This window comes from Hordeum vulgare, chromosome 3H (genome assembly GCF_904849725.1).
Source record: "Hordeum vulgare subsp. vulgare chromosome 3H, MorexV3_pseudomolecules_assembly, whole genome shotgun sequence".
Lineage (NCBI taxonomy): Eukaryota > Viridiplantae > Streptophyta > Magnoliopsida > Poales > Poaceae > Hordeum > Hordeum vulgare.
In genome coordinates, this window is record NC_058520.1 from 599,951,497 (window position 1) to 600,023,411 (window position 71,915).

A 71,915-nucleotide genomic window follows, 5' to 3' on the forward strand; every position below is an offset into this window, starting at 1 on the left:
ATGCAACCTAATATATAGCTTGAGGAAAGAGCTTGCATTCTTTAGTCAGGTTGCATTTACTCGCCATTGGAAATAGAGCTCGAGTTTTTCTTATAGCAACTGAAGCCTGATATATTCCATCTTATATACACAACAATGTACACATGATCAAGTTTGCTGAAACCAAATATCTCTGCACAGAACATTGCTAAAATTTGCAAAGTAAAGTTATAACAGCAAGGTCATGTAAACAATCTGTTTATGTTGTTAAACCTTTCGAACCAAAAGTAGCAATTGCAAAATGATGGTCTAAATTGACATTCATCAGTCTACATGCTTTATTTTGCCCTCTTCTAAAATAGCATACCCCTCTCGTATGACTCGATAGGGGACTACAATCACGATGTATACAGATGCTTATTATGACCAATCCCTCTCTACACACCTTAGTTTATATTCAGTCTCAAGCAGGCCAACACTAATCTACAATAGAAGTGTGTGCGGTTACTTCTTCGGCTACTCAATACAGATGTTGCGGCTCAAGTCATCATACTGGAAAATACATGTTCGCCTCCTCATTTCATCGCATAATGCTACCGGTAGGCTGAAGTCATGAGGCTAGCAAATACATGGTCTATTGAGACCCACTATCGGTCTCATTCTCCAGAAGGGATACACGAATGATGCTATCTTGAAACGTAATTTTTAGAAATCAATACAAGAAAGTGCACAACTTAGCTAGGAACACCATTTCTTCCAGATCCTTCGCTATTTCTTGTATGAATTATTTTGATGTGTCTTGCCCATTGAATTAGCAGTGAAATGTAAGATGTTGCTAGCTAAGTTGGGCAAATGATTAACTTTGCAAACGATAATCTTTTTTGCGAATCTTACTGGAAACCGTAATCATGATGTGTGAACAAAAACTTATGGGGAGCGAGAACAGATACCTAAGACCTTTAGTTGTGGAAGGAAGCAAACAGTGTTGGTGGCTCCCACGTCCTCGTAGGTAGTGAAACAAGGACTCTAAAATTTCCTTGTTCATTCTTCAAGGGCTGCTTGGAAGGGCAGTACTTTAAGAATTAGTCAACAATAATACTTGTGCTATTTGATTCATATCAACTCATATTGCAGAACAGAAAATGGCAATAAAAAGTGGAGAACATGAAAATGAGTATTCTTATTGTGGTATCGAGAAACTTGTTCTCCCAGTGGAAAACATGCATGCATCGGAATATAGGACATCGTGGTGAACAATTTGAATAATAGGACAACCGTAAATAGAAGACATCAATAGTTCACGAGAAGGAGAACTCAACTTTTAATGGTCAAGATAAATGAACAGGGCTGCATTTCATTGAAAAGGTTGTGGCGATAGTGTCAATTCATTCGGAAAATCTGAAAACACACGGTTGTTATACCTTTGCCTTCGGAACTGGACACACATAACCAGAAAACCTGAAATACTCTTTCCATATTTCTTCATGTTACACGGCCAAAATTTAAAATTATTTATATATTTCATTACTTATTTAATTCTGTAAAGATATTTTTGGACCCCATTAATAACATCAGCACGATAACCCCATGATGCATACTGTCTACAATTTCTAGAGCATATGTAAGTAAAATGCAAACATTAGATCATGATGCATGGACTGGTCAAAAATTCCTTGATTTGTGAGGCAAAACAATCATTTATCAGTCAGGTACAGCATTCACTTTTTGTCATTTAGCTAATACATCATGCAACAACAAAAATCGAAATTAGCGGGGAGGGGGGGATCTTGCCTTATCAATTCCCTCTTGCTCTTCCCTCAATTACTCAGATCCAAAATCATCAACTACTACAACAAGAAATCATCAGACGGACATGTTAACGTGGAGAACTGTGTATGTTAGGTAGGAAGGATAGATCAGAGAAACAAAGCGATGTACAGACTTGCTGCATTCATCACCGACCAAAGATGTGGATATATTGGTGCCCGGGCTCCATTCTGTATCAGCAACTTGCATCGGCGGCTGGGTGGTGAGGGCCTCACCGGCGAGACGACGGAGTGGAGGATCGGTGAGCGGTTGCCAACTTGGGATCAACGATGGCGGATCGGTGAGCGGTTGCCGTCTTGGGATCAACGATGGCGGATCGATGAGCGGTTGCCGACTTGGGATCAACGATGGCGGATCGGTGAGCGGTTGCCGACTTAGGATCAACGATGGCGGATGGGTGAGCGGTTCCGACTTGGGATCAATGATGGCAGATCAGAAGATTGACGATTGGCGGCGAAGGCCAAGTTTAGGATCAGCGGCGGCGGCGGGCGGCGACCAATTGGAGCGGCGCGCGGAGGTTGAGTGGGGCGACGAGCGGCAGCAGAGTGAACGGCGGGCAAGGTTGACCTCTTTGGAGAGTCTCTGAAGGATCTCCATGATCTAGGAGAATTCGGGTCTCTCGGCACAATCTCTGTGCCAGCATTTCTGAAGGAGCTCTGCAAGCTTGCGGTTGGTATCCTTATGAATCGTCGGCCTGATGCCATGTAGAAAATGCGCATAGGGAGGAGGGTTAGCATCTTTCTGGTAGCATCTCATAGCAATGGATTCCATCAAGTTTTGGACAAGAAAAAAAGGGGTTCCAGCAAGTATCTGCAAGGCTGGCTGGGGGAGGCGGGCGACCGGGGCGAGGCGGGCGAGCGGGGCGACCAGGAGGAGGCGGGGCGAGCGGGGCGTGGCAGGACGACGTGGGGGTGGGTGGGCAATTAGCGCTAACGAAAACTGTCAGTTTTGTTAACAACGTTTTTAGACCCTTGATGATGCAATTAAGCGGTTTAGATTGAGAGTTGGATGTGGCCTCTCGTGCTTTTAATAGTAGAGATATATAGTCTACTTCACTAAATTTTGGCATGTTCTAACCAATCCCCTAAAGTAAACATAGAAAAACATCAATTTGTATGAATTCAACATAGTTTCCACCAAAATTTGCATAAATTTAAACATAAAATCAACATAGTCATGAAAAACAAACATTAAACTTAAATTTAAACTACAACTTCACTAGTAGACTAGGGATATCAACCAAAAGTGAGGTGAAGTCAATCCTTCCTCGTGACGCCGCGAGTGGTGAGATCCAGATCAAGTCCGGTGTCATCGTCGTCGTCGGGGAAGATGCTATGCCACTCCTCGAGATCCATGTCCTCCTCCTCCCCGCCCACCTTGCCACCCTCTCCGTCGCCTTCCTCCTCGTCATCGGAGCTGACTATAACCACCCCACGGACGTCGACGAAGACTGCCCTGTCTGCATCCACGAGAATTGGGTGCTGCCGACGGAGATCTTTCATGTAGGCTTCGTCGGTGACCTCCGCCGCACGACGCTCTCAAGCCTCTCGGTCCTCATACACCATCCGGTCGCTCACCACACCCGGATTCGGCTGGAGGAGGTGAACCGGCACCGCCCCGAACAGGAAGTTCAGCCGGATGGCGGTGCCGTGGTACTGGACCTGCCACCGGTCGGTCGTCCTCCATGGCCGTGAGCTCGGCCATGTGAAAGGTCCCAAGCCACTGCCGTTGGTGCGTCTCCCGATCCGTGATTTCCGCCACCCACGTCCCCCACAAGCGTTGCCGAACACCGAGGTAGTTCCTCGTCAGTGGCCTCGTCGATTCTTTATTTTTTGGCAATTTAAAAAATAAACCGTCTCCTTTATAACTGTTTCTATAAGATGCCTCTTCAATTGGGCCTTCTAAACTAGTTATGGGATAATTGATTTAGAAGCCTCGATAAAATTAGCAAAGAGTTTATTTTTTAAGCTGAAAAGAGGTAGTTTATTTTTTAAGCCGTCCAAAAAAAAAACTGGTCCTCAGCAAAACAAAGTATACTTTGCTGTCGATTTTTGAAAGCAAGCTAGACTAAAGTGGACCGACTCTTGTGCTGTGCGCACAACGTAAGCTGATGCCATTCGTTGCTCGTACACGGGAAACTCGGACGACGACAAATAAGAGTATGTTCCTTTGGCATTTGGCGCCGCCTAGCTAGCCGCCTGGTGATGGTGTGCTGGTACTTTACTTTTACCATCTCTTCGATTTAAAATGGTCATTTTGCAGCCCCGACGATGACCAATGGGCACCACCGGTTCCATGGCGTTGCTTGGATTGAGATGGGCTGGTACACCAACCGCCACTGACCACCGAGGATCGATCACAGATGGCACTCCTTTTCCTATGGGGAAAATGGACCTCTTCCACGGCTCGGCAGTCAACTCAGCTGGCCCATGTCAAACCTGACAACTGGGTCCCACATGTCACACATAGTGGAGCTAAACAGGGTTTAAAATTAGTTAAATAGACTAATTAGCCAGTAGGTCACACGTGTCAGTGACTTATTAAATTAAACTAATTCGTTTAATTAGTACTTTTAACTAGCTAAAAGGGTGGGGCCTACACGTCGGCGGCTGGGGCTGCCCAGTCAGCAAGGTTGACCGGGTCAACCCAGTCAACGGGACCAACTCGGGCCACTAGCAGTGACCGAGCAATGGCCCCGGGCCAGTCACGTCGGGGGTGGCCGGAATCGATGTCGGTGACGAGGTTTGCGACGACCGGACCTCGGGCGGATGTGGGCTAGGTGATGCAGCATGCGAACAAGCGATCTAGGGCTAGGAGAGCTCTACGGGTGCGCGTGAAGTTGATGGGCACACGCACGTGACCATTTGGTCATTGGAGCATCGTCGGCGACGAACTCGAGCAACGGTGCGTTTCAGTCGTCATGAAATCGATGGCCATAGCTCGAATCGAAGGGGGAAGGAGAGGGAAAATGATCAGGAGCTCACAATGGAGACGACACGTTGGTCAGCGGGCTCGAGGGAGGCCTGGATTAGACGGACGAACGGCGGCATTCTCTGGTGCCTGAGGAAGAAGACAAAGACAATGGTGACGATGCATTGCTCTACAACTCCAATGGCTTGGCGCGGACGATGGCAGAGCTATTGTGTAATGTGGCGAGGCGAGAGGGGCTCGATGGCTACACATGCAAGAGGTGACGTCAAAGGCGACCATGACATGGGGAGGAAGCACGGTGCGAGGGGGGAGGGAGTGAGGGGGCAATGGTCGTCCTAGGGGTCACGGAGACCTAATAGACGCTGGGGAGGGGGTCGGACGACCGACGCGTGGCCGATGTGCGGCATGGACGGACGCCCGGCGACGAAAGGTCCTATTCGCCGCATTCTACGACAAATAGACAACCCGTCGTACAGGTACGACAGACTGGGCTGAACAAAGCTGTCAGACGAAAAATGGGCAAAAATAACAGCAGCCGAGCTGGGTATCAAACTCGGACCAAGTACTACAACATATAGCTAGCTCACCACTCCACCTACGAAGCATTGCTTGCATAAGAACTAAAACAAGTTCTAAGTACTAAATTTAGCCAAGCAAACTGAACATTACTACAAAAATTTCAAACAGTGTTTCAAATTTCGAACACTTTATTGAAGTTACGAATAATCTGTAACAAACGCAAACAAATTTCAAATTCATGATAAAATTATAAAATTTTGAACATTTTTTGAATTATGAGCAAATTTTGAAACCACGAGCACTTTTCAAATTGTGAGCAATCTTTGAAACATGAAAAAAATTCAAATTGGTGAACAAAATAATAAAATTGTGAACAATTTTTGAAACATAAACAAATTTCAAATTAGTGAACAAAACAATAAAATTGTGAACAAATTTGGAAACAGCGAACATTTTTAGAATTGTGGATATTCTGGAACATTTTTTCAAATTCCCAAACATTTGTTTAATTTACAGATCATGTTTTGAAAATACAAAACATTTTTATAAAATATAGGGAATATTGTTTTATATTCTGGAACATCTTCTCAAATTCCAGAACATTTTTCCAAATTACAGAACTTTTTTCAAACACGAATCATTTTTTGAAAATTTCGGAACTTTTTTTAATTTCCGGAACAGTTTTCAAATTTCAGAACATTTTTCGAAATTAGGGAACATTGTTTTAAATCCAGAACATTTTTTCAAATGCTGAAACACTTTTTAAAATTTTAGAATATTTTTGAAACATAAATAGAAAAAAATAAAGAATAAAGCAAAAAAAAAACGCAAAAAAAAAACCGAAATCTTCTAGAAAGTTCCCAAAATGGAAAAAAGTCTAGACAGTTCCCAAAATTAGCATCCCGTAACTACTCCCTCCGTTCCTTTTTAGTCTGCATATTAGCTTTGTCCGAAGTTAAAGTATCTCTATTTTGACCAAATTTATAGAAACATATATCAACATTCACAATGTCAAATTAATATTGTTAAATTCATTACGAAAGGTAGTTTCATGATATGTATATTTGGTATTGTAGATGTTGATAATTTTGAATATATATTTGATCAAACTTTGTAAAGTTTGACTTGACCCAAATCTAATATGCGAAGTAAAAATGACCGGAGGGAGTATTAATGAGCCGGTCCAGATAATCCCTTGCTCGCGTTTCTTCTGTGCGTTTGCACGACAGTTTGACGAAAGAGCATCAAATAGGATATTTCCCCGGCGACCACCCAGATCCTTGTGAACAGAATAAGAAGATGAGGGGGAGACGGGCCGGGCCTGTACTGTAGGACTACAGCCTTAGTGCGCAGTGTATATTTTCTCTATTCCTTTTTGTTTTCTGTTTTCTTTTACAACAATAGATTTGAAGTTTCTTTAGCCTACAAATGATCTTTGTAAAATATGAGACTTGGCCACATAATTAATTTGTAATATTTTACACTGTCAAAAAAAGTTTGAGATTTGTTTAATTTAGTTTGGATTTTTTGTATATTTAAAAGACATTTAAACGATCTTTTTGGCCTCTATTTTATTTGCTTTAGGGCATTTAATTACTTTATATATGTTAAATTGTGATCCAAATTCTACCGTATTGGACTAGACGTAGTACAAACGGTGTGGGCCTTTGCGTTGGTACCGACGCGTACGAGTACAACTCGTTTACTTGTCCTCCAAGGACTCTCATGTATTGCCCCTCATATATACTCCATGTAGTCGCACCTAAAGACGGTCTGTCGTCTCGTGCTTGTAATACTCCACCCTCATAGTGATTGAGCCTTCGTGCGTCCGTGGTTTTCTTCCGCAAGGGTTTCCACGTAAAAATCCGTGTCTCTTGTGTCTCGTTGATCTCATTTTATCTAACAAGTGGTATCAGAACTGAGGTTCTAAGTACACGAGATTCGTTTGATACGAGATCGAGACTAGGGTTCGGCATCCTGCCGCAACCGAGGCGACCTGACCTGGCCATCCGAAGCCGACAGGGATTTAATCCTGCTACGCCGCCCTACAAATCCTGTCTGATCCGTCGCTGTTCCTCTAATCCGTCGAGGTGTTGCTGCGTGCTGCGTCGACTTGGCCAGAAGCCGCCGCTCTTGCCACGTACGTTTAGAGGAAAGCTACATCCGTCGCTGTGTTTCGCTGCAGACCGCCACTGGAAAGCTACATCCCGTCGCTGTGTTTCGCTGCAGACCGCCACTGTCACCCATCGCCAAGTTGCTGCTGCCGAGAAGCGAGGCTGTCGCTGCTGGTGCTACTTCCCAGGGACAAAATCCATCAACAGCAAGCTACTAGTACTACTTCACGTGACCTGCTAGTACTAGTTGAGGACTATATCAATTTGTTTTCTCATCAATTGCTACATCCACAACCAAAGCTATCAGGTGCTATTGTTTCTAGTTTCTTTGCTCCGCATATTAATTCTGTCAAGAATTTTTTCTGCCGGCTTGCATTACTTTGTGTAGACAAATTTATTTACTCATGGCATCCATGAAGTATGATCTTCCGCTGCTGGATCATGAAACAAGGTTTACCCTATGGCAAGTCAATATGCGGGCGTTGTTGGCGCAGGCCGACTACGATGATGCACTGAACAGTTTTGGAAAGAATAGAATTAAGGATTGGACTCCTGAGGAGAAACGAAGGGACCGTAAGGCTTTGTCACAAATTCAACTCCATTTGCATGATAATATTTTGCAGGAAGTTTTGAGCGAGAAAACTGCCGCCGCTCTATGGTTAAAGGTGGAAGGGATTTGCATGACAAAAGATCTCACCAGCAAAAGTAAGAACGGCCAGAGGGGCCGATCGCAATCCAGAGACAAGAAGCAGTCTTGCAGATATTGCAAGAGAGACGGGCATGACATCTCAGAATGTTTCAAGTTGCAGAACAAGAAAAAAAAAGGAATGGTACGTATAAACCGAAAGGTAACAAACAAGGTGAAAATTCTGCTAATGTTGCTCGTGATGATAGTTCCGATGATGCTCTTGTTGTTATTGCTGGATGTGCTGAGACCAATGATGAGTGGGTACTTGACACTGCGTGTACTTTTCATATGTGCCCGCATAGAGATTAGTTTACTACTTTTGATTCTACTACTGCTGCTGGTTCCGTTTTGGGTTTTGATAATTCACCATGCAAGATTAAAGGCATAGGTTCCATTCGAATCAAGATGTTTGATGGCACAATCAGAACTTTGACAGATGTTCGGTATATTCCGAAGATGAAGAGAAATCTTATCTCTGTGAGTGCCCTTGATGCAAAGGGGTACAAGTATTCAGGTGGAGATAGCGTTTTGAAGGTCACCAAAGGTTCTCTCATTGTGATGAAAGGTGACTTAAGTTCGACCAATGGTCTTTATTACCTTCGAGGTTCTACCGTTTCAGGTAACGCTACTTCAGTTATTTCAAAGAATTCTGGTTGTGATGCTTCTAACCTTTGGCATATGCGTCTTGGACATATGAGTGAACTTGGTTTGGCAGAGTTAAATAAGAGAGGTCTTCTTAAAGGATACCAAACTGGTAAATTGAAATTTTGCGAGCATTGTATCTTCGGCAAGCACAAGAGGGTGAAGTTCAACACTTCGACTCATACAACTGAAGGTATTCTTGATTATGTGCATTCTGATTTATGGGGACCATCTCGCAAAAGGTCATTAGGTGGTGCTCGTTACATGTTGACTATTATTGATGATTATTCGAGAAAGGTTTGGCCTTATTTCTTGAAGCATAAATGGCAAGCTTTCTCAGCTTTTAAGGAGTGGAAGATTATGATTAAGAGACAAACTGAAAAGAAGGTAAAAATACTTCGCACTGATAATGGTATGGAATTCTGTTCTAAGCAATTTGGGAATTATTGCAAGTCTGAAGGCATTGTCAGACACCACACCGTTCCTTATACTCCTCAACAAAACGGTGTTGTTGAGCGTATGAACAGGATCATTATTTCCGGAGCCCGTTGCATGTTGTCCAATGCAGGTTTGCATAGGCGTTTTTGGGCTGAGGCCGCTTCCACTGCTTGTTATCTCATCAACCGTTCACCATTTATTCCTCTTAATGAGAAAACTCCAATTGAGGTATGGTCTGGTTCACCTGCTGATTATTCACAGTTGAGAGTTTTTGGTTGCACTGCTTATGCTCATGTTGATAATGGAAAGTTGGAGCCTAGGGCTGTTAAGTGCATCTTTCTTGGTTACAAATCTGGTATTAAAGGTTTTAAATTGTGGAATCCTGAAACACAAAAGATTGTTATTAGCAGGAACGTTATCTTTAATGAATCTGCTATGTTACATGATGTTGCATCTACTAATGTTCCAATTGAGAGTGAACAACAGTCTACTGTTTAGCAGCCTACTGTTCAGGTGGAGCATGTTATCGATTCAGGTGATATTTCCGATAAGGAAAATGTTGATGCACATGATGAACCCGTCTTTGATGATGAACATGTCACTCCAAATCAGCCTATTGTTCCACCCAGTTGGAATCTCGCACGTGACAGAGTTAGGCGGGGTATTAATGCACCTGACAGGTTAATTGAGGAGTGCAATATTGTTTCTTTTGCTTTATCTGTTGCAGAAGAAATTGAAGGTAATGCTGAGCCTTCTTCATATTCCGAGGCTATTATTTCTGGTGATAGTAATAAGTGGATGACTGCTATGCATGATGAGATGGAATCACTTGAAAAGAATGGCACTTGGGATTTGGTAAGATTACCTAGAGAGAAGAAACCTATTCGTTGTAAGTGGGTTTTCAAGATAAAAGAAGGTGTTTCTCCCAATGATGAGACAAGATATAAAGCTAGGTTAGTTGCTAAAGGTTATAGCCAAATTCCAGGTATTGACTATAACGAAGTCTTTTCTCCTGTTGTGAAGCATAGCTCTATTCGCACTTTACTTAGTATTGTTGCCATGAATGATTTTGAGCTTGAACAATTGGATGTTAAAACTGCATTCTTACATGGAGAATTAGAAGAGGATAGTTATATGGAACAACCTGAAGGTTTTGTTATTCCTGGAAAAGAAAAGCTTGTCTGTAAGTTAAAGAAATCTCTTTATGGATTGAAGCAATCCCCTCGACAGTGGTACAAGAGATTTGACATCTTTATGCTCTCTCAAGGTTTCAAACGGTCTAATTATGATAACTGTGTTTATTTGAAAACTGTCAATGGTTCAGCTATTTATTTGCTCCTTTATGTTGATGATATGTTAATTGCTGCAAAGAGCATGTCAGAGATTGATGAACTAAAGAAGCAATTGAGTAATGAATTTGAGATGAATGATTTGGGTGCAGCAAAGAAAATACTTGGCATGGAAATATCCAGAAATAGACCATCTGGAAAAATATATCTCAGTGAGAAGGGATATATTGATAAAGTTCTTCGTCGTTTTAATATGCATAATGCCAAGCCAGTAAGTACTCCGTTAGCCGCACACTTCAAATTATCATCAGCCTTATGTCCTGAGTGAGATGCAGATATTGAGTACATGTCTAGAGTTCCCTATTCGAGTGCAGTTGGTTCACTTATGTATGCCATGGTTTGTTCTCGTCCGGATTTATCTTATGCACTGAGTGTTGTTAGTAGATACATGGCTAATCCTGGAAAAGAGCATTGGAATGCAGTTCAGTGGATTTTCATATACCTGCGAGGTACTTCTAATGCTTATTTACAGTTTGGGAAAACTGAAGATGGACTTGTTGGTTTTGTTGATTCTGATTTTGCTGGTGATTTGGATAAGAGAAGATCGCTCACAGGTTATGTTTTCACCATTGGTGGTTGTGCTGTGAGTTGGAGAGCAACTTTGCAGTCTATTGTGACTTGTTCCACTACTGATGCCGAGTATATGGCTATTTCTGAGGCATGCAAAGAAGCTATCTGGTTGAGAGGTTTGTACACTGAGCTTTGTGGAGATTCATCTTGCCCTACCATATTTTCTGACATTCAAAGTGCTATATATCTTACAAAGAATCCAATGTATCATGAGAGAACAAAACACATTGATGTCAGATTTCACTATGTTCGAGATGTTGTTGCTAAAGGTGATTTGAAGGTATGCAAGATAAGTACTCATGATAATCCAGCTGATATGATGACAAAGCCAGTTCCTACTAATAAATTTGAGCTTTGCTCAGGCTTAGTTGGTATTTCTCACTAGTCCTATGGACTTTGACGCACAAGGTGTTTAAGCTGATTTGGATGGAGTCATTCACTTTCTTCGACTACTGGAGGGAATTTGGCTCAAGGTGGAGATTGTTAAATTGTGATCCAAATTCTACCGTATTGGACTAGACGTAGTACAAACGGTGTGGGCCTTTGCGTTGGTACCGACGCGTACGAGTACAACTCGTTTACTTGTCCTCCAAGGACTCTCATGTATTGCCCCTCATATATACTCCATGTAGTCGCACCTAAAGACGGTCTGCCGTCTCGTGCTTGTAATACTCCACCCTCATAGTGATTGCGCCTTCGTGCGTCCGTGGTTTTCTTCCGCAAGGGTTTCCACGTAAAAATCCGTGTCTCTTGTGTCTCGTTGATCTCGTTTTATCTAACAATATAAAATGTTGGTTCCACCATGAGAATTTCTTATTGAGTATTTTCAACCCAACATACATTCATTTCACTGTTTGACATAATAATGTATTTGACTTTATTTCAAATTTGAAAATGGCTTTGACTGAGATCACTGTAGCATGATACTGGGGATGTTACAGCACGGCAGGTCAATGGTAACACCAGGCTCGACAAATCAGGACGCCCATTGATACCTTGGCGATCAAAGTTTGTATGTTTTTCTCCTTTGTAATTCTAGTATGCATGCCCTTTTTTTCTTTGCTACTAGTGGCTGAGGACGGTAATCGAGCAGCCGTGCCGTTATAATCTGGTAGGCAGGAGTATTTAAACAAAAACTACTGCATTTCATGAAAATGTGTCCAGAAATTATCACTTTATAAATTTATGTTGAAAACTATCATTTTTTGTTAATCCGTGACAAAAAAAACTACCATGTTAGGGAACCGCCCACTTCGCCACTCTAACCATGATTCTGACCGGTTGGGCCCACAAATCAGGTGCAAGCGTGGCCAACCTTCACAGCCACGTGTTAACGGCGCGTTTGCGGTCGGGACGTGCCCTGCGGCCTGGTGCGGTCAAGATCTAAACTATGACGGTGAAGCACGGCATGCAGAACAGGCTAGGATCCTTTACCATCGACTGGTGTGCCGTCTGCCGCACCTCCTCGCCATCACGTTGCTCCTCGTAGTGGCGATGCCGCTAGTGTCCACGCTGTCGCTCGCCGTGCTCCGGAGCGAGGCGCACGCCAACGCGGCCATGCTGGTGGCTGTGTGCGTAGGCTGCGTCGCCGCGGCGTACGCCTACGCCATGTCGCTGCCCCGGGCCGTGTACCTGATGGACATGACCGGGTACAAGCCTGGGCCAGCGCACGAGGCGACGCGTGCAGGCCATCAGCCAGTTCGGGCTTGCCAGCGGGTTCACCGACGAGAGCATGTCATTCCAGAAGCGGATGATCGAGCGGTCGGGGCTTGGGGAGGCCACGCACTTCGCGGTGTCGTTGATGAGCATTCCCATGGACATGTGCCTCGAGACTGTGAGGGACATAATCCAAGACCATCATCTTCTGCATCGTTGACGAGCTGCTGGCCATCTTGACCGCACCTGACCGATGGCCGCGTCCCGATTGCAAACGCGCCGTTAATGACCGTTAACACACAACTATAAATCGTTGGCCACGCTAGCACCTGATTTGTGGGCCCAATCGATTGGACTCGTGTTTAGAGTGGACGAAGCGGGGTTATTTGACACGGTAGTTTTTTGCTATGGATTAAAATAAATAATAGTTTTTGACACAAATTTATAAAATAATAGTTTGTGATCACGTTTTCATGAAATGTGATAGTTTTTTTTTTAAATACTCGATAGGCAGTGAATGAGCGTTCCTACTCGTTTAAGTACAGCGAAGACACGCACGTGCCGTCCAAGATACGACCCCGGACGGACTAATCAAGGTTCGCTGGCTCTCGACCGATAAGCAATGAGCAATGACATCCACCAGCTCCATAGCCTCGCCAAAATAAATTGTGCTCTCGCATATTGATTAAGGGCCTGTTTGAGACTGCTCTACTTCTTAAAATTCAGCTCTGTTCCAGAAAAGATAAGCCAAACGGGATAGCTTCACGATATGCCGCTCCGCAAAAAAACTAGAATCTGAGGTAGAACTTTAAAGTTTTTGTGAAGCTTCTCAAAGGGTGCTCCAAAAAACTCTAGAAGCTAGAGTTGGAGGAAAATTACCCACCACTGCCATCAGTAAGTGGATACCCCTTCGTTTATTTCCCCTCAACCAATCAAATAGATTGTTTCCATCAGATTTTCTATTTTTGAAGCTGGAGCTAGATGGAAGCCACACATTCTCTTCATAGTGCTATAGCTTTTGTATGAAACTGCTTCAAAGTGAATTTGATGAAGTGAAGCTGATTTTGATGAATTGAATCAGTCCCAAACATGCCCTAACTAGTGTCTATCCATCAGACGCACTATCCGCACACTGCCCAACACGAAACGTGCAGAAAGAAAGGGTTACGAAAATTATTTAAGAGCATCTACGCGTACCCTTTAAATGACCCTTAATACGCCTGCAAATACGTTCGATCAATGATCGGACATAAGAAAAAAATTGATTTAATTGGATTTCTCATATCATTTCTATATGTCTAGCCTGTCCTCGAACCTTTATATTCATCTCAAATACAGAGAAGATATGAGAACTCGCAGACGCATCTGGACCCGTCCGGTCAGTTCGCCACATAGAAAGCGACACCATCCCGGACTAACTTTTTTTCCTCTTTCCTCCTTTTCACTAATCAAGTATGGGCATATAAGGAAAAAAAATAAAGAATGTAGCTACGCGAACGAACAATAATGGACATGCGGTATCACTGAGTGTGCGTGTCTGCGGATGTTTAAAGGTCATATTTGCAATGTCCACTGTAGATGCTCTGACCAGGGCTGGCTTTATATTTTTCGGGGCCCTTGGGTGAAGTTAAAAAATGGGTCCCTATAGATAATATATGTACGCATCTATAGATATACAAGCGTAAAATATTAAAGTTTACATTTGACTACACATTGTTATTTAGAGACGACTATAATAAAAGAGTAGAAAATTTAAGAAATAAATTCACTGCTAGTTTAATTATCTCAAATAAGAACGAAGTTCATATGAGTTCATGAACAATAATAATAGTAGTTCATATGAAAAGATATGAGGACTCGCGGACGCATCCGGCCGCACCCGGTCAGTTCGCCACATAAAAGGTGACACCACCTTGGACTAATTTCTTTTATTCATTTTTTTCTCTTTTTTTTTCTTTACTAATCACGTATGGATATATAAAGAAAAAAAATAAAGAGTGTAGTTATGCAGACAAATAATGAAAGACACGTCTGATCACTGAGTGTGCATGTCCGTACATATTTAAGGAGTCATATTTGCAATGTTAGTTGTAGATGCTCTAATCATACGACGAGGGACCATATCACTTTGCCTGGGTTGGTCGAATAATCGTGGACATGACGAATACTTTTGCCCATCACCAAGCTTGAGTAATACGTACGTATGACATTACCGGGCTAATCATTGCGAGTATACATGATGCCAAACGGACCACACCGCTGCTCAAAAAAAAAACGGACCACACCGGGCCCAGTTGTGGGCAATATATACATATACATATAAGCATAGAATTAATAGTAAACACTTCAATGAAGTGAAGATGGTTAGATGAAATCAGAAGCCGGCCAGGTCGCTCTCCCCTTTGAAACCAAAAGGTTTTCTACTATGAAATGACGTCGGGCTCTCACTCACTGCTCTGTTTACAATAGTATACTGTAGTACTCCCTCCGTCCTAAAATTATTGTCTTATGTTTTTTAAAATGAATGTATCTAAATACTAAAACGTGACTAAATACATTCATATATAAATAAATCTAAGACAAGAATTTTGGCACGGAGAGAGTATAATAAACTGTGTCGGTGGGTGAATCAGGTAGCGCAGCCAACGCTGACGATGAAGCCTAGTCGTAAGCCTATTTATACCCAGAGCATATGACACGAGAGGATTCAACCATGGAAGCCATGGCGTCATCGCCGGCGGCTAAGCCCAGCACCACCCTCCGCGTGGCCGCCTTCAGCGGCTCCCTCCGCAAGGGGTCCTGGCACGGCGGCCTCATCCGCGCAGCCGAGGAGCTGTGCGAGGAGTCCATCCCGGGGATGAGCATCGACCACGTCGACATCTCCGGCCTGCCCATGGCCAACCCGGACCTGGAGACGGACGACGGCGACGGCTTCCCGCCGGACGTGGAGGCGTTCCGCGACAGGGTCCGCGTCGCCGACTGCTTCCTCTTCGCCTCGCCTGAGTACAACTACTCCGTCACCGCCACGCTGAAGAACGCGCTGGACTGGGCGTCGAGGGGCAAGCACAAGTGCTGGGCCGACAAGGCGGCGGCCATCGTCTCCGCCGGTGGCAGCTGCGGCGGGGGCAGGGCGTCGTTCCACCTCCGCCAGATCGGGGTGTTCCTCGACATCCACTTCATCAACAAGCCGGAGCTCCAGGTCAGGGCGTACGAGGACCCGCACAAGTTCGACGCCGACGGGAACCTCGTCGACGCCGAGACGAGGGAGCGGCTCAAGCAGGTGCTCCTCTCGCTGCAGGCCTTCGCGCTCCGGCTCCAGCAGCACTAAGAGGGGTGGACGACTGGCTGGAGAAGAAACTTGGCACTGTACGTTAAGTAAACGTTAATCTGCATTTCCCTCTGGGTATTTTTTTTTGAATCACCATTTGGGTGTTGGGTATGTTCATATGTAGGTACGTATTTTTAATTTTTGTTGGGCTAAGCACATTTTGCTCTTTATTCGTCACATAATCTGTATGTGCTCCTTTAAGAAAAAGGCAGTGCTCCTTTTTGTTTGCTCCTTTCTGTTCTTCAAACAAAAAGGATGTGCTTGTAAGAAATATCGGGAGTACATTTTATTAAAGTTTTTGTTAAGTTTTACTTGACTGGTTTAAGTATCAATCAACATTGAGATCCTTGAAAAAAGGAAACTGAGATCCATCATAGAGAGCCGTGAAAAAAAATTACATTTTAAAGGCCTTGGAAATAAACATCAATAGTTTTGTAAGTCTCGGTCAACACTGAGATCTGTCATAGAGAGACGTACCAAGTTTACATTTTTTTATGGCCCAGAGAATAAACAAAGTACTACACCACAGTTTCCCGCTATTAAATTGTGTCCTGTTGTTCATAATAGAAAAAAATAGTACTCCTAGGGAGGAAATCTCATGTCTAAGGTTTCTGATCTTATTCACCTAACTACCCCTCCGTTCATAAATATAAGTCTTTTAAGCGATTTTATTAGATGTCTACATACGGAATAAAATGATTGAATGTACACTTTAAAGTATGTCTATATACATCCGTATGTAGTCCACTAGTGAAAACTCTAGAAAGATTTATACTCCCTCCGTCCGGAAATACTTGTCCTCAAACTTTTTTGGTTCATCCCAACATTACCCACTTGTCCGACTGTTGCTAAGCAATTTTGGGATACTAAACGGACCTCCCCAGATGGTAATCTTAAAGTGGCCGATTTACCCTCTTTTACAATGAGTTTCGCTACAGCACCTGCTGCTCTAGCTAATTGCCCACCCCTTTCACGTGTGATTTCTATGGTATGCATGGCCGTGCCTAAGGGCATATCGGTTGAAGTACATTCTTCTTTTCTCTCAAAAAACACCTTCCCAAACTGTACAAGCTTCTTCCAAAGCATACGGCTTTCTAGATGTATATGACGATCTCTAGACAGATGGATCTTATATGAATCATATGATGAAGTACGACATGAGTGGATATATAGGAAAGGAATCCAAATCTGCCGAATCGCTCATGTTATGATCTTCTACATCCTAGGTCTCCGCGTTCCGTCATCTGGCTTATGTTCTTCATGTAGCATTCAGATCGAATGACTCTATGAAATTACGTCGATACTTCCACATGTTATGGGTAACGTAGGAGACATCCCTATTTTTCCCCCGGGGGTCTTAATTACCACTGCTTAGCATTCAATTTGCCTCTGACCATCAAATTAAATGTGAATAACCCATCCTCCTCTCTTTGAAACTATCTATAACTAAAATAAGTCTAGATACATTCATCTTTAGGACAATTATTTCCGGACGGAGGGAGTATTTAGGAACGAGGAAGTAATAACTAATTAGATGAGGACCTCGTCAGACAGACGTTGTGGCCAATTGACGCACAACATGTTCTTGCGATTCGTTTACAGTGCTTGAAATGTCGGATTTTATTTCCTTGAGTTTTACAAAAAATAAGAACATCTCTATCAATTTTGCTTATTCCATGGAATGGGACCAACAGCATGGGAGAAAACTTCATCACACTAATGGGTTGGGTCACAAAACAACCAATCCTATTTGGTGTAACATTTGAAAGACGTCTTATCTGGCCAAGGTTTAAAAAATTATTTGGGCCGAGCACATTTTGCTCTTTATTCGTCGCATAGTCTGTATGTGGTCCTTTAAGAAAGGGTAACGCTGCTAAAAACAAGTACAATATAGCTGAGTCAGTTGGGTATAAGAAATAAACTAGTATATTTTTGCTTAGCTGAAGGCAAAAGAAGAGGAGAGAGAAGATAAAGCGGGCTCTTAGTTAAGAAACAACTCTAGCACGTGCTCCCAGGCACTCTATGAGAGTGAAAGGTGGCTCGTATAATAAAAAGTAGTACACTTTTCTAATCATCTATTGTACATGTTGGCAATAAAAGGGGCTATAGATGACATGTCAATGACTTAGGCCACTTCCAATGCATTGGTGCTCAGAGCATGGTTAATAGTATAACCAACTGCTGGCTATAAGCAGTCTTATAGCCCATCATATACCTAGCTTGTACAATAATTAGCTATAAAAGAGTACAACTTTTATCATATATGGCCCACCTTTCATTCTCACAAAGCACCTAGAGGCACGTGCTAGAGCTGGCTCTTCACGAAGAGCCCGCTTCCCTTCTCTCTCCTCTTCTCTCTCATCCAACTCAGCAAAAATATAATATTTTAATTCTTACAGTCTGCTGACTATACCTTATTGTACTTGCTAAGCATATTAAATAGTTTAGCAACTAAAGTCCCCAATGCATAGTTGCTTAGCTTATTGTAGCCAAGCCTCCTTATTTAATGCTTTTGTAACTAAAGTTGTGCATGCATTGATGCATTTTCTTCACTTAATTGTTTTACCTAGGTTCACGCGCTTAACATTGTTTCTTCACGGGGTCACCACACGCATCTCTCTCCTATTAATTAGCATGCCACATCGGATTTTTTGCTTATGTGGCAGCCTTATCACCTGTACAAGGTGGAGCATTGGGAGTAGCCTTATAGCTAGCAGCTGGCTATACTATTAACCATGCTCTAATGCTGTTGTAAACGGTGTGTTTGTTAGAAATCACGGGAGTACCTTTTTATATACGTTTTTGTTAAGATTTACTTATTTATTTAAGGCCTCTTCCAATGCAAGGCTGCTTCGATGAAATGCTAAATGCATTAAATAGCTTAGCAACTCAATTCCTCAATGCATAAGTGCTTAATTTGTTGTTGCTAAGCCCATTTTATTAAATGATTCACCATCTAAACTCTTTCATGCATTGGTCATCTTATTTTATTGAAGTGATTTGCCTAGGTTCATGTGCTTGGCATTGATTTTAAACCAAATGGCATCTCTTTTTCTAATCCTACTCATAGGATTTGAGATGCATGTCATCTCATTTCCTACAAGTTTCCTATTTCTATGATAATTCTACCTATGAACCAAAGGAGGCCTAAGCCTTAAATAACTTGTCTATCCGGCGTACCCAGGAAATGGTGTTTTTTCCGCTGTGCTGTTTTGCGTGCGTGTGTGTTTTAGTTTTTTGTTTGTCGTTTTTATTCCGATTTTGTTTTGGGCTTGTTGTTTTGGTACTTTTCCGTTTCTGGCTTATATTCTCTGTATTTTTTACTTCTTCTATTTTTATACTTTCCTTTTTTGTTTACCTTTTTCTTATTTAGATCTATATTTTCATACATGCACACTTTTCAAATATACGGGGGGCATTTTTTTAAACATGGTGAACATATTTTAAATATATGTTGAATATTTTTCTGTAATGTATGATGAACATTTTTAATTACATGGTGAACATTGTTTACATATGATGAACATTTTCTAATTATAAAGCAAACTCTTTTTCATAGCATGCTGAACAATTCCTCAAACAAGGTAAGCATTTTTTAAATGTACGCTGATCTTTTGTAATATACGTTGAACATATTTTAGCAGCAGGCAAATGCATTTTCTGCTCATTTTGCTACCAGTCACTTAATCAAAATTTGACGGCAACATTGTATGTTCCTTTTTTCATTCTGGCCTTTACCTTCAAATTTTTTCTCAGGTCAGCATTTCGTTCTAGAAAATGATCATCAAACAGCCAATGCATGAATCAAACAGTAAATAAACAAAATACCGGACTGAAACATTTATGATATTGAAGGAAGAACGCACGCTAGAAACAAGAATTCAATGTACGAAGCATGAAAAAGGGTAGAAGAGTTAACGGCCCCAAAACAGTCAGCCCGCCAACAACCTCTCTTTGCCAAGGCTGGTCAATTTTACGCCAATATGCATTAACGAGGAGCTGTTCAAAAAAGAAAGACACCACGAAGATTTGGGCCTTTTTGAGGGGTAAAAGGTATGGCGGGGTTCCTTTGCTTGTGAAGCAAACCACGGGGAAAAGGTAACAAAAACCCTAGTTGCGAGTCGATAGTTGACTTGCTATTTAGGCTGAAAAAAACTCGAACCCAATTGTTAGCGAAGGGGTAACATGGCACAAAAAAAGGATCCAGTCTCAGTTGCATGCTGATGATGGACTTGCAACTGACAACAAAAAGAGTTGGGCCGACTAGCAAGTTGATAATTGACTTGCAACTAGGGAATAGTCATCCGTATTTGAGAATTGATTGCAGACTTGCAACCGAGGCAAAAAGAAGGCAACAAATGTGAGTCAGGTGTGGAACTGAGCAAAAAGAGGATTAAGGGTCCCAATGTATGTCGGTGTTGGACGTACATTTGGACGAAAAAGATCGACGACAGTTCGAATGGATGGTTGACTTGCAACTATAAAAGAAAGTCAGCTCTATTTGTGAGTCAATGATTGACTTGCAACTTAGGTGAAAAAATAGGGCTCGGTTGTGAGTAAAAGTGCAGACATGCGAATTGGGGCAAAAAAAATATCATGAGCTCAGTTGCACGTTAATGTTGGACTTGTAACTGGGTCAAAAAAGGTCGGCCCGGCTGTGAGTCATTTGTTGACTTGCATGTGCGACAACCAAACAAAGGATCAAGAGCCCGATTGTGAGTCAATGTGTGTTTTGCAAGTGGGATAAAAGAAGGGGTGAGCCCAGTTGTGAATCGATGATTGACCTGCAATTTGGACCAAAAATTCAGCCCTAGTAAGGTTGAGTGTGTCCTTGCAACTAATGCAAAAAAGGATTTGGACCCAGTTGCAACACAAGAGAAACATCAAACCGAGTTGTGAGTTGATTGTGGACTTATGGGTGGAGCAAAAAAGCTGCGCCCATTGGCGAGTCAAGATGGACATGCAATTGGGGAAAAACTAAGGATCTATAAGCGAGATGCTTGTGAATGTTGGACTTGTAACTAGAATGAAAAAACAGTCGAGTCTAGCTGTGAGTTGTTGGTTGACTTGTAACTACGGCAAAAAAAGGATCAAAAGAGTTGTCAGTCACTAGTTGTCTTGCAAATGGGACTAAAAATTTGACTTACAATTGGGATAATAAAAAGTTGGCCACTAGATGTGAGTCCATGATGAACTTGTAACTGAGGCAAAAAACATATCAGGCCCAATTACAAGTTAAGGGTCGACTTGCAACTAGTGCAAAAAGTAAGTCGGGCTTAGTTGCAATACAAAAGAAACAGTGAGCCTAGTTGCGATGCAAGAGTGGATATGCAACCAGAGAAAAAAAAGTTGGGCTCAATTGCAAGTTAATAATGCACATGCATCTAAGGCGGGAAAATTTCTCCCTCTCTGTTCTCTTCTGTTTCGCATTCCTGTTTTCTGGCCCTTCACCGTTTCTTAAATTTCCGAAGATCCGTTTCGATCGGGCTCAAATTTTTGCACAATTTTTTCCTCATAAATTAACCTTCTTGTGCCCAAAGAAGAGCACCAACCGACTCACGGTGTGGCCATTAGAGGGCACGGCGCCCCTGGGGGTATAGGTCATGCCCTGGTGGGTAGTGGAGGTCGTGGCCTCCGTTTACGTTAATTCCACCTCCCAAAAATCACATATAATCCAAAATAATTCTTCGTAAATTTTTATGGCGTTTGGACATCGTTTGATATGGATATTTTGCGGAACAAAAAACGTGCAACAAACAGGAATTAACACTTGGTACTGAATCAATATGTTAGTCCAATAAATTATATAAAATGTTACCAAAAATATATGAAAGTCATATAATATTAACATAAACAATGAAAAATTATAGATATGACTCAGACATATCAAAGCCGAACAAATAATGGACCTAACAAAAATGGGCCTACAATTGCACAAGGCGGCAACAAGGTGGGGGCACACAACCGCAGGGCACCGCCACAAAAACGGAGCCGGGTCTAGTTTGTGCTAAGGTAATAATAAAACAGATCGAACACACTACAACTTAGATGGTACATTGTTAAATGTTATCCAGATGAGATTTATCAAATCTAGTTAAAAAATGTGAAAAGAAAAAAGCACGAATTTAAGAAAGCAAAAAATTTGTGAATTTTATTAAGTGTTCATGTAAAAACGAAAGAAAATGAAAATGAGAATAATAACAAAAAAATAAACGTACAGATTCACTGTACTAGGATTAGAAAACCAAGAAAAGGCAATCCTATTCTGACAAAATTTCATCAGTGGATTCATTCTACTTGAACATTTGTATACAAGAACAAAAATATACATAAAAAATAAATATAATTTATACTTTCGCAGCAAAAGATTCGAGGCATTTGTTTTTTCGAATTTCACACAAACACCGACAAAAAAATGTCGTGCTACTTAAAAATATGACATGCTATCTAAAAGGACTCCCCCCGACAGCGAAATACAACATTAGCATGCATGACATCTTCAATCGCACTAAGCATGCTTGAGTAAATTTTACCCTGCGTGCTGGAGATTTATTACAAGCATCTTTTTATTTTACGGAAGTACAAAATACAGTTACACGAATACGAAGTAAAAAAATTGCTGAGAGCCTCAGACTAACGAAACCAGGGCCATAGCCCAAGCTAAAGGTGATCACGTCCACGGAAATGCAGACTATGTAGGTAGCTCTGGTGCCCAATTTATTCGATCTTCAGTTCTTCACTCAGTTCTCCTTGTGTTGGAGCCTGAGCGCGAAGGCCTGCAGCGAGAGGAGCACCTTCTTGAGCCGCTCCCTGGCTTTGGCGTCGATGAGGTTCCCCTCGCCGTCGAACTTGGGCGGGTGCTCGTACGCCCTGATGTGGAGCTCCGGCTTGTTGATGAAGTGGATGTCGAGGTATATCCCGATCTCGCGCAGGTGGAGCGACGCCCTGCCTCCGCCGAAGTCGCCTCCCGCGCAGACGATCGCCGCCGCCTTGTCCGCCCAGCACTTGTGCGTGCCCCTCGACGCCCAGTCCAGCGCGTTCTTGAGCGAGCCGGTTACGGAGTAGTTGTACTCTGGCGAGGCGAAGAGGAAGCAGTCGGCGGCGGTGATCCTGTCGCGGAACGCCTCCACGGCCGGCGGGAAGCCGTCGCCGCCGTTAGTCTCGAGGTCTGGATTGGCCATTGGCAGGTCGGAGATGTCGACGTGGTCGATGCGCAGCCCCGGGATGGACTCCTCACACAGCTCCTCGGCTGCATCTTGCATACAAGGCACAGTGAGCACTCAGCAGTGTGCGTAAGCACATGCAAAATTGAAATGTGTGTACGTACGTACCGGCGCGGATGAGGCCGACGTGCCAAGAGTTGCTGCGGAGGGAGCCGGAGATGGCGGCCACACGGAGGATGGGCTTTGCCGTCGTCGATGCAGTGATGGATCCCATGCTTCGATCTTGATGATCTGCCGTAACAACCTGAGAGTGAGTGGCTGCTTGGTTTACTGATGGGTTGTGGAGCTTGATCAGTGACTGCCTGACTGGTGTCCGGTTGTGGTGGAGGAGACGGCTTAAATAGATGACCAAAATTGATCTCAGCCAGGTCATTCTGAACGTCAGAGCGTGCCCGTTTTGGCTGGCTGTACAAATAGAGTGAGTAACTTCATCCACTAGCGTAGGTGGAAAGGTATGCGATCGTCATCGATGGCATCATTTTCTGATCGATTGCTAGTTGCCTAATGTAGTACTAAAAATATGATTAAGTAATAGGAAGGCTCGTGGATGCATGTGTAAGCACTGCACGTGAGTATATGGCCAACGACCGCTGCACTTCGAGCAAGACAGCCATCAGCCACCACCAGTATAGAGTATTCAAACCTCATCGATGGCGTCACTCGCCACGCGTGACTATTTTTTTGAGAACACCTCGAAAGGTGAAGGGAGTTCCTGCATTTCATTAAGAAAAATATAAATTGTCTAGTTCATAAAAATACCAGACCCGAAAACCTAATATTTTCGGCTAATTAGGGAAAAACGGATGAAAACCTAAAAAATCGAGAAAAAGAGGCACTAGAACTAGGGGATAGGGGTAAGATAAAAACATCATCAGATCCATACACCAGAGTGCCTAGACCCAAAACAGTAAGGCGAGACTCAAGTGCAACTCAATTGGCCGCCACTCGTCGAAGAGAACCCATCCATATCGAATGGCTCTTCTGTATCGGCATAAAGAATCATGTGCTAACATTATCTTGTGGAAAGCATCTTGAGAGGTCCAACTTTGACTTTCTTGCAATCCTCACCAAAGAGCTCAACGCCTCGATCACTTGCGGCGAGAGTGGTTCTTTGTACATATTCAGATATGCTTGCATCTTTTGTTCTGGACCCTCTGCTTTGCTGACCTTCGGAAGCTCTCTAAAAAGTCTAACATCCTATATTCTGCGCGATTGGATGTTCGATGTTGCAAGCCTCCCGTCATTCTTATCCCCATTTGAAGGAACGAGGTCTCAAGCAGAGATTGTGGGAGTGCCTGGCTTTCTTTTAGTGGTTTAGGTCCCGATTCCACATGCGTGCGTCCTGCTACATGAGCTTCCACACGGACTCCATCAAGCTAGAACCAATCTGGATGCTGGCACATGCCTGCATAAGGCTAAACTCAACCCTTTGATATGCGAGACACAAGAGCCGCTAGCAAGGGAACTGTGATGGCACCTACCTGTGCTCCTGGTGTCGACATGGAGGAGCTGGCTGATAGACAATGGTGGCGCCATAAACTTGCGAGGCTGCTTTCATGCATTCCATAGAAGCCGCATCATTGAGTGGTTCGACAAGGCGTAGATATGTTGTCTTGCCGGTGTGACATGACCCCGTATCTCGGCTGTAAAAAATTGTGTGTACATGATGACCATGGAAGCATTCTTGTGGGAGACGGCTGCAGCGTTTGCACAACTCATCCGGAGCCGTCTGTGAAGTGACGAGGCCCCATACAATATGCATGGTCTGTGTTGGAAGATATTTTTTGCAGGGTACCATGCTAGCCGGAAATAATGGTAGGTTATTTTGGTAGAAGAAGATGGGGGTAGGGTGAAAAGAGGAAGACAAGGGTATTTGTGTCTCAAATTTAACATAATGTCATATAGAGGAGGATGGAAGAATTGTAATGGCATTTATTCAATGTGCAAAATTGTAATGGCAATTTTCCTACTCATAAAAGTTGTAGTCACTAGTGGGGACAGGGCCTATAGTCCCGGCCCGTAAAGGGCTTTAGTCCCGGTTCACTAACCGGGACCAAAGAGGCGGGACTAAAGGCCTAACCTTTAGTCCCGGCCCTGTTCCAAGCCGGGACCAAAGGTGCTCCACGTGGGCGCCTCGGAGCGCCCTCAGGGGCAGACCCTTTAGTCACGGGTCTTAACACGGACCGGGACTAAAGAGTTTCTGCAGATTTTGTTTATTTTAGGGTTTTAGGGTTTTAGGGTTTAGGTGTTCGGGAGATTAACGTGATGCCTCGTTTGGTGTTCGGGAATTAGTTTTCATATAATTCTAAATATACATGTTTATGCATATATATATAAGATTAACTTATCTTACAAGCGAGCATATATATACAATTATATGGAGATCTGAATTATCGGGACTAGAGCCCGTCTATTTGATTACATGGACCAACATCAGTAATGGCCCCTAGCTACACTAAATCGTCCTTTGTCATCTATAGCTTCCGTCCTCAGAAAGGTCGCAAGCTCCTCTGCAACAGCAATCGCGCGTTGCTCTGGTAGGTACTTCTTCCTCATGGCCGTGTACTATATAAGAAGAGGAGATGAATATGAATATCAATCATGATAACAAAGAATGACGGGTAAAAATAGAGGTGTGAATGTTCATTGCTTACGTCGTATCTGTAATCCTTGTGATCAGAGGTAAACGTGTGAATGGTCTCGCAAACATAGTATCCGCATAGATGCGTCCCCCGTGGCTGCTGGTCGCACTTTACGAGAATAGAATATATATAATCAAAATAATAATCTAGCATCATAAATATATTGAAAATAGAAGTATATCATACTACTACTTACCTGAGCCGATCTAAAGGCCAGCTTCTCATGCTCGATACCGGGAGTCACGCACTTGAACCGCTTCCAAACCCTGCCCGACAAGGAAAATGATTTGCTAAGTTTTTCATTAATTGATATATCAAAAAATCATCGAAAGAGACCGATAGAGCGCAAGAATGATTGAAATTACCCTTGGAGCATGTCCCGCAGGCTTTGGAACTGTTCCAAGGGTCTCGATAATGGGTCGAAGGCATGAACTCTTCCCTTATCAATTTGAATGTCCAACAGAATCCAATTGTAGCTGCACATGTATATATATATATATATATATATATATATATATATATATATGTGTGTGTGTGTCAGTAACTTATCAGTTACACTTATAAGTGAATGGACACAACAGAGTAAATACCCTCACTTGAAGTTGTATGGAAACAGTATGTGGGTCACCAACTGCTACATGGACTACACGAGCATCGTGGCTGAGGACCCCGTGCTGCTGGCACGTGTCGGGCTCCTTCTTCCTCGGCGACGCCAACGTGGTGCTCAAGGCGGTGCGCGGCGTGGCGCGTGGCGTGCACATCACCGGCAACCTGTTCAACGGGCGCGGCAAGGGCGTGGACACCGTGCAGCTGGACGGCGCCTTCGGGACGGTGGAGCAGGTCTACGTGCAGCAAACTCCGCCTTGGGGATGAACCTCAAGGCCACCACGGCGCGCGGCTCCGCCGACGGCAACGGCAACTCATGGACGGTGGACTTCGCGCCGGTGCTGCTGTTCCCGGACCGCATCGGGCACGTGCAGTACTCGCTCGTCGCCGGCGACGCGTTCCCCGGGCACACGCTCAGGAATATCTCCGGCAACCAGGTCGTCGTCGCCACCGACAAGGACGTGTCCGCCACCGTGCACGTGCTTGTCAACCAGAACAGCAACTGAATGCCGGATGGCCGTGCCGAAGGCGGCGGTCGGGGGCCGGGCTTGAGGAGGAGAGGGAGAGGAGAGAGTGGCTCACCTCGGGGGAGAAGAGGGGCCCGCGCGTAGATCCGATGTCGGCAAGGAGGAAGGCAGGTGTCGGCGACGGCGAGAGCGAGGCGGAGGTTCGGCAGCCTGGTGGCGTCGATCGCGTCGTCGTCCGGTGCGTAGGCGAGAGCGAGAGGAGAGGGGTTGGAAACTTCAAAGTGTCGTTTTATATAGGAGGACCTTTAGTCCCGGGTCTTGGCTAGAATCGGGACTAAAGACACCCTTTAGTCCCGGGTCTAGCCACGACCCGGGGCTAAAGACCCCTTTTCAGCAGGCGAGGAGGCGGGAAACGAGGGGCTTTAGTCCCAGGTCGTGGCTCCACCCGGGACTAAAGGTGGTCTTTAGTCCCGATTCGAGCCCTGAACCGGGACTAAAGACCCCTTTTCGGCAGGCGAGTAGGCGGGAAACGAGGGGCTTTAGTCCCGGGTCGTGGCTCCACCCGGGACTAAAGGTGGTCTTTAGTCCTGGTTCGAGCCCCGAACCGGGACTAAAGACCTGGGCTGGCTCCGGGGTGACGCAGGACAACCTTTAGTCCCACCTCGCCTAGCAAGGGGCGCTGGCAGTGCTTTATAAGCAATGTCACGCCTTGCTCAATTGAGCTTCTCTCTATTGAAGGCTTATGGGCCTAACTCTCATCTCGCTGCCTGTTGGGCCCGCGGGCCTTCATCCTGGCCCACCTGTCGGGTAGGGTTTCTAGTCGTATGCTGGTCGTGATGGCCCAATAGGCGGCATTTGTTTTTTTTACTTCATAATTTTTAGTCCTAGTTTATATATTAATTCTTTGCTATTCAATATTTTTTTCTCTTCTATTTTAGTTTTCTATTGAGTTGATCTTTTTTTGTTTCTTTTTAGTTAATGTTTTACTTGATTCTTTCTAACAAATAAGCACTTTGCAAATTTTAGTAAATTATTCTTAATTCATTCATTTTAGTTTATGTTTTAGTTGATTCTTTTTAGTTGACTCTTTTTTTGTTTTCTATTAAATATTTTAACAAAAAACTTTATGAAATTTCTGACTTCATTTGATATTTTTCGTGCATTTACTTATTTTTTGAGCTAGTTGACCCTGAAATGGAAAAACACTACAAATGAACTCTGAAAATGTTGAAAGTTGGCATGGTATCATCATTTCACCCACATAGCATGTGCTAAAAGGTTGAGAGGGTTACGGCAAAAATTGGATACATTTCGTGTACAAAACGGACAATATCTCTCGAATTATCATGGTTTCGAACAAGAACTCATCTGTTACAAAGGGATTTCATTTTTTTGAACTTATTTGAACTCCATACTTTTTGTGTGTTCAAAATGCACCATTCAAACGCACATCACAAAATTTCAACAATTTCTGACTTCATTTGGTATTTTTCGTGCATTTACTTTTTTTGAGATAATTGACCCTGAAATTGAAAAGCACTACAAATGAACTCTGTGTTGAAAGTTGGCATGATATCATCATTTCACGCACATAGCATGTGCTAAGAAGTTGAGAGGGTTACGGCAAAAACTGGATACACTTCGTGTACAAAACGGACAATCTCTCTTGATGTATGAGCGTTTCGAACGAGAACTCATCTGTTACAAAGGGATTTCATTTTTTTGAACTTATTTGAACTCCATACTTTTTGTGTGTTCAAAATGCACCATTCAAAGGCACATCACAAAATTTCAACAATTTCTGACTTCATTTGATATTTTTCGTGCATTTACTTATTTTTTCTTTGAGCTAGTTGACCCTAAAATTGAAAAGCACTACAAATGAACTCTGAAAATGTTGAAAGTTGGCATGGTATCATCATTTCACCCAAATAGCATGTGCTAAAAAGTGGAGAGGGTTACGACAAAAACTGGATGCACTTCGTGTACAAAACAGACAATCTCTATCGAAGTATGAGGGTTTCGAACGAGAACTCATCTATTACAAAGGGATTTAATTTTTTGAACTTATTTGAACTCCATACTTTTTGTGTGTTTAAAATGCACCATTCAAGGGCACATCACAAATTTTCAACAATTTCTGACTTAATTTGGTATATTTCGTGCATTTACTTTTGTTTTTTTGGGGCTAGTTGACCCTAAAATTGAAAAAGCACTACAAATGAACTCTGAAAATGTTAAAAATTGGCATGCTATCATCATTTCACCCACATAGCATGTGTTAAAAAGTTGAGAGGGATACGACAAAAACTGGATGCACTTCTTGTACAAAACGGACAATCTCTCTCGAAGTATCAGGGTTTCGAACGAGAACTCATCTCTTACAAAGGGATTTCATTTTTTTGAACTTATTTAAACTCCATAATTTTTGTGTGTTCAAAATGCACCACTCAAAGGCACATCACAAATTTTCAATAATTTCTTACTTCATTTGGTATTTTTCGTGCATTTACTTATTTTTGTTGAGCTAGTTGACCCTGAAATTGAAAAGCACTACGAATGAACTCTGAAAATGTTGAAACCTCGCATGGAATCATCATTTTACACACATAGCATGTGCTAAAAAGTTGAGAGGGTTATGGCAAAAACTGGATGCACTTCGTAGTACACATCACATAAAGTTTAATACATCACATAAAGTTTAATACATTAGTACACATCACATAAAGTTCTCGATCGATTACCTTGTGAGATATTGCATTGACGAATGCACATACCTTCACAATGGGTAATCGAACATTTTCCGATAGAAGCCGCTCAATGCAACCAGAAGCAACTGCGTCATAATCACGTGGCAATCATGAGACTTCAGGTTCTTAAATTTTTTCTCTGTCATATTTATTATTCCCTTTACATTAGATGAGAAGCCAGCGGGGACCTTCATACTACTCAGGCATTCAAAAAAGATTTCCTTTTCTGCTTTGGTAAGAGCGTAGCTGCTTAAGTATTGACGCACTTTATCAGTCTTCTTGTCGTATGGGTCTTTCATACGTTGGTGCTCCTCCCGTGCTTCTATTGTATCTTTTGTCTTTCCATACACTCCCAGGAAGCCTAGCAGGTTCACGCAAAGATTCTTCGTCACGTGCATCACGTCGATTGAAGACCGGACCTCTAGGTGTTTCCAATAGGGTAGCTCCCAAAATAAAGATTTATTTTTCCACATGGGCACGTGTCCGGTAACATCGTCTTTCGGAACAGATTGACCGCGAGGACCCTTTCCAAAGATTACTATTTGATCCAAATCCTTGACCATAGACAATAACTCATCACAAGTAGGGAGGTTAGGCTTCTTCCGGTGATCTGCCTCATCGTTGAAATGCTTGCGTTTCTTTCTTACGGTATGATTGGTCGGAAGAAATTGACGACACACCAGGTAGATAACCTTCTTAGATTTTCCCAAATATGTACCTTTAGTCTTATCTAAACAGTGTGTGCATGCATTGTATCCCTTGTTTGATTGTCCTAAAATGTTACTAAGAGCAGGCTAATCATTGATGGTTACGAACAACAATGCTCATAGGTCAAATTCCTGTTCTTTGTGCTCATCCCACACACGTACACCTGGTGGGCCCACAACTGCAAAAGTTCATCAACTAATGGCCTTAGGTACACATCAATGTCGTCGCAGGGTTGCTTCGGTCCTTTAGTCCCGGTCTGTGGTACGGGCCGGGACTAAAGGCATATTTTCTGTTTTCTTATTTTATTTGTTTTTGCATATTTGAGAATATAAATAGTTATGTGTTTGCATATTTGAGAATTTGACAAAACTATGAAAATGAAAAGTGTTTGAAATTGAATAAATAATTCAAAACTATTTTCTATTTTCAAAATTAATTATTTTGACTATCCAAACTATTAACTATTTTGTTATTTTCAATTAAAAACTATGTTTATTAAAATTCTTTTTGCATATTTGAGAATTTGACAAAACTATGATAATGAAAAGTGTTTGAAATTGAATAAATAATTCAAAACAATTTTCTATTTTCAAAATTAATTATTTTGACTATCCAAACTATTAACTATTTTGTTATTTTCAATTAAAAACTATGTTTATTAAAATTCTTTTTGCATATTTGAGAATTTGACAAAACTATGAAAATGAAAAGTGTTTGAAATTGAATAAATAATTCTAAACTATTTTCTATTTTCAAAATTAATTATTTTGACTATCCAAACTATTAACTATTTTGTTATTTTCAATTAAAAACTATGTTTACAAAAATTCTTTTGGCATATTTGAGAATTTGACAAAACTATGAAAATGAAAAGTGTTTGAAATTGAATAAATAATTCAAAACTATTTTCTATTTTCAAAATTAATTATTTTTACTATCCAAACTATTAACTATTTTGTTATTTTCAATTAAAAACTATGTTTACTAAAATTCTTTTTGCATATTTGAGAATTTGACAAAACTATGAAAATGAAAAGTGTTTGAAATTGAATAAGTAATTCATAACTCTTTTCTATTTTCAAAATTAATTATTTTGACTATCCAAACTATTAACTATTTTGTTATTTTCAATTAAAAACTATGTTTATTAAAATTCTTTTTGCATATTTGAGAATTTGACAAAACTATGATAATGAAAAGTGTTTGAAATTGAATAAATAAATCAAAACTAAAAGGTTTAGTACATTCCATACATGCATTACATAAAAGGTTTAATACATCATTACATTATTGCACCAATATTCCTATCTATTATTTTTGTTTTCTTCTGGGTCGTAGCCATGGAGAATCTTCATCATTCAGTAGGATGCTTGGGTCACTTTTCACTTTGAAGGGCGGAATTTCGTGAAACTTATTATAATCTACTAACATGTGTGTCTTGTCATCTAGTCCCACGATGTTTCTTTTCTCTGAAAGAACTATGTGGCGTTTTGGCTCATCGGAGGATATCTTCTTTTGTTGATTTCTTTTTCTCGTTTTTGTAGACATGTCCTTCACATAGAAAACCTGAGCGACATCATTGGCTAGGACAAATGGTTCGTCCATGTACGCAAGATTGTTGAGATCCACTGTTGTCATGCCGTACTTTTGGTCTACAACTACCCCGCCTCCTGTCAGCTTCACCCATTTGCACCGAAACAAAGGGATCTTAAAAGTAGGTCCATAGTCAAGTTCCCATATCTCCTCTATGTACCCGTAATATGTTTCCAAATAGTGCCCATTCTCGTCTGTTGCATCAAAGCGGACACCACTATTTTGGTTGGTGCTCTTTTTATCTTGGGCAACCGTGTAAAATGTATTCCCATTTATCTCATACCCTTGAAAAGTACATATAGTCGAAGATGGTGGCCTGGCCAAACAGTACAGCTGATCTCCAACGGTGTCGTCATTCATGAGATGTGTCTGCAACCAACTGTCGAAAGTCTTCTCGTGTTCCCCTTTAATCCAAGAGTCAGCCTTCCCCGGGTTTTCGGAGCGTAGAATATTCTTGTGTCTCACGATATACGGAGCCACCACGGTGGAATTGTGTAGAACTGTGTAGTGTGCTTGAGAGAAAGAATGCCCGTCCATACATACTTTTGCTTTCCTTCCTAGTGTGCATTTTCCTGTCAGCCTACCCTCATACCGAGATTCAGGAACACCAATCGGCTTAAGGTCGGGAAGAAAGTCCACACAAAACTCAATGACCTCCTCTGTTCCATAGCCCTTGGAGATGCTTCCTTCTGGCCTAGCACGGTTACGAACATATTTTTTAAGACTCCCATGAATCTCTCGAAGGGGAACATATTGTGTAGAAACACAGGACCGAGAATTCTGATCTCTTCGACTAGGTGAACTAGGAGGTGTGTCATTATATTGAAGAAGGATGGCGGGAACAACAACTCAAAGCTGACCAGACATTGGACCACATCAATCTCTAACCCTGATAGACTTTCTCGATCGATTACCTTCTGAGAAATTGCATTGAGGAATGCAGGCCAATCATTGATGGTTACGAAAAGCAACGCTCGAAGGTCAAATTCCTCTTGTTTGTGCTCGTCCCACACACGTACACCTGGTTCGGCCCACAGCTATAAAAGTTCATCAACTAATGGCCTTAGGTACACATCAATATCGTTGCCGGGTTGCTTTGGACCTTGGATAAGCACTGGCATCATAATGAACTTCCGCTTCATGCACAACCAAGGAGGAAGGTTGTAGATACATAGAGTAACGGGCCAGGTGCTGTGACTGCAACTCTGCTCCCCAAAAGGATTCATGCGATCTGTACTCAGACCAAACCATAAGTTCCTTGCGTCACCTGCAAATCTCGGAAACTCTCTCTTGATTTTTCTCCACTGCCGACCATCACCGGGGTGCCTCAACTTATCGTCTTTCATACGATCTTCCATGTGCCATCGCAACAACTTCGCATGATCTTTATTTCTGAACAGATGTTTCAACCGTGGTATTATAGGAGCATACCACATCACCTTGGCAGGAACCCTCTTCATGGGTGGCTCGCCCTCAATATCACCAGGGTCATCTTTTCTGATCTTATACCGCAATGCAGTGGATACCAGGCATTTATCCATATTCTCGTACTTCTCACCGCGGTAGAGGATAAAGTCATTAGGGCATGCATCTATCTTCTGCACGTCTAATCCTAGAGGGCAGACAAGCTTCTTTGCTTCGTACGTGTTGGCGGGCAATTCGTTCTTTCTTGGAAGCATCTTCTTCATCAGTACCAGCAACTTTTCGAATGACGAGTCAGTCACACCGGTCTTTGCCTTCCACTTTAGCAATTCCAGTGTGCTACCCAGCTTCTTCTGGCCATCTTCACAAGTTGGGTACAACAATTTGTTGTGGTCCTGTAACATCTGCTCGAACTGCAACCTCTCCTTTTCTGTGTCGTAACCTCGCCGTGCATCGGAAATGACCCGGCCAAGATCATCAGCGGGCTCATCTGGTTCCCGTTCTTCATCCTGATCTTCTTCTTCATTGTCTTCCATTGCGGTATCAGCATACTCAGGGAACATAGATCGGTAGTTGTCATCATCGTTCTCTTCTTCTTCATCGTCGTCTTCCATCATAACCCCTCTTTCTCCATGATTGGTCCAAACATTATAGCCCGACATAAAACCGGACCGAAGTAGGTGGCTCTGAATGACTCTTGAGGAAGTGTAATCCTTCTCATTCCGACATTCAACACATGGACAAAACATATAGCCACCACCATGCTTGTTCGCATCGGCTGCATCTCGAAAAGAATGCACGCCTTCTCTGTAAGCGGCCGTGCGTCGATCACCATACATCCATGGATGGCTCATCTACGTTATACGACAGTATATCAAATACAATCACGATCCTAAAAATTAGTACCGCACGGTCTAAGCGAGGAAATATAGTTGCTAACCTTTTAGAATAAGTAGAAATAAAGAGGAAGAGGTTTAAGCGTGGCTCGGGCATCTCATATCGTAGTTGTGTTCGATGAACTGAAGCGGCATCGCTCTAACACACATTTCAACAAACACTTCTTGTGCATCCAAGAAAAATGGAGAGCTAGCACACACCCACACTCTTCCATCCAAGAAAAATGCAAGGAAGAGGGGAGAGGGGGGCTGTGGCCAATATATATAGGCAGAGGACTTTAGTCCCGGTTTGAGACACAAACCGGGACTAAAGATGGCGCACATGCGGGCTGCACACCGCGTAGCCCTTTAGTCCCGGTTTGTGTCCAAACCGGGACTAAAGGCTCCTCACGGGCCGGGACCAAAGCCTCGTGGGCGGCATTGCGATTTTGGGGCGCCGTGGCCGGGCCTTTAGTCCCGGCCCCAGATGGAGGCCGGGACTAAAGGGTCCAGGCCAAAGGCCCGTTTTCCACTAGTGAGTGGCATATATCCAATTAACCTTTTGAACAAACTCTTCAAGTGTGGCTGGATTCTAGTCTGTAAGTTCGATTGGATCACTAATGTTCTTAAATTCAAGAGCTGTGACATCGTCCTCATCCTCATTCTTCACGGTTATGTTGTGCAAGATCACCCAACAGGTCATCACCTCCCACATGTGTTAGTGTTTAGCAGGTCCATGAACAACTGCAAAACGTGTCTGCAAACTTCAAATGCCATCTCAACATCCTTTTTAGCTGCTTCTCATTTTTGGGCAAAGTGAGGCTTTTTCTGGGATTTGAGATGATGTTGATAAAGGTAGCCCACGGAGGATAGATACAATCAACCAGATAATAGCCCATGTTGTACTCATGACCATTGGCAGTATAGTGTCAACGAGGGGCTTTTCCTTTACTTAGCCTAGCAAATAATGGTGATCGCTACAACACATTGACGTCATTGTCATAGCCGGGCATGCGAACGAAAGTGTATCAAATCCAAAGATAATATGATGCAACTACCTCAACAACAATGGTGCGATTCTTAACATGGCCCTGATATTGCACTTGTAAAGCTTTTGGGAAGTTGTTTAATTTTCAATGGATGCAGTCAAGAAATCGTGAAAACCTGACCACCCTCTTAATTTCGAGATTGCCAAGATCCTCTCAGTGTCAATGTCTGCCACAATTGCTTCTCTCAGGTTCAGAGGTCCAAACACCTCGTCCACGACATTTACAAATCCGACCATAACATCTCCACATGCGCTCCCAGATATCCATAGGTAGTCGGCCCACAAATCAGGAACACGCCATATGCAATCTTTTGTAGTGTGTCCGTGCCCTTCTCGTAACCAGACAACCCATTTCTTCCCACGCCGCCCTTCTACAGGGTGAATGTAACGCCCCAGACACACCCACCGGCGGTCGTTACTCATCACGGGATCTAGACTGGCCCCACATATCAATACTAGTCGGCGTTCCCTCTTGGCACAAACGTCTATGCATCTAGTCCAGTACATGTGACATGCCATGTGCCACGACGGGTCACAAACATCATGAACAACATGATCGCACACATGTCCGCAAACATCCATGTAACCGCGAGGGTTAGGCTCTGATACTGATGACCCACAAGTATAGCGGATCTATCGTAGTCCTTTCGATAAGTAAGAGTGTCGAACCCAACGAGGCGCAGAAGGATCTAACAAGTGGTTTTCAGCAAGGTATTATCTGCAAACACTGAAATTATCGGTAACAAGTAGTTGTGTAAAGTAACAACGGTGCAGCAAAGTGGCCCAATCCCTTTTGTAGCAAGAGACAAGCCTGGACAAAGTCTTATAGGAGGTAAATCGCTCCCGAGGACACATGGGAATTTCTGTCAAGCTAGTTTTCATCATGTTCATATGATTCACATTCGTTACTTTGATAGTTTGATAAGTGGGTGGACCGGCGTTTGGGTACTGCCCTTACTTGGACAAACATCCCGCTTATGATTAACCACTCTCGCAAGCATCCGCAACTATGAAAGAAGAATTAAGACAAAGTCTAACCATAGCATTAAACTAGTGGATCCAAATCAGCCCCTTACGAAGCAATGCATAAACTAGGGTTTAAGCTTCTGTCACTCTAGCAACCCATCATCTACTTACTACTTCCCAATGCCTTCCTCTAGGCCCAAATAATGGTGAAGTGTTATGTAGTCGACGTTCACATAACACCACTAGAGGAAAAACAACATACAACACATCAAAATATCGAATGAATACCAAATTCACATGACTACTTATAGCATGACTTATCCCATGTCCTCAGGAACAAAAGTAACTACTCACAAAGCATAATCATATTCATGACCAGAGAGGTAATGAGTAGCATCAAAGATCTGAACATAAACTCTTCCACTAAGTAATCCAACTAGCATCAACTACAAAGAGTAATTAACACTACTAGCAACCTTACAAGTACCAATCGGAGTCACGAGATGGAGATTGGTTACAAGAGATGAATTAGGGTTTGGAGATGAGATGGTGCTGATGAAGATGTTGATGGTGACGAGTCCCCTCTGATGAGAGGAGTGTTGGTGATGACGATGGCGATGATTTCCCCCTCCGGGAGGGAAGTTTCCCCGGCAGGATCGTCTTGTCGGAGCTCTAGATTGGTTCTGCTCAAGTTCCGCCTCGTGGCAGCGGCAAATCCTCCGAAAAGCCGCCTCCTGATTTTTTCCAGACCAAAACCATTCTTGTAGTAAAAGAAGGGGGCAGTGGGCCAGCAGGGAGCTCACAAGCCCCCTAGGCGCGGCCAGGGGAGAGGCCGCGCCTAGCAGGCTTGTGGCCTCCTGCAGGCGCCCCTCTGGCACTTCCTCGGCCCAGTATTTTTTATAAATCCCAAAAAAATCCACGTTGATTTTCACGGCTTTTGGAGTTGCGCAGAATAAGCATCTCAAACTTGCTCCTTTTTCAGGACAGAATTCCAGCTGTCGGCATTCTCCCTCTTCATGTAAACCTTGCAAAATAAGAGAGAAAAGGCATAAGTATTGTACCGTGAAGTGAAATAACAGCCCAAGAAGCGATAAATATCAACATGAAAGCATGATGCAAAATGGACGTATCAACTCCCCCAAGCTTAGACCTCGCTTGTCCTCAAGCGAAATCCTAGATCAATAAACATGCCCCAATGTTTAGAGAGAGAGGTGTCGACAAAAGAAGATATGAACATGCAGGCATCATGATCATGACCAGAACAGCAATACCATCATATCATCTCTTATGCTAAAGTGATAATTCCTTCACAAAGTAAAGCATGGATCAAGAACCTTACCGAGAAATAACAACCGATAGCCTTTAGTCATTGAAGCAATTGCAATTTATCACAACATTGGAAAGAGTCAAATAAGAGCTTGTAAAGCAAATCCAAATACCCAATCATCTTTTCGTTCTTTACAATTGCTACAACTCACGTGGTACTCATGAGATCAAAGTTTCAGCTGGACACAGAGAAAGATAGGGGCTTATAGTTTCGCCTCCCAACTGCTTACCTCAAGGGTAATGTCAACAATAATAATTCATGAATACTTACTTCCAAGTTGACATATGAATATAGATCGTTCCCTAGCATATGACGTTAGCCAAGATAAAGGCGAAATAAGGAATTGGTGAAGATCACCATGACTCTTTCAAGGGCAAAAATTAAAGGTACAAGATAATCCCTTCGTAGAGGGAAGCAGAGGTTGTCATGCGCTTTTGAGGTTTGGATGCGTGTCCTCTTAGTGTGGAGGAACATCACTTTATATTGCCTCCTGTGATAAAGAACTTTATTATGCAGTCTGTCGCTTTTATGTCTTCCTCATCACAGGTTCGTACAAAGCTTTTTTTCCACACACTAATAGATCATACATATTAGGGAGCAATTTTTATTGCTTGCACCGATGACAACTTACTTGAGGGATCTTATTCAATCCATAGGTAGGTATGGTGGACTCTCATGGCAAAACTGGGTTGAAGGTTTGTGGATGCACAAGTAGTATCTCTACTTGGTGCGGGAGTTTTGGCTAATATGAGGTGGAAGCAATCGTCACATGCTAAGGGATCTCTAGTCATATAACATTGTTCGGAACCAAGCAAACACAATTCATTATGTTGTCTTCCTTGTCCAACATCTACTTCTAGGAATGCAATAGTTTAGTGAGTGTTCACAAGCATAGATGGTGTTAAAGATGATATATTTATATGTGAACCTCTCCTTATTTATCACTTCCTATTAATTGCAACAATGATCAAGGTCTACGTTTGTCTATCCTCAACAAGTTTCAATCATCATTCTTTTTATATGTGAAGCCATTACTTCCCATAAGATCATTACATGATCTTTCATGCTTTTATTCTTTTCTCACTCTTTTGATCATGGCAAGAGGCAAAGCCCTCAAGTAAGACAATCTTTATTATATGGCTCACGAGCTCGAATACATCGGGGGTGACACAAAGCAAAACTCAAGACTAAAACACTAAGACTTTTAATCTACTAGAGAAAGAGAAAACTGAAAAGGAACAAACTAAAACAAAGGTAAAGGCAAAAGATGCGATGGTGATACGATACCGGAGCAACTCCCCCAAGCTTGGCACAAGCCAAGGGGATTGCCCATACCCATGCTTAGTTGTCTTCCTTTGGAGGTGATGGTGGTGGAGGTGTTGCAACCTTTGATTCCAAGAGGGTCATCAATCTTTGATTTATACCTTGGAGATCTGTGATATGTTTCTCCAGCAAAAAAACTTCACGAGTGAGATAAGTATTGCGAGCACGAGTTGTTTCACAAAACCTCAAGAGTTCAATCAAGAAGGGAGACAGTAGGTGGAGGTAGGGTTGGAGGAAATCCACTTCTTCAACTTCTTCCTTGTTGAACACAGATTGTACTTCGTCCCACACCTGATTCTTCTCCTTAGTTCTGCCCTTGGCTTTCATGACTTCCACTCTTTTCAGATCAGCATCTACTTCTTCATAGACTTGAGGGAAATTGTTCTCCCCGACAGATTCCTGAGACGACATCCTTGCTCTAAATCTGCGGCAGAAAACAGGCTCGAAACGACAAACAGAGGAAATTTGCGTGATACGAGGGTCAGACCTTTTGGGATAATATATAATGATTTTTTCAGACCAGAAGGAGTACTCCGCAAGAAAACGGAGTCCGGGAGGAACACGAGGTGGCCACAAGCCCCCGAGGCGCGGCCAGGGGGTGGCCCGCGCCTGGCAGGCTTGTCGCCTCCTCGTGCCCTTTCCGGACAACTTCAATTTTTTCTATTTTTCTAAATATTCCAAAACGGAGAAAAATTCCTACTGGAAAAGTTTTGGAGTCTGTTTACTTACCGAAACACACACCTCTTCGTTTTCGGAGTCTGAAACAGGCTGATAAATATCCCTTAGGTATTCCTCCGGAGTTATGGTATTGATGATATTGCTTTCAACATTTATGGGAGTACCTGAGATATAATGCTTGATTCTCTGCCCATTTACCACTCTCGGACAATTACCTTCCGTGTTGTTGATCTTGATAGCACCGGAACGATATACTTCCTCAACAATATAAGTGTTGATAAAGGTAGCCCACATATGATAGATATTGTCAACCAGATAATAGCCCATGTTGTACTCATGACCATTGGCAGTATAGTGTCAACGAGGGGCTTTTCTTTTAGTTAGCCTAGCAAACAATGACGATCACTGCAATACATTGAACTCATTGTGAGACCCAGGCATGCCAACGAAATGTATCAAATTCAAAGATCATGTGTAAAACTACTTCAACAATAATGGTGAGATTCTTAACATGGCCCTGATATAGCACTTGTACAGCTTTTGAGCAGTTGTTTCATTTTCAATGCATGCAATCAAGAAATCGAGCAAACCTGACCACCCTCTTACTTTCGGGATTGCCAAGATCCTCTCAGTGTCAGTGTCTGCCATAGTTGCTTCTCTCAGGTTCAGAGGTCCAAACACCTCGACCACGAGAGTTGCAAATCCGACCATAGCATCTCTACATGTGCTCCCAAATATCAGCAGGGTACTCGGCCCATGAATCAGGGTCGTGCCATATGCAAGCGTCCATAGTGCGGATGTGCACTTCTCGTAACAAGACAACCCCTTTCTTCCCATATCATCCTTCTACAAGGTGAAGTAGTCGCCAAAGCACCAGATGCCATGGTAGAGATGATCGAAGACGTTTTTGCTTCTCCGCAAGCCCCAACGAATATTTTTAGCAAAGAGGCATCAGGGGCAAAGTAGACATTCATAAGGGTCAACTGGCCGCACGCCCTCTTGCAGTTGAGCATTCAATGACCCTTGATTGATCCCTTGAAATTGACAACATACTCCTCCTCGAGCCCATCGTCTGCAAGGACCGCCTACATCATTATCGTCTCGTCCATGTAGTCCACCTCATCGGGCGACCAATCGGACGAATCAACATAGTGCTAAATGCTAGGCGTAATGAGGATAAGGGTCTCCAAAAAACTTATTTTCGTTCTATGAACTTTATGGTGTATGAATTCTCATATCTGTATAAAATTCTTGAAAAATAGCCTTTTATGGTTATATTGGTAATAATCCAGCAAAATAAGGATTACTCATAGTGGGCTCAATTGACAATGGGGATGGAATAGATATTGGATGGTTAGGACATCATGATGTCTTTAAAGATAAAGAAGGACGTGAGTTTTTTGTACATCGTATGTCTACTGTTTTTTTTTTGAAACATTTCTGGTTGTTCAAGAAACACTCTATTTTATAAGGGGTTTCCTGATCGGAGATCCACGGATCACAGAAAAAAAATCTCTCCCCATGGCCTTTCACCTTTGAAAGTGTCCATCTTTCTCAATGCCCAGGCATCCATCGAATGCATGATTTTTGATAGCGTCAAACATGAGCGGACACCAATAATATCTCGGTTTTACACAGTTCGAATCCATTGCTTCAAAGAAGAAGGGATCAAAAAATTTATCACGGGCATTTCACCAAACAATTGTCGGGCATGGTGAATATCGTAGGAGCGGATAGTATATGTGCGGCGATCGGAGGAGAGGTGTGAAACGGCGGCGGGGCAAAAGTGATGCGGAGCCTGGTTGTACCCTTGAAGGTGAGAGACTCGTCGAGTTCTGACAATAGTGTTGCGGGGCATCATTATCTATGGCATCATTTTTTGGAGGGTCATTCGTGGCGTCTATTTCCTTGCCGTCGCCGAAAATAAGTCGCATGCTTCATAATGACGTGTGCAAATCTCGGCCTATAGAATGATGGAAGGAGAAAGACAAAAGGTTAGGTCTTAATCTTTCAAAGAAGTTTGTTAATAAGGCTTTAATAGCCCATCAATTAAAACATGTGTTTGGTTGTAGTCCTCGAGCACAATGACCTCGCTTGAGCCATACCTGGGCGTTGTTTTGTTGTCAACCTAGAAGATCGGGCACGCCTATGACCTGAAGGTCGCATGCATCTTTGCCCTAAGCATGTTGCTTGTGAACTAGACACGCCCAAATTTGAATCGTTTTATGTGATAAGCGATCTCGAATGTTTGAATCTTCACACTGTATATTGACAAATTGTGGCATATTGCCACCACGAGTAAATACTCATAGTAGAATGGACGATGTAGTTGCGGAATTGTTCAAATGTGTATATCTTTTAGCAAGCACTAGAAGTATTAATATTTTATGACTTTGTAATAATATTTATCTGCCATAATTTTAAGCAATAAATCATTATTCTTCTTTTTGACGATGGAATCACTCTTCTTAGATTGAATGAGGTTATCAAGAATACACACATTTCCTTGTTCTGTCTTGTATTATATGTATTGAGAGCGTCAAATCTTTGCTTAGGAACCGAAGAATGAGAAGTACAAATACTTGGATTTACCATTTCATGTTGCTTCTGTAACAAACACACAATCATAAGGTAGAGAACACAGTCATAGATCTCTACTATTAAAGCAGAATCGAACGTCGTGATGGTTCAACCACAAAAGATGGTTCGACCTCACTAGCAGTTCCACCGCGCAGCCTTCCCTCGCACGATTAAGAAAACACATGACCCACTCCTGGCCCACGTCCCGTGTCCCTCTCCCAGACTCCCCCACCTCTAATCCCCGATCCGTCCACCCTCTCGATCTCGCGAGAAAGATCTCCGCCGCAGCCACCACAAGCGGATGAACTGTTCACGCCCAAGGTGCCCGCCGCCGAGGCTGACACCGACGAAGCGTGGGAACGCGGCGGCCAGCGGGCAGGTGGCCGCCAGGGCCAGAACTTAGAGCTCATCACTGCCACTGCCCACCGGAGCCGATCCTCGCACGGAGACGGAGGTAATGCGTGCCGTGCCGCCGCGGCTGCTCTCGCCATGACCCCCGCCGGCCGATCCCTAGCGCCGCTGGTCGTCCTGCTGCTGGTGCTGCATTGGGCCGCGCTGGGGGAGGCGGCGACGGCGGCGGAGCGGCGGATCCTGCTGGACTTCAAGTCTACCATCACCACGGACCGGACGGCGCGCTCGCGTCCTGGGCGCCCTCGGCCGACCCGTGCGCGGACTACGCGGGGGTGTCCTGCGACCCGGCCACGGGCGCCGTGCAGTGGCTGCGCCTCCACGGCGCCGGCCTGGCGGGCACCCTCGCCCTATCGCTGGCGCGGCTCCGGGCCCTCGAGTCCGTCTCGCTCTTCGGGAACGCGCTCTCCGGTGGGATCCCTGCGGGGTACGCGACCCTGGCGCCCACGCTGCGCAAGCTCAACCTCAGCCGCAACGCGCTGTCGGGCGAGATCCCGGGCTTCCTCGGCGCCTTCCCCTGGCTCCGCCTGCTCAACCTCTCCTACAACACCTTCGACGGCGAGATCCCGCCGGGGCTCTTCGACCCCTGCCCCCGCCTCCGCTACGTCTCACTCGCGCACAACGCGCTCTGGGGCGCCGTCCCGCCCAACATCGCCAACTGCTCCCACCTCGCCGGCTTCGACCTCTCCTACAACCACCTCTCTGGCGAGCTCCCAGACAGCCTCTGCGCGCCGCCGGAGATGAACTACATCTCCGTCCGGAGCAACGACCTCTCCGGCGGCATCGCCGGCAAGGTCAATGCCTGCTGCAGCATCGACCTGTTCGACGTCGGGAGCAATCGCTTCTCCGGTGCCGCACCGTTCGGACTCCTGGACCTCGCCAGCATCACCTACTTCAACGTCTCCTCCAACGCCTTCGACGGCGAAATCCCAACATTGCAAACTGCGGCAGCAAGTTTTTGTACTTCGACGCGTCTGCAACCGGCTCGACGGCCCGGTTCTGGAGAGCGTGGTGAATTGCCGCAACCTGAGGGTGTTGGATTTGGGGGCCAATGCTCTTGCCGGAGACATACCGCCAGTGACTAGGACACTGCGGTCGCTCTCCGTGCTCAGGACCGGTTCAATTCCTGCCGAGCTTGGAGGAATTGAGATGCTCGTCACACTCGACCTTGACGGCCTTATGCTCACCGGAGACATTCCGGTATCCAGTTCCTGCTTGAGCTGTGAGTGTTCGTTCAGTAATCAATTTTGTTCAGTGCTCAATTTCATCCAAATCGTCAAATGCTTTGATGTATGGCTAATTGAACTGAAAAACTGCAGGAATTTGTCTGGCAACAAATTGCAAGGAGTGATACCAGACACGCTCAAGAACCTGACTTACCTCAGGATGCTTGATCTTCACAATAACCAACTTGGCGGGGGCATTCCGGTGTCGCTTGCTCAGCTCACCAACCTTGATCTGCTTGACCTCTCGGAGAATGGACTAACTGGACCAATCCCCTCAGAACTTGGGAACCTCTCTAAGCTGACACATTTCAATGTGTCCTTCAGCGGTCTCTCCGACACAATACCTTCTGCTCCGGTCTTGCAGAATTTCGGCCGCACAGCCTTCATGGGAAACCCATTACTATGTGGATCGCCATTGAATCTGTGCGGTGGACAACGAGCAAGACGATTGTCTGTCGCTATCATAATCGTCATTGTCGCTGCAGCGCTTATACTTATGGGGGTCTGCATTGTTTGCGCTATGAACATTAAGGCCTATACAAGGAGGAGTAACGAGGAGCAGGAAGGGAAGGAGGACGAAGAGGTGCTGGTCTCCGAGAGCATATCGGTCGGGTCTCCAGGTCAGAATGCCATCATTGGAAAGTTGGTGCTCTTCTTGGAATGATGGCATTCTGACCTGGAGACCCGACCGATATGCTCTCGGAGACCAGCCCAATGTTTGGTAACAACAATCTCTCTATTTCATTGTTTCTTTAGATGGCTGCGCTGATTAGCTTCCTTACATTCTCTATGAACAGAGAGCTCTATGGTTGTTGTTATGACAATCTTCTAACCTTACAACTATATAATATGTTTATACAGATCTTGTCAATGTGTTTGAAGTATTCCTCCCGCAACTTTTATTATATCCAAATCCTTCTGGTCCGTTGAACGGAGAAGCTGCTGCACTCTTGATGCGTGATCGCCCTGCTTATGAGCAAAAAGTGAAAGGTGATTATATTTATTTAACACACATCTATAGTCAATTTTTTATCCATTGGATTATGTTTATGCTCCTTTGCAAAATGAAAATAAATAGAGGTACTTAATTATTTGTAGTATATAGTTTAGATTGATGATGTCAAATTGTCTGCCATAGGAAATTAAAAGGAGAAGATAAAAGATGAAATCCACTTATGGATTTTGTTAATAGTTTCGATCCATATTGTTCAACATGGGTTCGACTATGAGGAGCACGTTGCTAGCGCCGAAACGGACGGGGATGAGGCCGGCGTTCGGGGGTTTGATAACGTTGGCCATAGCGATATGCCTCCTGGCCTCTGAACTCACCGGCATCATGGAGGCGGTGAGGTCGTTTGTCCCCTCTTCATCGTCGTGCTCCTCTTGCTCTCCGTGGCCCCATCGCGGTGACTTGGTGATCTTGGATGAAGCCCTACGGGATGCGGCGAAGGACGCACCGGCAGGGACGCATTGTCGACCTCCTGCTTCTTCTTGCATCACATCCAAGATACCGATTGTTCTAAAGGTGACATCTCTGCTACTCTAATGGTGTTCTTTATGATATATATGCAGGTTCGTTGGGCTATACGAATACATCATGTTGAAAGTTCTACAACTAGCAGATGATGATGTTCCGGCAAGGGAATATATCCAACCTCATCTGGATGGTCTGACTCAAGAAAGAGACGCAATTAAGTTTTGCAAGAAAAAAACAAAAGGTAACAAACCTCCAAGTGTTCATGTTTCCTTTTCCTTCCTTGAAATGTTTCTGTCTTTTGGATTAATATATTGTAGACTGATAAGAGGAATCACTAATTATGGATTCTCAATGATTCGGTAGTTGAATGAAGCAAATTCAGTTGAATAAATGGAGGAGCTGGTAAGTCACGATGGTGACTGTATTGTGTATTCCCCTTCTCGTGTTAGATTATTACTCTCAAAACTATTCTGGATATTACTTTCAAACACGACTGATTATATGTTTTGATCTCAAAACTATTCTGAGTATTACTTTCAAACACGACTGATTATACCAATTGATAGATTGACTATGTGTTTTTACCTGAAAACAGTAAGGCATGACCCTACTATAATTTTTAATTTATCATCAAGAAAACAAAACAAATAAGGGAATGAAAAAAAACTAGAATCTACATTGGGTGTTTGACTTAATGTTAGCAGAAAAATAACTCTTTATTGAGTGTCATGATTTCATCCGTTTACAAAGTGTGCTACCTGCCATGCCATCTATTCCACACCTATACCCCTGCACTGCTCAAGATGACGAGGCAGGGAAGGTAAGTTTCCTTTGGTTGGAGAAATACTAATGTGGCAGGAGAAATATTCTTGTGTGTTGTACTATGTTTACTGTGTCTTGGTGATGAGGCACGGAAGACAGGGAAGGCAAGTTTCTCTGTTTCCCTGGATAAACTTTACTGTTGCAGAGAACTGCTTTCTGTTTTGCACATTCTCTAATTTTATTATTCTTCTGTGTCCAATCTACAGTCACCTGTTGATGGGAAACCCATGCTTTTGACGCCTGAGGAATCAATCCATATTCAGGTATGTCCTTTCCTTAATGAACTTTGAACTCGTTGAGTCATTGTGAACTAGACTTCTGCTATCACAAAATGCTGATTTTATATCTTAACACTTGTGTGCCCATCCTTTATATTTTCGGGACATGAATGCAGAACAACATTGGAGCTGATATAATCATGGCTCTTGATGATGTTGTTAAGACAACAATTACCGGCCCGAGGAGGAAGCTATGTATCGTACCCTTCGTTGGATTGATAGGTGCATAGTGGTATGGTTATTAGTCTTGCCTCTTGGCCAAATTATATAGGAGTACTCATCTAGGTTTAGTAATCAACTATTTCCCATCTTCAAGTTAAAGCTTAGGATCATTTGACTCACTGCCTCTACTTATTTTATGGATTTAAGATGTATTGAAGACCATTTGAAACTCCGATAAGCATGTGGTTAACTAAAGTCTGGTATTTTCCTTCTTCCAATATTGTAGCTCACAAGAAACCTGATGTCCAAAACTTATTTGGGATCATGCAAGGAGGATTAGATCCAGTTCTGAGGTTAGTTTATGTTACTTCTTGTAGTACATGCATGAAAGGTACGCATTCATACAATCAATACAGTTTGATAAGTTACTATGCAACTCTTTTAATTCCAGAGATATTTGCGTGAGAGGCTTGGTTGAGCGGAACCTTCCTGGGTATGTCAGACTAAATATTTCACACATACATTCCATGCATAATTTTCTTATTTGCAGCCAAAAGATCTTTTTTGTTTTTCCATGACCTCCTATATCTGCCACATACTTGAAAACTTCATCTTTCTTTATATGTTTTTATGCATTTTCCATGACTCCCTGCTATTAATTCAACAGTTTAGTGGCTGAATTTTTGAATTTCTTGTTGCTAGATATGCCATTGGTGGTCTTGCAGGTGGTGAAGATAAATATTCATTTTGGCGCGTTGTTGCCCAGTGCACCGCTGGATTGCGTGAAGATAAACCATGATATGTTATGGTAAGTTCTAATCTTCTCAAAGTGCTCATGTTAAGCTTTCAACCACGCAACACGTAGAACTTGTTTGGTTGACATTGTTGTTCTTCTGATATGCAGGGTGTTGGTTATCCCCTTGATATTGTAGTATGCAGTGCTTTGGGTGCAGATATGTATGACTGTGTCTATCCAACACGCACTGCTCGCTTTGGGAGCGCACTTGTGCATGAGGTAGGAAAGTTCTTTCCCTGACAATCATATGTAATTCAAACTAGAGGAACTGTGTGAAGCATTTTATTTTAGCACTGATAAGTATATCTCAATCTTTTGCTTGAAACTTCCTATTGATCCTTGGCTTTCAAAGAACTTATCTTCCATTGGCCTGATATTGATAAAAACGGTAACATATGCAACCATAGTCCAATCTGAACCCCGAGATCACAATCTCTGTACTTTCCTAGCTCACCATTACTGCAACGGAATCACATGAGAGGTGTGTCCGTGTGATTGAGTGGGACGGGACATTGTTTCTTCTAGAAACCCCATAAGCTGGACTTGTTGATAAATCATTTGATGGTGGTGCAACGGGGACCCTGGCATTTATGCTTGTTGGGTATATTATCTAAATTAACTATGCTTGTTGTAGAAGCAGGCACATTTTTATAGCAGGTTTAGGCTTTAAGCTTATGTTTGAGGTAGTCTTGGTGCGAATCTACTTTATCTACCCCTTTAACTTTAATTCTCATTGATGATTTATGTGACATTTTTTTCCTGTATCTCCTTAGGGTGTTCTGAAGTTAAAACAAAACGCAATGGAAACTGATGGAGGGCCCATTGATCCTTCCTGTCCATGTATGGTATGGCTTCAGCACCACTAGGAACAAAGTGGTAAACTGATTGATATAATTACAATCTTTGGAGTTCTGTATAAAATACTAACATGGTGTTCTTCTTGTTCAGGTCTGCAAAAACTATACACGTGCATACTTGCATTGTCTTGTCACGAAAGATCATATGGGCTCTCAACTGCTGTCATATCACAATTTATCATGTATGATGCGGGTACCCTGTCAATATTTTTTTCCGATTAGTTCATTTTGAGCATCGTCAGCTATTGTTTGATCACTCTCATTTCTGTTTCAGTTAAGTAGAGATCTCCACATGTCGATTCTTGAAGGACGATTTCCAGAGTATGTTGTCTCATTCGACATAAATCTGCCTGATTTGTCAGTGAAATAGTGTGTTGGTAAATAACGAAATTCTGCTGACATGTTGCAGATTCGTGAGAGGATTCTTGAGGGTGCAGGTTTGTCTTGTTCTCCAATCTCTATTCTATCATATATGCTTGAACCAAAAATAGCTGAGCAACAAACTACCCCCTTGTTTCATCTGCTACCCAATCATCTACAAAGCCAAAAACCATACCATGTTTTGTTATTATGTTTCTTAATAGTTTGAGTTACCCGTAAACGCTAAAATCATGATGATGACAGTTCCCGAAGGGCGACGTGCCAAAGTGTTGTTATTGTCATAAATTCTATCGGTCGGCACCTTTCGCGCTTTTAGTGTAATTGAGGTGTTGGATCGAACATACAATTCCTTACATCCGAATCTATTTACTAGCACCGCTATGGGTCTCCTCTTACATTATCGGATCACTTTTGACATCATAACTGTATTTTATTTTTGTAATGTGAAGACCGTGAAAAGCAGTCGTTGCCATTGTAGTACTGTTACTATTTGTGCACCGCACTTCTTTTATTGTAAGAATTTGTTTAGGAAATTTCAGGTATGCAGCTGCCAATGAAGTGAAGAAAGCAGTCAAGACCTTTGATGTGATGGAGAGGTTTAAAGTGGAAGCGGACCAAACTTCTAGCCTTCGGGCTACTTTTTTATCCTCTCCTTTGTGATTTCTCGAACAAATAGGCAGTAGGCAGAGAAACTGGGATTTTCTTTCTATGTAAGGAATCCTCATATAAGAAGGCCCCTGATTATACCAGTGACCAACTAACTGAATAAAAATAGGTGGATCCATTTAGTGATCCGATGCATTTTTGTTATTTCATGAGGATTAAACGTGTTTTAAAGCAGTAACACGTACACTGGGGAGTGATAAGAGAGGTTCAAAAGTACCACATACGTTTCAGAAGACGAGCAAGTAATTAATCTTTGGATATTGCAGCGGTTGGCTACAGAATTGGCAAAGGCAACACAGTTCCAGCACGCGTAACAAGTGACAAAATGTTATCGTGCAAGATAGCACTTGGGCAAAGAGCGGTTTGCCCGGCGGAAAGAATTGGCAAAATGTTGCGAGTGCCGTAAAGAGAGGTGACATTATTATTATTAGAGTAGCAGATGCAGACTTGCTCCGCATGCACCTGTTATTGGCGCATGTCAAAAGCTGAGATGAAACGTGGTGCCGGTGAAGTGTTGCAAATCTTTGCCAAAAAGAAGATGGCAAAAAGTGAGAGCATGCGCATTTCTTGTGGGCAAACTCAGAAAAGGGTGAAGAATTGGGCATCCTTTGGAGTAATGGCAGGGCAAGGCAGGGGAGAAGCAACGTTCTCTGCTCAGAAGGGCACACGAAATTTTCCACGTAGTATCTGCTCTGCCCAGCACGGCTTCCGCACGCAATGGCCATCTCTTGTCACCTGTCCCGGACCAGTGGCTGTTTGGCCCTGGCCGTTGCCATTTGCATCCTGCTCCCAGGCTGCTTCTCCAGTGAGTATATTTCTTGTTTTATACTCCTTTTGTCTTAAAATAAATGTTTCAAGCTTAATACAATTTTATACTAAAAATAGTACAAACTTGAGACATTTATTTTGGGACGGAGGGAGTAGCAAATTAAGAGAAAAACTTGGATGATTTGCCCTTTGATTTGGATCTCCTTTCCCCCACGGTTGCAGGAAAAATTGCCCTGGAGATCTTCGAGAGGGCGTGCCACTGCTTCGATGACCACAATGTAAGCCATGATCTATCACTCCGCTGCGCACATGCATGCGGCATATATGGTGTCTGACATTGTTTATGGACCGAAAAAACCATGAAGGTGTACAACGAGTGCACGGTGGAGCTTCGGGTGGGCGTGGAGGGGGCGTTCCACGTGGGGCGGGAGAGCATGGACGAGTACTGCGGCGGGGCTTGCTTCGTCGAGACGGAGATGGCGCTGCGGTGCGTGGAGGCGGTCGCCAACGACGGCTTCACCTTCTCCAACGGTGCCTCGCTGTTCGCCGTGAAGCAGGCGCTCGGCAGCGGCTGCAGCTACACGCCCGAAAGAGGAACCTTCGACATACGTGAGCGCAGGGAGTGCCGCGACGAGTACGGCTACGGCTACCACGACACGCACGAGCAGCTCGGCTACGGCGAAGAGGGCGGCGACCGGCAGTACGAGTACCCAGGTGGCGCGTTCGACAACTACTGCTCCGGCGCCACCGGCGGCGGCCCGGCAGTACGAGTACCCGGGTGGCGTGTTCGACAACTACTGCTCCGGCGCCACCGGCGGCGGCCCGGTGCGGATGCTCCTCCTCGCCTCCTTACTTGCCTCCGCGTGGGCGGCACTGCTTCTTGCCGTCTGAGCGGTAGCGATTTCACCATGTACCATGTGTAAGTATAGAAAGGACCGGTATTTGTCTATCATGTTTGACATACACTTCTGAATAACAATTATTTGATCAATGTATTTATATATATTTTTCTGTTCCGTGGCAACGGACGGGCACTAAACTAGTATATCAACATGTAAAAGCAGCCCTTTTATTCTCATATACGCAACCACCCATAATACATGGAGGGAACATAAACCACACATATTGTTTCTGGATTTTTTGTTCTTCATAGATAAAAATCATGGATACCTAGTTATGAGTTTCACGAAGAACTTATGTTGCCAAAGCAGAAATTCATCGAGATGTGAAATACAACCCATCAACTATCTAACTGGATACAGATAAATTGCACTGTTATTGTATTCCATGGCTCATAAACATTTTAGCCACCATCTTTTTGCCCTGGTCATTTGCTTCAAATCTGCACTGCAATTCAACAAATTGGATGTTTTCGCATGAGTGATTTGTCACATCAATGAGGCGAAACTAATTAAATCTAGTCCTAGTTCACTATAACTCCAATTTCGTCATGTATATTCGGAGTTGGGACCTTGAAATGAAATAAGAAATTTACCAGGTATTTTCTCCTCATGAACTATAGAGTTGGTAGCCTTTATTAGAATGCGTGCTTAGAAAATTTATTGGCTAATAATTGTGTTTATGCCATGGCGTAGTGGCATTTAGCTACCAGAAAAGTGAAAATTATGGCCTCTTTACATTGATGTGAGATCACTTGAGATACACAATTTATAACTATCACATAATGATTTACTTGAGTAGATGTAGGTGGACATTTTTTTCGTGACTGAAATGTCATGCAGGTCAACAAACTTGTGGCTATATGTCATCATTGCACCTGGAATTGATAATTGCTTATTTTTATACCTCAAACTTTACACATAGTTCGATATCGTGGCAAGCCGAGGTAGAGGAAAAGGGAAATACCTTGGGAGGTTGAGATGGAGCACACATGACTTTCACATCGTACACGCATAGTTCGCACTAATGGTGATCATATCATCCAAGGCAAGATCAATTTGATCAAGCACCTCACGTAGCTGCTTGGACAACTCCCAGCCAGACCGAATGAAAAGAATATTTCTTTTTTGACAGTCCATGACGAGTGTGCGAGCAATGCAAAAGGTCATATGGAGCTTCTCTACTGAGGCACTCATGGATGGGTCCTTCATGAGTTCTGTATTTCCAAACTGTGAAAGGAGGGCATTGACTCCGTTCACACGTTTATCAATTTCAATGCACTCCGCCTTGTTCCTCTGGACCTTTTCCACCGCTACCTTGATCTCGACAGAAATTTCAGAAATAGTTGGTGGCACGCTCCGTGTTTGTTTGTCCTTCACAATAATGACATATATTATTATTAACAGGGTTAAGTGGTAGAGTTAAGTTAATGCATTGTATAAAACACTAAGGGATTAATTCAATACCACCTAAGATTCATTTGGTAGGATATTACCAACAATAAGCCCTAGGAACTATTAAAAATATATGCATTTTAGATAGATGTGTGCAGTCTATACAAGATGATAATGATCTCATAACATATTGACACGAGATATATCAATCATTCTCAAATATTTCAAGTGAAAATTTCAAACATGCTGAAATAAATACAACAAATTCATATGATACAAGTTTGTCGATAAGATGATTTAATTTAGCAAGTATTCATAAAGCTTAATTTGTATGTGTGTTGTTAAATGCATGGATCAAAATTATAGTTGAAACTTTTTGACTAAATGGTAGTTTACCACATACAATACATGTCGTGATACTTCTTACCCATTTGAAAATCATCAAATTATTCCCCATTTTACATTTTTGACACTAATTGCCCCTTTTTAATAACAAAAGAGGTAATTAGTGTCACAAATGCGAAGTTACGGATTAATTTTTGCCAAAAATATGTGAAACATAATAAGTTATATCATGTAAAATGTGATATAATATTTTTGAAGTGGAGTAAGCAATGTCACAAAAAGTATTTTACTCGAACTTTTGTGAGTTGAAGAGAAACTTATGTCAATATTGTCTTGGTGCCTTCTTTAAAAAAATCATAGGGTTTATAGGTCTTGATATTGAGCAATCATGACCTGCAAACTAAGAATTACATGGCCAAAAAGTCTATATTGCCGAAGAGTAAAACTTTAAGAATTTGTAGAATGTACAAAAGGTCCACCCCGTAATACCAATTGGAGAGAACGACCATGTCCATCCGGTACTTGGTAGAGTTTCTGTTAGACAATTATAATTCATCAGTTATAGATGCATTATTCATGGTAACATCAAAAGAAACACCACTAATTAACAAGATTATGTACTATGCATGGAGAAATTAAACGTACTAGCGGCTTGGTGGTGTGCGGCGCAATGCAGACCATGATGGCAAGAGACACCTCAGAGTTTATATTAGATATAGTCTGGTCCGCCTTGTTGAGCTTCTTGGATACCTCCCCGGCCTCTATGAGGAGACAACACATATTAGTCTCTTCCTTGCAGCCTGTGACGAGCTCGAGGGCCTCGGCGAGGACCTCACGCAGCGCCTCCAGTGCAGTGCGGCTCCCCGCGGAGTTCATCAGATCAGCATCCTTTTGGAACAGCGAGAGCGTGTGTTGGACCCTCTCCACGCGCTTCTTGATCTGTTCACAATCCTTTTCGTTTTGTTTAACGGTATCCACCGCCTCTTTGATCTTGAACACAATGTCGAGAGCCTTTGTCACACTGCCCAGAGGATCAGCCATCCTAATTGATTGTAGAACAGATCAGCTAATTATGTAAAACTAGAAGTGGTATACAAGATGATGAGCAGGGCATCGACCTACCTTGTTATGGTCTCCTTTTACCGCCTGACAGGAGGCAGGGAGCTCTTCCGCCCTTTCTTCCTCTAAGCTTGTACCTGGCGATTCTAGTCTTGTGTTTGCTCAGAAGCAAATCCCTGGTCCTATAAATAATCATGGCATTAAGATGCCTCCCCGTCCAAAATGTTCCTTTCAATCATGCAAGTAGCTGTAAAAGTGTGAGGCATTGATGCTCTCATCCCAAACATTGTACCGCCTATGATTGCTGGTCTACGCCATGATAAAGACACAAGGAGATATGTTCACGATTTCCAGTACATTCTTTTCACAAAAATAACATTTTTTCAGTATCGGCAGGATAAGTCATGCGTATACATCACACTTATGGTAATAAAATGCTCGCACAGATAGGCCTCACCCGTAGTGACACAACATCTGAGTACTTGCCATGTTCTAAAGCATAGCTATTATTTGGAGACTCCGACGGGGACGGTATTTTGGTTCCTCGTCTCACATTCACACACACACCTAGGATGACCAGTAAATATAAAGTCTGTATTTTTATTGGACAAATGGTTGAGTGTTCTACTTATGTACAAATATTTTGTGAAGAAATGAGATTCATAGTGCTCTGGAAAAAATCCACAAAAATTTTCACGTAGGTAGAACATTCGAACATGTTCCTCGCCATTTAGTCTTGTATAAAATTATAGTGGCATTTCTAAAGTTTGTTGTTCACCGAGGCGCATGTGAATATCCCTTTGTTCTTCGACATTAAAAGCCAGAGTAGAATTTTGAAGTATTTTGTGCAGTTATTAATCTTCAAAAGAAAAAGAACAATCGGTCACACTCACACGTGGAAGTGGCGTTGCCTAGTTCTATATGCTTCTACCGATGCTACCTTTTCACATGGAAACTATTCATTGGCTTGTCCTTCTCATTTGTTATTCAAAAGCGATTCCTGGTGTTGTAATTGGTTGACAGGGATATAGCTTGTGCTGCAAATTATGATGGCAGATGCTTCGCCATCTACAATATTTGGTACGTAATGCCAATGATCAGGAAAGCACTGAAGCATCAATGCCATTTTGGTAGAATATGTGGAGGCCGTACCTTCTCAAAGAATTCCATCAAGATAGAGAAAAGACCTGATGGAATGTGGAGACCCTTTGTTTGCTTCGAAAGCAAGACTACAACTTTGATGAAGTGGGTGTACGTGCTGATCCTATTATTCTCCACTTCAATTATGAGTATTATAATATTTGGATCGAGAAACACCAAGTAGGCAATTACCAAGCTCATGGACAAGAAACAAAAATTCGGATGGCTTCGAGCATCTCTGTGTAAGCGCAGACACCTTGACATGACTTCACGGGACAAGTGTCTACTTTCCAAAATGCACCCACCGACTTTCTACTGCCTCTTGGTAGTATGGCAAAATGCATTTAGGATTGTAGCATGATTTTTTTTCATGAGAAGGAACTGATTCATCATTTTTTCTTCATCCTCCACTGCGAAACATGCGCAGAGAGGGGAGTAGTAGCCAATGGCATAGTGGCGTGGCGAATCATCGTGGAATCTTCACACAATATTTGTGTCCACTGGCGTAGCTATGTACAACACTCCAGGTGCCATGGCCCCCCAACCTTAGCTAGCTTTGTGAAGAACTTTCTTTATAGGGCTGAGATTGAATATTTTGGGGAATTTATCCCTTAGAAATTAGGTGTTTTGCCCATGGCTCCCCCCCCCCCCCCCCCCCTTTCCCCTCCCCCCAAAAAAAAATCAATAATGACCGTCTAGCTCCGCCACTGTTTGTATGGGCTCCTGGCATAAACTTGTAGCCTTGTTTCTTATTTTTTGTGGGGTATCTGCAAGTACAGGAACCAATGCATGCTTTGACAACAAGCTGACTAAGTCAGTAAGCGAACTAATATGTTACCTTTGTGCTTGTTTATGAATTACTGAGCAAGTTCGCGAAAGTAGCATGACAAACAATTAGATGCTTCTATACTTCAACATGAGGCACTAACACTTTATCACACGGGTGATCAGGTGTCGACAACTGGTTGTGAAAAATAACTTTAAGGCAACAAGAACGAATATATCTCTGTCTCGGTACGTGAGATGCACCGAACATCTTACTTTCTGGAGGTGGATGAAGCAACGGACAAAACAGTAGCCATCAAGAGGTGTGCAAGATGCAGGGAAGAAGGAAAATAAAAGAAAGGACAAAGCGTGGTTCCTTTACTTTATTCTGCAGCACTGTCTTTTGTGTAGTAAGTTGAACAGCCAGAGCTGTTGAAGATAATTTCGTTAGTTTTTGGTTTCTATGCTCACTTTGTTGCTATTACTGATACTACTAGAGAACAGAGATAGCATCATGAATAGTCTGAAGGAGGCAAAAATCCAAGTTCATACTCAAGTAGTAACGGCCTCGCACGAAATTGCCGCCTGAAAAAGAAAAAAGACATGCCATGCCAGAATCTGGTGTGTCTAATCCACATAAGCCAGCCCAGTGGATAGTAGCATTCTTAGGACGAAATAAAGTATGGCCCATAAATGGATAGGACAGACTGGGCCGTGGCCCATCAACATGAGATGTTTTATATCTTTTTTGAAACTTAAGATGTTTATATTGGCAAAACTAAAATTCTGTGTAAAAAAATTAAATTTCTGCATTTGACTTATATACGTTAGGTAGTGTAGTGTCTTTCTTTTCTAGTATTACCAATTAAAAAAACTGAGATAATACTCTGTGTGTTGCTTTGCGAATTTAATAACTGTAATTTGAGTAACATTTGGTTGTCGAAATAATTTCTGGATTGATAATATGAGAACTGGAAGTAAATATGCATAAAAAAATAGATATAAAATATATACCGAATACAAATAGGATAATAATATGATCATTTCTCATGAATGGTTGCATCTTGAGGTTGGATATTTGCCTATGCATGGTTACATGTTGTGGTGGAACCTTCTTGAGGTGGGATATTTGCCTATGTATCAATGCATGGTTACATGTTGTGGCGGAACCTTGTGTATCAATGCATGGTTACATGTTGTGGCGGAACCTTGTGTATCAATGCATGGTTACATGTTGTGACGGAACCTTGTGTATCAATAATAGAGGCAAAGGAGCAAATGGAGGTGTCTCTATGGATACTAGCAAAAGGCCCGTGCGTTGCAACGGATTATTTTTTCCTAATTTTCAATGAAGATGATCATATTTTACTGCATCACTGAGATACACTATCACTCTTAATTTCGTGAAATCATAAACAATTTAGAAATCACAACATTTTCTAAAAATCATGAACATATTTAAAATCATGAATATTTTTTATCACTTATAGGTGATATTTACAATGGGTTAAGGTGACAATTAAGCGATAATTTTGCGAGATGGCCTTTGTGAAAAAAATAACATGTTAAATTTAAAATTGAGGTTTGAAAGATATGAATATTTTAAAAAATACTTTAATCTGTAAAATGTTTGAGGTTTGAGAAATGGCTAGAAAAAATGGGGAGTACCTTGGGTCAAACCTAGGTCTCCCGGACGGGATTGATACGGACATGATGGCTAGAGAAATATATCAAAATTCATAATATTAAATTATTATGCTTAGATTCGTCATAAATTTATTTTCCATCCATTTTTATTTAATATTGTGGATGTTGATATTTTTTGCTCTGAATTTGGACAGAGTTATAGAAATTTAACTTTTCAAAAAAACGTACCCCTTATATTTTAAAACTGATGAAATGTTTATTTTTTCAAGAAAACGTAAGAGATTTTGCGTTTCATTGCATTGAAAAGAGAAGGAGTTGTTTGGTGGAAGGTTTCTCCCGTTATTATAAATAAAAATAAAACATACTATCATCTCTTCCACGTTACGGAAGAGATGATAGTATGTTTTATTTTTATTTATAATACGTTTATTTGGTGGGTCTTCCATGGTGTGATTTTGTCTCATCTGTTGTCAACTTATATTTATGTGGAAATTTTTTGGATCAATGGTTTCATATACTATATTGATGCCTCGACCCCCCCCCTCTCCTATCGTGTCGCCCCCGCGGGCGACCGAGAGGGCGAACCCTAGATGTCGGCTTCCTCCCCCTTCCTCCGGCCCCCTTCCCCGCCGCTGTCGGCACATGCCGCCGGGTGGCGGCGGGCTTCCTCCATCCTCCGCTCGGATCTTGGGCTGGTGCGGGATGGCCTGGTCACGCGAGGGCGTCGTGCTCGCGTGGGTCCGGCGGTGCGGCAACTGGCGCGTGCGGCGGCAGAGGCATGGACGCGGGCTCGCGGTGCGGTGGTTGCGCGCAAGTGTGGCGTGCTCGGGGCTGGATGCAGCGGAGGCTGGATCTGGCCCGGTGGGTGGCACAGGCCGCGGGTTCGGCATGGGCTGCTTGGCGAGCGGCGGTCCGGCGCCTTGGTGGCAGGGGCCGGTGGTAGGTGCGGTGGTGGTGTTGCCCTTGGCAGCGAGGCGGTCTGTTGATCGGTGATCTACCAGGGCGGGCCGGTTCGGTCTTCGACAGGTCATCTCCAGCTGGTCTGGTGCCATACAGGCGATGGGGGCGGCCGCTCCTATGTTGCGTCTGCTGCAGTGCGGTGGTGGGGGCTTAACGGGCCCGATCTGGGCCCGGCTGGGCAAGGGTCCAGCATGCTCGTGCGCTTGCGTCCGATCTGCTACCGCGTGTGTCGGTGGAGGTTGTCCCCTCCCACGCGGTTGTGGTACTGCTGGCCGCTATCTACTATGGTTGTGTCTCAGTCGAGTCGACCTCGCTGCGTTTGGTGGGTTGTTGGGATGGTGGAGCTAAGGATTGATCCCGGGCAATGTGTGCGAGGGGTCGGGAGAAATCTCTATCGGATCTGGCCGACACCGATGCGGTGACGCCTGCGGGCGCCCCCTCCCTTCCTGAAGGGCGTCGGGTGTACCTCTCCCCGGCTAACCTCCGTGTGGCGAGAGAAATCCCAGGACTTGTCCGGGCAGCGGCATCGTTGTCGTCGGAGTCCTTGAAGGTGTTGCTTGGCACACGGCAATCCGATGACACTGACGTGTGGTGGAACTATTCGGTGGGCGCAATAGTTGCGGGACACTACAACTTTCATTGATCCGGCGTTGCTTGCATTTTTTTTTCTAATTTTTCTTTTCTCTTTCTTTTGGGCATGATTATACTGCCTGCCCCATCACGTATCGTTGGTTGTATCGGTTGGTTGTTTTGTATACAAAGCGGGGAAACCCTTTTTCGGTATACTATATTGATGCTACATTATCACATGGTAACACTTTTTTTCTAGATGGTGGGAGGATGCACGAGATTGATATATTTGTACAGCCGATTGCTGCTGATTGATTTGTAAATCGTTGGGCCAGTCAAAATCGTAAAACAAATTTAAAATTGAATATCTCAACTTAATGAAAGAATTTCAAAATTAGAAAATATAATGAATTAAAAGAAATAAATGAGAGTGCTTATTGAGAAATTGTTGAGCCGGTCAAAGTCAAGTGACCCAATTTTAAATTAATGTCTTTAATTAATTGCGAAGGCTTAAAAATTAGAAAGGATATTGGATAGTATAAAAGAATTGGATGAGAAAGATTTAAGAAATTGTTACCGTGATCAAAATAGGGTGATGCAATTTTAATTGGAGAACCCAGTTGAATATGGGCTCTTTAAAAGTAAGGAGCAGAGTGTTACAGAGGATTGGTCATAAATGCGCTAGGTCTTTGCTTCTGCTAAGTTGATCCTGCTAAAACTGAAGATTAGTGGTCTAATATTTCTGTCGTCCTAACCATGTCGCTGTGCAAACCATGGGAACACCAAAGCACCTCTAGTGTACTCAGCAATCACTTGTGAAAAACAGACCTTCAATTCCTTTCGCAGAGGCACATAATAACCATTAGTTTGGTTTGAGATAGGTGGTAAAAGAAGGATTCCCATCTCATGGTATTGGCATTGTCAACGAAATCAGTTCAAATCGTCCATCCTCAACATTTCTCCCGGGGTTGACTGAAATCTGGAAGCAGAATGGACTGTTCTTGCCTTGGTTCAGCAGGCATTTCATAACAATGAGCCAGATAAGATGAAAATCAAGCTTTCCGGTTCTTTTCCTTTTAGCAATGCCTGTCTTGCCACTGCCATCTAGCATCCCACAAGTGCTTGACTAGCCAGAGTCACAAGTATCTACCAGCATGTAGTGGCGGCTCTTGTAGCATTCAGACACATCATCTGCGTTGATATTTGAAAATAGAATCTCGGCAACTTTATTCTTCACAAGCACAGGAACTTGTCTAGCTTGGTCTTGCACATAGATCTGCAGATCGTGAAGATATGGTTTTACTAATCTATTTCCAACAAAGAAACTGTTTGAGGTTGGGTGCTAGATCTCTTACCATGAATGGTTTATATATCTGTCCAACAACATGGAGATACTTTGGATTATCAGGGCAATCGATTGGATAAGTACTATCTCCATGAAGATTCCTGAATAGAGAGTTCTATAAATCATGACAAGCAGAGCAATATAGATTAACTGATGAAATGTTGACAAGATGACATGCATTTGCATACTTTTGGTATAGAGGTAAACCACATAACTTGAATCCAATAGTAATAAAATCTCTGACGATATCATTATGTCCATTCAAGGAATGCTTCTCAATGACTGACAAGTGCCCCTTCAATTCAGGTCTAAGAGAACCCATTAAGACAATTTTGCCAATAGATGCATAAATATTCAAATTACATGGTTTGCTCTCAGGTAGTAGTTCCGATATGGACAAGAAGTCTTCCGAATCATTTTTTATTCTTTCTTTCCAATTCTTCGACATCACCTGCAGTCAATATAGGAGTTTTATCCGTTACATAGTATAGATTTTTAAAAGAAAATGTTAATGTTACAACTTATCCAAGAAGACAAGTTAAATAATTATGATCTACTTCTATCAACAGAGAACTTATGGAGTGAAAAACATGAAAGCCTTGATTGTGTCGTTCGTCTATTAACATCAATGTAACATGTGAAATTGTGATATAAGATGGTAGTGAAGACACGGGAATGACATCCAAAGGATTTTGATTACCATCTTATTAACAAGCTCATTTTAATGAAAATCCATTGTTTGAACCTTTAAACGGAATGTAAGGGAAAAAGAAAGAATTAAATATGTAGATTGCTACCTATCCCAATCAAACTAAAATCACAATGCCTTGACAAATTTGTACCCGCTGATGATTTTCTGCACGAGTACTTTTGGTGTGTACGATCCACTCTGACACTCTTCTTAATTTTGATCTTGTAGCATTCCCGAGTTTACAGTTAATTAAGAATTCATCAATTCCTAATAAAAGAGCCCATGTGTTTAGTTATCCAGTAATAGTTTTTTCTTCTTCTTAAACACAACTATCTGCTGGAAAATAAATGTAGATGTTAATATAAACATGAGGGAGAAGGGGTTGTTTGAATATATTGCCCACCTTTTTCCCATCAACAAAGCCCTTACACTGTTAGTCTAATGTATATTTTCCCAATTTTCTCGATAGTAAAGATGGCAAAAACATCATTGTAATTACTCCTGGGTCGCCGTATTTTTAAGTACTACGACCAGGACAATGCCAGTAAAGACTAAAGAGCGGCAATGAATAAAACAAATGCAAAATTCATACCTTCTGGTTGCACTAAATCTTTAGAGTTCATCAAAATTTGGACTGCAGACATCTGAGAAGCTCTTCCCTCCAAGCCATTTCTAAATTCTACTATCTTAATATCTGAAGAAAAAGAACGAGAATGTCTCACCACATGTTGTTTGCATGCACATAAGCTACATTTATAGGTTAAATCAGAAACAAGCTTACCTGATATGTTTGTTTCATAATTATGAGCATGAACGGACCAAGAAAACATCATATTATGAGCATGGTTGTTTCATAATTTTATCTTGCTTACCTGATGTGTTGATTACCAACACAACATATAATTTTTTAAGGGAATCGCAACGTATAACTTGGTTCCTTCGGGGATGAGGTGAGAGCACATCCATTAGAATAAGACAACCAAACAGATTGATTAAGGAGTTGGGGTGGTCATGCTCTTGTTGTTATCACTGGAACCCAGCCAAATGTCGCAGGGAGATGCTCGCTCACACTATTCTCTTGTTCCACTATACATTAACAATCTTTGAAAAAAAAAGAAAGTCCACCTCTTCCGGAGAATGGCAGCTCTCTAGAAACCAATACAAAAGGTTAAAACCCAATAGTTCAGTGGTTACAGTTGCAGACATACCAAGTGGGAGTCAAAATCTACCAGTATTTTCAATTCAATCAAGTTCGTGCTGGAATCATAACAAAACCGCTTTGCTGACCAGATATGTACACGCAAAGTTATTTGTTGCAAAATAACATATATGGTGATTACTAATTCAGCTCAACAGAATTTGCCTAGATGCTTATACCAAAATAAATGCAAACACTGAACCATGAATACGAACATTCATCAGTGCAACGCAAAACACCATTACCTCAATTTCCCTCTCTGCCTCCTTCCGACGCCTCACGACGGCCTCGTCCTCGCCCTCCCTAACCACCACCTCCACATGCTCCTCAACCGCCTCCTTCGCCTCCGCCCCCTTGAACACGCCCTCCACAACATCTGCAGAACAACAAACCCAGCAGAAATAAAACCACCAGCACAGCAGCTCAAAGCACCAAGCAAGCAGGAACCGAAGCCTCACCGGGCGCTCGGATATCTCGAACTGCAGCCCAAATATTCCCTTGTCCATCTCCCCTGCCTTCTTCCTTGCAGCTGCCATCTCCTCCTCCGTCAGGTGATCTCCATACAGGAGGCTCAGATGCGGCATGCACGCTGCAATTACATTTACTTAGTTGCCGCTAATATTCTGATTTTATGGTAACAAACTTGATTCGGGCAGAAAGACTCACGAGCTGGTCTCTGGTAATCGAAGTGGGCGCGGCAGTGGTCGCTCGTGGCCATCACTTGCACAATCAGAAATTTCATGGGAGCAAAGTGTAATGCCCCAAGTGTAGGACTTTCCCTTTTTGTAACCTTCCATGTGGGACCACCTTGACTTTGTCATGAGAGTTTCTATGCATGTATGAATCCATGTGCCACCTTCTATTTTGCTTTTGCATGCATGCATCCATGCCATACCATCCTTGCCATACTTTTGATTCTATGTCATGCCATGATTGCATATGATCTTGCAAGGTGTGATGTTGTGGTATTGTACTATCTTGTGTGATGCATGTGATGTTGGTGTGATGTGTAGGAGTGAGTGCTAGGTTAATTCAAAGCTTCTTGCTATTTAAAATCCTTTTCCCTCCTATTATCTCATGTCAAAATTCTACCTTCCCAAAAGTTATTCTAAAATGTCTGGTGGTTAGAATAAATTGTGGTTATGAGGAGGTGTACTTTTGCTGTTTTGTTCTTTGATTTTAAAGGTGCAAATAAACCCAACACAGTAAATTAATTATTGTTTTGCATTTATTTCAAATGGCTCCAAATATTGTTTTCCTATTTTATTTTAATAGGCCATAATTCCTTATGGCCAGGGGCATTTTTGCTTTGATTTTTACCCCATCGGAAACTTCTAGAGGATTTAAATCCTAGCTGAGTTTATTTTTAAAAGGAGTCAAACCCCTCCGAGTCTTTTCCTCTATTTGTCGCCTATGGCAATCAGCCCCGCGGCCCAGCCCACTTCTCCCCGAGTCACGAGCGCGGGCGTCGTCCTCCTCCCCTTTCGAGCGAGGCAGGCGGCCCCACTGGTCAGTCTCTCACATCGCCCCCTCCACGAGCCGAAGCTCCCCGCACATGGCACCGCGGCGCGTCCCTCGTTCCCCTCTCGCCCTATAAAAGCCCTTGGCATCCGTGCCTCGGCTAGGGTTTCCCCTACCGCCGCCGCTCCACCAGATCCCTTCCCCCTCCTTTCTCTCTCGTCGCGGTGAGGTAAGCCGCCGGTTCCGCCATGACCGACGGGTGAAGGAGATCACCGTCGTCGCCGTGGTACCTTCTCCTCCACGTCGAGGGGTCCAGGAGCACGCGGGCCTCACCACGGGCTCGTTCCCGCCGCTAGATCGACGTCCCCGACACTGCATCCTCTTCCTCCCGGAGCCCCTTCTTCTCCGACGAGCTCCGCCGCGCCGCGCTCTTCTTCCCGCTACTTCCTCTACGGTTGCTCCCTCCTCGACTCATACACGAGGTAGTGCACCCCCTCCTTCCTCCCTGCCTTAGATCGGGCGCCGTAGCCGTAGGGATCGTCAGCGTGATGTTTCTGTCGCCGGAGCCGCACGTCGCCGTGGCCACGTCGCAGTAGAGCCCCTTGGGCATAGTTAGGTGCGGGGATGGATCCGTGTGGATGAGGGCTTCCTCCCCTCCACGAGCTGGAGACGAATTCGACTCGCAGCGCCGGCGAGGCACCTCCCCTGTTCCGGCCAGTCGTCGCTAGCAGACGAGCAGGGGGTGTTCTCTTCTGAATTGCGACACGTATATGTTAAGACATCGATCCGTAGTGCAGTGGTAGCGAGTGTTTGTGCCTGATGAGAGGGTGTGGGTTCGATTCCCCCCTCGGCCTCTTTTTATTTTGCTATTTCTTTGCACAGTGATCAGTGAATCAACTTACACTGTTTCCTTCCTCTATCCTGTCGACTAGATGACAGTGGTGTAGTGGTGTGTTGCTGTTGCTAGAACCAGAGGTTCTGGGTTCGATTCCTAGGAGCCTCTGTTTCTTTTTTTTGCTTTTGCTGTCTTTTCTTTTTCTGCCTATTTAATTTCTGTTTTCCTAACTCTTATACAAAGTGGCTTGTTAGTTTTGTTAATTCTACTGTTTAGCTACCTCTTTTATACAGTGGTGTTTTATTTCTGTTCCTGCTAGTATAGTTAGGGTAGATTTAATTGTGTGTGTGTTTTGCACACTAAGTGGTGATAGATGATGTTGCTACCCTTGTGATGCTTATGGTGGTTGCACCTTAGTGAAGTGAAGTTACCCTTGATAGGGGTTGGTGCTAGATGTTTTGCTAATTGTATGTGTTGTGCTTTAAGGTGTGGGAGTTGCACTAGTTAATCAAGTATAACCCCATCTTTTGAGCTTTAGTGTGGGCTAAGTTGTTCTTGTAGTCTTAATTGCTTGTATAGGTTTAGTGGGGTGTGGATGCCTCCCCCTCACCACATGTATTTGATGCGATGTGATGCACTAGGTGGCTATCTATGATAGCATGTGAAGGTGGAGCTTACTAGTTAAGCTAGGGTAGATTGTTGTGGGGGTTGCTCCTTGAGAATGACATGATTCCTAGAGTGATCCTAGTGATGCATGTGAGAGTGTGTACCATCACATGCCCATACGTGAGGGTGTGCAAACTCTCTTGTTGGCATAGGAATTATATTTTGTTGGGCTTGATGCTAGTGATATTGTGATAGATGAGTGGGTGTTGTTGATGTGCATGACACAAACATGGGGTTCAAACCCCATGTCACTTTGTCATTGTGCACATGAAACTCAACCTATGTGATTGTCTTCTTAAAAGAAATACCTTATGAAGTTGCATTTGTAGCTTTGTTGAAAGTTTGGTCCTTGATTCCATGGTATAGATGGAGCCCAAGGGCATGGGGTTTTGTGTGTTATTAGAAGGGGTTTGTGCTTAACACCATAGTGGTGTCAACTACCTCTTGTTGACATGTGTGTGCAAACTAAGCCTAGACAAAGTGGGCATGTGGCTGGAAAATTCCAGATTTTTGAACTCTGAAAATTTCACTAAGTCTGGGATGCTGGAAACATTTTCTTCCCCTGTAGATGAGGATGTGCTGGTCATTCTGTTGAGAACTGGCCTTGGTTCAGTGCTAGTATTGTGAACCTGGTATGTTTTTGAAGCTTCCTGTCAATTTTCAAGTCATTTGGAGTCCATTAGCTTGTGCTTTGATTGCTGTCAAAAAGCTTCAGAACAGGAACAGAAACTCAGGTGCAGGAATTTTCACTAAGTCCCTGAGATCTGATGGTTTTGGGAAAGTTTGTGGTCTTGTATCTTCTAGAGTTTAATTCCTTTTGCTTTGATTCTTGCTGGGGCTTGTAGTGTTCTTGGTTGGCAACAGCCACATATATTATTTGTCATGTTTGAAGACCTGTAGCTATGTTGCATGTTGCTCCCAAACAGCTAAGATGCAGAAACTGGCAGATTATGTAGTTTTGCCATTTTGTTCTAAGTTTGGGTTTAATTGATGTTGTGGTGTTCTAACTTGCTCCATTTCATTCATGTTGGGTTATTACATGTCTTGGCAACCTGGTAATACCAGATTTGTGCCAATTGTGTGTGTGGTGTTGAATCGTTCACGTAGAGCTTCATATCTTGTTTCGTTGATTCCCGTTGATCCGTAGCTCCGTTTGCAATGTTCTTTATATGGTTTTGCACCGTTTTAACGAGCTGCATCTGTTCATGTCATTGCCATGCATGTCCAAATAGTTTAGTGCAAGGTTCTGTCCAGAAAACTTGCTGTAGCTTATTTTGCTTGTGCTAGTAATAGAAATAGTGGTGCATGCTCAACTTTCATCTCATGCATCATGTGATTGTTGCATTTTGTGGTGCTGCTGTTCATTGGCTATTATTTTTTGTTGGGTAGCACCGGGAGCGGAGAACGAATACATGGAGTCAGGAGAGTACGTGCAGGACGATCCAGAACCATTCCAAGCTGAGGATATCGTAGGCAAGATGATATGACCTTGATTCCATCTCTAGACTTGTTATGCTAGTTTCGATTCCATGTCATATTGCTCGCTGCCTACCACTGAAATTATATTGCCTCTTCATATGCCATGAGCCTAAACACCGTACTCTTTCCTAGCAAACTTATATGGCTAGGTAGGCTTGCTCAGCTACTAATATTAGCATTGTTAGTTGCAGGTGTTTTAAACTCATGTGATGACATGAGCTTGATATCATTATATATTAATTCTGTTATTTAACTAATGCACCTATATACTTGGTAAATGACGGGAGGCCTGGCCTTTTTGTCGGGTGTCTTGTTCCGTTATTGCCGCCTTAGTTACCGGTTACCGGTGTTTGATTCCATAATGATCGCTCCTAACACGTTCGGGGTTGTTATGGGGACCCCCTCGATAAATCGTGTAGTGTTAAGGCTTGTCCGGCAGGACCCAACATTGGTACTATTTGCTAATCACCTAATAATAAACTGCATAGGGAATAGCTACCCCGAGGAATTTAATCAACAACCCGGGCCAGTGCTCCTCATGAGTGTTGGTCCAAACCAGATCAGCTTATTACGCTCCCCGGGGCAACTCGGTGTTTTGGCGTGGTAACCATCGCTCATCCGGCGTGTCCTGAGACTGAGATACGCGGCTCTTATCAGGGTCGTCGACACGTCGGGAGGTCCTGCTAGCCTTGCCTTACCTTAGCGATATATCTTGCGTATAGGAATCCCTGTGAAGCTTTGGTTTCACCCAGAGTTGAGGTTTTCCTCTAAGGAATCCGACGAGATCACGAGATTCGTGATAGAGGATGCATTTGCGGCCTGTGTTCGTTTGTGATGGACTAGTTGGAGCACCCCTGCAGGGTTTAATCTTTCGGAAAGCCGTGCCCGCGGTTATGTGGCAACTTGGAATATTATGTTAACATCCGGTATTAGAGAACTTAAACATAAACTAATAAAATGCCAACTGTGTGCGTAACCGTGACTGTCCCTTCGAAGATCTCTCTTCGATCGGGAACACGGTGGGGTTATGAATGCCGTAGGTAGGTGTTCAGGATCACTTTCTGATCAAGTATTCCCGACCGTTAGCGTAGACCATTTTCACTTCTCTTTTGCGTAAGATAGCCACTTATACAATCATAGGATCCAGCAGCCTGAAACACTTCATCCCTTCCTTACCCAAATAACGTGACTAGTTTTGGCACCAAGGTCTTAGATTGCTGAGTCCCCGTGGCTCACGGATTCCTCCGAAACTCCCAGCAGGTACATGTACTCCAGAGGCAGATGATCCCGACGTCACCCAGCTGGCGTGGCAGTACGACGAGGAGACAGACCGCCGCTACGTGAACTATCCCGAGGACTGAGGCGTGGTCGTGATCGTGGGCCTGCAGCAGGGTAGCATAGCATTTACCATGTTTTGTAGTCCGTAGCGGAACTACCTTGATTGTATCTGTGTTGTACTCTGAGTTATCAATAAGAAGACAGTTGAATCCCGAATTGTCTACTTGTATTATTATTTTGTGCTATGTTACTTGCTTGCGAAACGCTTAGATGCGCTTCTTTCCTATTCGGGGGCCTCGACCCCCAGATCGGAAAGGACCGCATCTTGGTCGTTACACAAAGCAAACCGGCACGGATAGGGGTAAGCTAGGGAAACCGGAGGCCGACCTCAGGGGTCGGTTCGAGGAGGAGGTTGACGCCGTAGCGGCCGATGGCGGCGGTACGGGCGGTGTATGGGCGGAGGCCGGCCGCCGCGGCTCGTAGCGCCTCGACGGCGGCTGAGCGGCGGAGACGCATGGCTCCGAGGACGGTGGCGTGTGGTTCGAATACCGCGCCGCCGTGCGCGGTGCGGAGGCCGGCCATGAGGCCGAGAAGGCGGCGGCGGACGGGCTCCGGCAGGAGGGCCCACACGGAGTACATCTCCTCCGGCGACTGGTCGGTGGGGTCCATGCCGGTCGAGGGAGAGTCTGGGGCGCCGCGCTGCCGCGCACGCAGTCGGATCTCAGGTGGAGCAAGTTTTCCGACGAGAAGCTCATGGCAATGGCATCGCGGGGGCAGGGGCGGAGGAGGCGGAGGCGTGGGGGCCTTGGGGTTGGGCTGATCCGTCAGGGTGGGGGCCAACGCCGTCGCTGGAGACGAGGGATGCGGCCTTGGTGGGGAACCGGTGGTGTCTGCCGGGGGGGAGGGGGAGGAGTTGGGAAGGAGGAGACGTGCGTGGGGGATGGAATTGTGGGCTGTTTTCTGGGACATGTCGTACGTGGGGGTGGGGGTGGAACGATGTGGCCCATGTCGTACGAGGGGTGGGGATCGAGCTGGGAGGTCTAACCATAAGCGAGGTTGAACCATCACGACGGCACATCCTGCTTTAATAGTAGAGATAACAACTGAACTTGTGTACCACCTTATCATCATGGAAATGCTTGAAATGAATAAGCGTGGAAATGCTGAATTTATAAAATTAGTAAGATACTTGTAGTACTAGTAAGCTTGCACGTGCAACGCACGTCTTAACAAATACATTTTTCATAGATACATCTACTTCCAATAAAATACATCTTGCCAGTGGGTCTCATGCATACTACCACATGCTTATAGTTTGTGATGCTAGTGTAAGAAAATAACAACAACAAAAATATATTCATCAGATGACATGGTACCATACTTTCCAACTTAGCATGGAGGTCGAAGACCATATTTTCAAGCACTTACGTCCACTCAGAGTTAGGTTTAAAGTTGTTGAATGTGATTTTTTTTCATTACTTATATCTATATAAATAGAGATCATTGTTGGTATTTCAAAAACTCTGAGCATTTTGGTTGATCACAAACGTCAAAAATAGATAACTATATGTCTGAAACTCATGTATTTATAGAGGTATGGACGGAAGTGCAATCAATTCTTATAATTATAAAACAAGTTAGAGGCCAACTTCTGAAGACTAACTACACATATCTGTCAGAACACTGAACTAATTATAATCGATCTTTTGTCGTTGTCTCTTCAAATCGAGCTCAAAGATCATAAATACTAATCAGAAATCACGAGGCAGATGAAATAATCTAGCACAAAGCCGCGCTGGAAGAGGATGAATTCAGGAAATAAATAATACCTCTTGGTTGAAACGCTTGGTACTGGTGCTATCATTAGAATGAAGGACCTTTATCGCTACATCCAAGTGATTGATATGGCCCTTGTATACCGTTCCATCAGACCCAATTCCGATCTTGCATGACCTTGCATTATCAATCTCTTCCCAAGTGAACTCTGAGAATGATGATGTAGCATTATCCACCCTGGCCTGGATCTGACTTAACTGAGCTTCCACTTCCATGGGCCTCGCAGCTAATTCATTCACCTCATACACATAAATAAGGATCAGAGGTAAGATGATTTAAACATTTCTGCTGAACTGGTAAATTCACCCTTTTTAAGAGCAGCCACACCACTGACTTGCCTGAAGAGATGCATCAACAGACTTAAGCTTCAGCTTTTCAAGCTCTCTACTGACATCATGTTGCAATGCGACAGGTTGTCAGATCAAAGCAGAGTTAGAGTGCAATCCCCAAAACATACCATATTCCATTCACCTCTTTTTCCAGAGCAACAGTCAATTTGAATAATTAAGAATGCATCTATAATAAATCAAATTCCATAAGGCACGTGACAACTCCATAGTAACTCGTTATCAATCAGATTGGAGGAAAACACATTACTGTAGCAAAGCTAGCAAACAAAAAACTGGGGAATTTTCTATATATGAACTATTATCTAGGAAAATAAATAAAAGCAAAAGCTATGTGCTGGACGCATAAATATAGTTTCAATGAAGACATTCATATAATTAGAAGTCTGTCAATAATTAAGAAATTGCACCACCAACCTTGTTATCTGAAAGCATTAATTCCTGCAGTGAAATTTCTTTTGTTGGCACCTTGTCCGAACCCTGCAATTGACTTGGTATAGAGCTTTCAGCACCAGTGCGTGAGGCAATTCCTCTATCCTTGTTGGCATATACTGGCACCTTTCCAGTGAGATAATCGTTCAGAGTATAACCTCGAACAGGTGAACTACTTTCGAGGTTCTCTGATTCCAAGGTGGAGCGTGGCAGGTTTGGAAGACCAGGCAGGCCCTGCCCTGAACTGCCATCCAAATCTGATGAGACAGGGAACAGGTAACATTCAGATGATGAGAAGGGGAAATAAGCAACTCCAACTTGTCTATCTTTGCATTTGAGATTATACTTTTAAGCCTTTGTCCGCCATCGCGTGCCCTGGTTCATCACCAAGAGACGGGGGATCGGAATCGGTCAGCAACGGAAGCGGGAAATTACCGCCGCTGCACGAGAGAAGCACGAGAGCCTCGTCGGGCGGGGCGAACTGCGGGGTGGGGAGGGACCCCTGCAGGGTGGGCGGACCTGAGGAGGGAGGCTGGCCGGTGGCGGCGGCGCGGGCCTGGCCGGTGGCGCCGCCGTAACCCTAGCCACGGGGCAGGGCGAACTGTGGGGCGGGGCGGGGCGAACTGCGGGGTGGGGAGGGACTGACGGGGAGGGGCGGGGCGGACCTGAGGAGCGATGGCCGGCGGGGGCGATGACGGCTTGGCCGGCAGCGACGGCGAGATGGGCGGCGAGGTGAGACAGGAGCGGAGCGACACCCCGATGCAGGAATGGTGCGAGCGAGACCGCGATGCGCGTTAATTTTGGAGTGTGATTACGTGCTGCAGGATGGGTGGTGAAGGTGGAACACGGTCAGTCATGGGAATTTGTTAAGTGCACACATAGATGTATTAGGTAAATGCTGGCTGTTGAATTAGGATTTGTGAGATTAATTGTATGGTGCTGATTGCTTCGTATATTTTGTTGTACTAATTGATGAGTGCACGTAATAAAGTTTTCGTTTGCTTGTTTAATAGTAGTATAGACTAGTAAACGGTGAAACATAATTAGCATAGAGTAGAACGACCATACGCGTGATCGATTTATTACATAATTTTTAAGGAATTACAAAAACACTAGTAGTACAAGGTAAAAAGGAGCTCAGACTAGCAAACCACGTGTGTAACACCCAATGGCCACAGCCCGAAGCACTGATCACCTCAACGGAAATACAGATTACTAGCAGGCAGAGGCGCGGCGGCACGCCGCGCCCATAGGCAAGCCCGTGTAAAAAAAATTATTAAGGAAAAGCGTCACAATATTTTATTTGTCAGCCCATGAGATAGCCTGGTGTATATAGTTTTGGTGTACTGCATCTACTGACCCCAATTGTATCCATGAGGCACTTACTATAAATTAACCTTGATCAATAAAGTAAGATATTTTCTCAAACAAAATGTAGCTTATCTTCTTGCTGTCATGAGTGCTAGAGCATGAAAGT

The 71,915-nt window shown here is 43.4% G+C and overlaps 4 protein-coding genes and 3 pseudogenes across 4 annotated transcripts; 4 read left to right on the forward strand and 3 right to left on the reverse strand.

The window, feature by feature from the left end:
* The first annotated feature begins 15,387 nt into the window (after positions 1-15,387).
* LOC123440977 (probable NADPH:quinone oxidoreductase 1) lies at positions 15,388-16,041 on the forward strand. Its single transcript, XM_045117514.1, has one exon. It carries the CDS (start codon positions 15,406-15,408, stop codon positions 16,039-16,041), a length of 636 nt encoding a protein of 211 aa, XP_044973449.1. The 5' UTR covers positions 15,388-15,405.
* Positions 16,042-22,589: 6,548 nt separating this feature from the next.
* LOC123440978 (probable NADPH:quinone oxidoreductase 1) lies at positions 22,590-23,587 on the reverse strand. Its single transcript, XM_045117515.1, has 2 exons — positions 23,373-23,587; positions 22,590-23,290 (listed from the first exon to the last, which is right to left on the reverse strand). Exons 1-2 carry the CDS (start codon positions 23,476-23,478, stop codon positions 22,782-22,784), a joined length of 615 nt encoding a protein of 204 aa, XP_044973450.1. The 5' UTR covers positions 23,479-23,587; the 3' UTR covers positions 22,590-22,781.
* Positions 23,588-27,128: 3,541 nt separating this feature from the next.
* On the forward strand, positions 27,129-44,547 carry LOC123442192 (annotated as a pseudogene).
* A 1,576-nt stretch (positions 44,548-46,123) lies between these two features.
* Positions 46,124-48,977, forward strand: LOC123442193 (annotated as a pseudogene).
* A 1,062-nt stretch (positions 48,978-50,039) lies between these two features.
* LOC123440981 lies at positions 50,040-51,105 on the forward strand. The gene is made up of 3 exons (XM_045117517.1): positions 50,040-50,127; positions 50,313-50,368; positions 50,456-51,105. The coding sequence occupies exons 1-3, from the start codon at positions 50,040-50,042 to the stop codon at positions 51,011-51,013; spliced, it is 702 nt and encodes a 233-aa protein (XP_044973452.1). The 3' UTR covers positions 51,014-51,105.
* A 5-nt stretch (positions 51,106-51,110) lies between these two features.
* LOC123440980 lies at positions 51,111-53,943 on the reverse strand. Its single transcript, XM_045117516.1, has 5 exons — positions 53,852-53,943; positions 53,375-53,771; positions 53,219-53,263; positions 51,957-52,363; positions 51,111-51,437 (listed from the first exon to the last, which is right to left on the reverse strand). The coding sequence occupies exons 2-4, from the start codon at positions 53,768-53,770 to the stop codon at positions 51,989-51,991; spliced, it is 816 nt and encodes a 271-aa protein (XP_044973451.1). The 5' UTR covers position 53,771; positions 53,852-53,943; the 3' UTR covers positions 51,111-51,437; positions 51,957-51,988.
* A 5,831-nt stretch (positions 53,944-59,774) lies between these two features.
* Positions 59,775-62,688, reverse strand: LOC123442194 (annotated as a pseudogene).
* Positions 62,689-71,915: the final 9,227 nt, after the last annotated feature.

Bases quoted from the DNA above. Each gene is read 5' to 3' on its own strand.
- LOC123440980 (XM_045117516.1), bottom strand. From the start codon at position 53,770: ATGGCTGATCCTCTGGGCAGTGTGACAAAGGCTCTCGACATTGTGTTC. The intron at 53,264-53,374 runs GTACGTTTAATT...ATTGTCTAACAG, and splicing joins CGCACACCACCAAGCCGCTA to AAACTCTACCAAGTACCGGA. The intron at 52,364-53,218 runs GTATTACGGGGT...ATTATTGTGAAG, and splicing joins ATGGTCGTTCTCTCCAATTG to GACAAACAAACACGGAGCGT.
- LOC123440977 (XM_045117514.1), top strand. From the start codon at position 15,406: ATGACACGAGAGGATTCAACCATGGAAGCCATGGCGTCATCGCCGGCG.
- LOC123440981 (XM_045117517.1), top strand. From the start codon at position 50,040: ATGGCCATCTCTTGTCACCTGTCCCGGACCAGTGGCTGTTTGGCCCTG. The intron at 50,128-50,312 runs GTGAGTATATTT...CCACGGTTGCAG, and splicing joins GCTCCCAGGCTGCTTCTCCA to GAAAAATTGCCCTGGAGATC. The intron at 50,369-50,455 runs GTAAGCCATGAT...AAAACCATGAAG, and splicing joins ACTGCTTCGATGACCACAAT to GTGTACAACGAGTGCACGGT.
- LOC123440978 (XM_045117515.1), bottom strand. From the start codon at position 23,478: ATGGGATCCATCACTGCATCGACGACGGCAAAGCCCATCCTCCGTGTG. The intron at 23,291-23,372 runs GTACGTACGTAC...TGCAAGATGCAG, and splicing joins CGTCGGCCTCATCCGCGCCG to CCGAGGAGCTGTGTGAGGAG.